A 71,565-nucleotide genomic window follows, 5' to 3' on the forward strand; every position below is an offset into this window, starting at 1 on the left:
TGAATTGGTAAGACATTTATTGATAAAAGAGAAGTTACAACAACTCTTGTAGGAGATTATGAGACTATGTAATACTCAAATTAACCACTTTATAATTATAATTGATCAGACTTTAAAAATTATAAATAATTTTTTTAAAACTATAAAAAATAATTATTTTAAAACTCTAAGTAATCACTTTAATTTTTTATAATTAGTTACTTTAAGATTTTAAGTTATCATTATCATTACTTTAAAATTATAATTTATCACTTTAAAATTATAAATATTTACTTTAAATTTATAAATAATAATAATAAAACTATAAGTATACATTAAATTAGCTGAATAAAAATTACATTAAATTTGTGAACAAGTTATTGTGCTTCCAACAACTTGCAGTCTCCAACATAATGTCTTTATTATCATAGAAGATGATACACATAACCAAAACGAGACTTGCATTGAATTGAACATTAAAATACTCTTATGTCATTTTCTAAAGTCCAACTCATTCATTAGTATGTCGAGTTATCTTTAGACTTTAATGTCATTATCAAAGATAGATGAATAAATTTTCAATTAGAAAATAGTAAAATACTTATACATCATAAAACTTAAAAAAATAATCATATTTAATAATATGGTGCAAATTTAAAGAGATAAAAAAATTGTAAAATAATCTTTTATGTTGCAACTTTTCATAAACGAATTACGAAAGTATACAAATTAATTAAGTAGCGAGTAGTTTAATTTTATTGTAATATTAGCCTATGTTGCTACTAGCTATAATTGCATAATGACCTATGTATACTCATTAATTAATCTACATAAATGACATTGATTGTAACTTTATCACATAAACTTCCGTCAAATAATTTCATTAATTAATATTCTTTATATTTTTTATTTCATTATACCTAACTCTTAATATCATTTTTCTTGTTTAAATTAAGTCCTCTAAAAATAATCAGATTATGTCTAAGTTAGAGCATAATTGTTCCCGATTTTAGACAAGTTAGACATTTGTTAATGACCTAGAGCTGAAAAGAAATTCAATATCTCAACTCAATAATGTTGTCACGTAAGACGTAAACACCACTGTAATTTTTCAACTTTATTTTTGCCCAATACCTCAGTTTAACATGTATTTTATCAGATTACTTTTTTCATTAACTAATAAGTATATGATGCATCTACATTTATAATAATAATTATAATATATAGGAGTCCGTGAAAAAATGAAATAGATAAGCTAAATTGTTAAAAAAAACGCGAAATAAGATGAAAATCAACTTATTTTCAAAAATAAGCGTCTAATTTCCAAACCTGAGGTTTGGTTCTATTCGCAGTTAGTAACTGCGAACAGGGCTGTTAACTTTTTTTACCCTAACTGCGAACACCGTCGAGCATAATGGGTCTGTTAGTGACTGCGAACAGGGTCAAAAAAGTCAATAGCCCTATTCGCAGTTACTAACTGCGAAGTGCGAACAGCTTCTTTGCCTTTTTAAAAAATTAAGCACCCGACTGCAAATAAATTGATTTGCGTTTTATTTCGTGCTTTTTATAATAAATTAGCTTATCTATTTCAATTTTTCGAGGTCCGTCTCTATTACTTTGTCAAGCACCCATTAAAAATTAGTATCAACCCTTTATAGAAAGGGTATTTTTCTTTCATTTTGTTATGATCCATAAAATATCAGAAATAACACTTACTTAGAGCATGTACTACTTTATTCATATTAGGTACTGAATTTGATTCTCATTCTGTCTTCGTCTCTCCTCTATTTATTTATTGATTAAAAAAATAAAAAATAAAAATAAAGGTACTCCTAATAACAAGTGGACAACCGACGGTCAAATGTTATTGTCTTGAAAGATTCATTGCCCAAATAGAAAGTAAGGACTTCTATGAAACAGCTATCATTTGAATTCACATCTAAAGAAATAGTTGTATCATTAAAATATGTTAGTACGATCGACACAATTTTAATTTGTGTATAATTAATTCAGACCACCATGTTTTCAGGAAATAATAAAACAATGTCATTATTTTACAATATCTACTGATTCCTCTAATCTAATGGGGTGTTTGGTATATGAGAATCTGGAATGGGAATGAGAATTGAATTCTCAATTTCATAAAAATCTCATGTTTGGAGATTGGGAATGGGATTAGAATTGAGAATTGGGAATGGGATTTTAGGCCATAAATTTCCATGGTTTTAATACCTAGGGGACTAGTATTCAGAGATGGGAATTGGAATTTAGATGAAAAGACTTTTAATCCTTTAATTATGAAAAATTCTACAAGTTTTTTTCATTTCTAATAGGGATAAAATTGTAAATTTACATTTTATTTTCAATATTTATCTCTAATTTTCAACTTACTCCCATTAATATACCAAACAAAAAATTTAAATTATATTATGTAGTGTTTGGAAACAAGTACTTCACTTTAAATTATGAATTTCAATTAAGAAATCATAATAAAGAATTTGAGAACGACAAGGTTAGGGTAGTTATTCTCAAATTTTCAACTTTAACTACTTAAAAATAATGGTGAAATTTGATCCAAATTCAAATTTGAAAATTTTTTATTTGTTAAATAATAAAATTTGACTCAATTCCAACTTTCCAAATGAAATCATCGTTCCCAAACATAGTATTATATAAATTCTCTAGCATCAAATCCCAATTCCAACTCCAATCCCAATCTCAATCACACATTTTTATCTCTAAATTCCCATTTCTATAAATCAAACGCCTCTAAAGGTGGAGAGCTGGTGGTTCAATAAATTGGAGTTTTTATATCCAAGAAAAAATTAATTTAATGTTAGAAATTGTCCATTTTCAAATTTTGATGTAGCCAAACTATTTTACTACCATGATAAGACTATATAATAAAATGTTAATTTAAATTATTTTTAGTTTTTGGTGATGGGTTGAGCAAAATTATATGATGATACGAAAATTTGACATTCGATTTAAATATTATGATACTTGATTCTAAATTCTACTTCTGATTTGATATCCATTCGAAAATTTGGGTATCGAAATACGACTGATTCAATTATTTTGTTTGTGAGATCTGATATTCAAATATCCGACACTGTAATAGTTAGATACCAGAACATTTTAAGTGAATTCGGATATCTGATATTGATAAGCATGAAATTCTTTTGATCGAATTTGGATGTCAGATATTTGATTCAAAATATTCAACTTTTCCTCACAAGCATTGAATATCCGAGTTGGATCAAATATTGACTACTAGATTTACAGTTATGGACTGCTTATTTTACCCTTGCTTGTACTTGTGAAATGACGAGCATATGTTGAAAAAAGAACTCAACAAAAATTTAAGGTGATGATTGTTAGTCCAAATTATACTATGTTATGTACTCTACCGACATATAATATTTGCTATTAAGATTAGCAAAAGCACACATTCTTTGACTTGTCACTAAAAATGATAGGTTGGTTATATGGAGTGACTACGAATTAACAATTGGTTGTTGGCTGATTTTAAATTTAGTTTGATTGGCTAATAGTAATGTATGATTTTTTTTTGTTATATGTTAAGCTAATTGCTTATAGTTGTCGATTGTTAGAGAAAAGTAGCTTAAAAAGCTAAAATACAATAAAAAAAAATACTCATAGTAACTTTTGATTTAGGTTTTCAAGCCAACTTTTAGAGATCTCTAAAATAACTTAAGTGCCAAATTTTAATTGTTTTGCCAACCAACAAAATAAAATTAAAAATCAATTGAAAAGTTAGCTAAAAAGTGATTTATCAAACAATAGACACACTATATTCAACCTCTTATATTCTGTCATAATAAGAGTCATTTAATAGAATTCGAGTTATTTTGAGGATAATAGAATATTATATTATTATTACACAAATTCTTGTGAGAAACGGTCTCTTTGAGAAACCATCTCTAATTGGGTCAGTCCATTATATATTTTTTAAATATTATAAGTAGGCATTAAGATTGACGTAAGTAAACATTTAAAATATTGAAAATAGGCATTAAGGATCCGGTAAGTAAGCATTAAGGATAATGTAAATAGACATTAAAAATATGATAATTAGACATTAATCTTTAATGAGTTAGATTTAAGATGCGTCTCTAAAATCTCTCAACGAGATGGTCTTTCTAAAGACTAGCTATTATTATTATTATTATTATTATTATTGTTGTTGTTACAATAAGAAAATAAAAATTTATTGGTGTGAGTGGGTTGAATGTGATGGTTGTCGAGGAGTAGTGAGTAATTATGCAATGGAGTTGCTGCTACGTGTAATTGTTTTAATGGAAATTTGATCGCCTATCAAGAAAATTATCTGCAACTTTGTAAGTTATTGCAGCGAATCTTACAAATACATTTGTTTACTTTACATAGATAGATCGTTGTCTTCTTTTCCTTATTATCTTGTGTTTTAAGTTTTAAGTTTTAATTTATTAATATACCCAATTGCCTAAGCAAGATTTTATTTTTATTGATTTTTTTGTATTAGGTGTATTTGGTACGTAATGGATTTTTCATTAGTTTTTAAAAATGTTTTTGCATGTTAAAATTTTCAAGTTTTTTTTATTTGAAAAATAGTGATAAGAGAGCTGAAAATTTGATTTTTAAGATAAATCTAAAAAAAATGAGTAGCATTTCACTTTTGATTTTTAACTTAGTTTTATTTAATCTAATACAGTAGTACTTATATGAGTGTTTGGCATATGATTTTTTGTTAGCATTTGACATTCTAATGGATCAAATAACAATAAAAAAAGAGTTCTAAGCTAAAATCATATACCTATTCATAGTAGGTATGTTTGGCAAATATGTTAGTTGTTGACTTTTTAGTTGGTTTGTTTGACTAGCTGAAAATGTTTAGTGTTTATTAGAGAAAAATTGGATTCAAAGCCAATGAAAAAAAGCTAACAAAACTATTTTCAGTTGTCTGAAAAGTCAATTGATAAACATCTTTCTGGAGTTTTGATCAACCAATAAGTCAATAGTCAAAAAGACATTTATCAAACAACTTTAATAGCTTAAGTTTTAATGACTTTTTTATTATGACATATTTCATCCCTAATAAATAACCAACAATAATATATACAAAAACATACATCTTAAACAATTGACTTAAATAACTTCGCATAGATGTGGCAACAATCATATCATACAATTTAATAAAAGGACTGAAAAATTCCACATGCCAATCTCATGTAGCCCCGTTAGATGTAGGAATTTAATTGTTGATATTGATTTATGTGGAAAATAAAATTAATAATAAGCTACTTGTCATTTTTAACCTTTCTAAAAATTAACTAGATTGAGTAATATATTTACCTTTTTAAAAACTAAATACTTTGAATGGTTCTGGCTAACATTAAGCTATACTAGATAAATTATTAATTCGAATTTTTACATACCTTAAATTTATTATTTTTATAAACTACGGAAATTTTTGTTACATTGAATGATATAAATAAGGTTAAAAATATAATGTGTTATATATTTATTACATTTTACTTAACATTGAAAACGCGTAATTTAGTTAACTTGATTATTACAATTGGACTTTTTAAGGATTTTTGAGAGCAAATTATATTAATATGTATCTTCTTACTAAAAATTTCCTGTATTACACAAAGCTTTTGTATTAATGTAATGCTAATACTCTAGCAACCTAGAACAAAAAAAAAATGGTCACTTTATATACCACAAATATCAAGTATGAGGTTATTTTCAAACATATACCATGCATGGGTCTTATAGCAAGTCATGTTATTAATATCAATTAGCTTTTTGGACGTCACTTTAATAAAATTCCCTTTATTTAATTAATTAAATTAAGTTATTCAAAAAGTAAGTCATTTTATCGACCAATTCTATTTCCACACACATGGCCTAGGCATTAGGCAACACAACAGGCATGGCGTATATAAACTTTAAAGTATGGATCAAGGATGAAGAATCTTGGGGAGTATAAAACAACATATTTTATTGTGTAAGATGTATGAAAATTTGTATATAATAGATCGAATTTTGAACAAAAATAATTTATTAAATCGAGCTTTACATGTTATATTTGCTGAGATGAATTTTGAACATAATTTATATTCAAAAATTTTTACACGTCGTTGTTGATGACCTAAACATCAGAGTTGATTTAACTATTTAAAAAACCCTTTAATTAGATTTACTTGCAAGTTGCAAGTAAGATTAGTGGCTTTTTTTTGAGTTTAAAATAATTTGACAAATTGAATAAAATTAATTTTAATGAAACTAAAGTCATATAAATAGTAAAATATGAGAGTAATTATGATTACATAACTATATTGAATTAAACTCGAATGAATATATATATATATATATATATATATATATATATATATATATATATATATATATATATATATATATATATATATATATATATATATATAAAATGAACTATTGAATTGAAATAAGCTAATTAAAAACAAACTAAACCATTTGAGTTTCTTAACACAATTTACATAATAAATCTATCTAGTATGGAAAAGAAACAGAATCAATATGATTGTCTAAAATGATGCACTAAGTATCGCACTATTCCGAACGGAATTTTAATCTTATATAAGAAAAACATGTTTTTACATTTATATTTTTGTTTTAATGGACTCTAAAATGAGAGAGTATGATATAATATAAGGTTTTTAGTTGAATTTATTCATTAAAATAGTATTATAATCACTGGTGGTCAAAAGTCAAATCTCATAAACCATGTTTCAAGTGGAATTATTAGTGTGAGGAAAATTTGTGTTGCTTACATAATTTTAACGAAAAAGCTCTTGTATAAGTCGATGTAGTTGATGGGACATATAACATGAAGTATATTGAAGTTGTAACGAAAAATTATATATAATTATGTAGCCAATTAAGCCTATTAAAAATAAGAAACAAAATCGATTTTAACAAGTCTTGTATGAGATCGTTTCACCGTGAGATGGGCTCATTCAAGCAGCCCATTTAATGATTTTTTAAAAAATTAATTAAATAAATTAAAATGTAACCGAACAAGACATACTTGACAGCTATTTTTTAAAAACTAGTATTAGGCCAATCTATATTAAGTTGTCTTACGGTAAAACGATTTTTAAAGAATTTTTCAATAATCAATTAAACATTTGAAATTAAGATATTAATTTAATTGAAAAACAAATATCATTTTTTTTTTAAATCTTGAATTTGATCCTTAACTAATCATTCTCCTTCCCTCTACTTTTTTGTAATAAATTAAGAAAAAAATTTCTACAATTCAACATGGTTGGATGAGAATATATAAATTAGTAAAGACAAAGGGTTGTGTATGTAGCTATGCTTCAAATTTTGACATTGGATTATGTTCATGTAAGTTATACACAGTTGTGAAATGTCATTGTCATTAACATTGCGGAAAGCAGATAATGATAGTGCCACAACACGCGTAATTATTTTTTATTATTATTGTCTTCTCATTACTACTTCTCATTTCACTACATTTCTTCATTAAAAAGTTCCAATTTTCCTTCCATGTACTGAAAATTAATCATATTTTCACAATAATTCACTTACATGTGCTCGACCTTAAAAGCTTTCTCTAATAATAAAATTACAAATACTTCTTTCATTTTAAAATTTTCATTTTTAGGTTGTCATTTCAAAAAAATAAATTATTTTCTTTTAAAAAAATTTAAAAGTTATTGGAACATTACGCGAAATGAAAATATTGTAAATTGAAATTAACAAAGCAAAACACTTAAATTTGCCGCAAACTAGACTTATGATTGATTTTAGATTCACTTTGACTGATTTTACATCTTTGCTTTTTTTTTTTTGGTCTTTTTTGAGAGAAAATAATTCTTTGCCTACATTATTTTTAAAATATAATTTGTCGTTTTTCAATTATTCTCTCAGACTTTAAGCATAGTTTATATAATTGAGAATTTTAGATGCACAGAATATGATGATGATGATAATCCGATCTGAATTCTACAATACACCTAATTATGCGCTAAAATCATAAATATAAAAGAACAGTATAATCAAAACTTATTTAAAAAATTATATCAATTGTGCACATTTAAAAAATAAATTTCGAGTTTGATCATATTTAAAATATATAAAATCCGACCAAAAACCAAACGCATAATTAACCTAAGTTACAAGTTTCCCTCCACTAGAAATCCCTTGGATTACATAACAAAATCCACTTACGGGCTACCGTCACACTTTCCATAAAATCAGTGGGTACTCCTCTCTGCTTACATGACGCGATTCTGTTTTTCCTAAAAAAATACCAATTCTATAACCTATTTTAAATATCTTGTAATAAATATTCTATTTCTATTTAAATATTGAGAAATTAGTATAGTACTATAATTTTATGGCTATGTGCAAGCTAAAATATATAAATGTATTGATATTATTAAATTTATCTCGACATGTAAAATTTTATTATTTTTTTGTTTTTTATGTTTCTTCACTATATAATTTTTATATACGACATACAAATTTAAATAAGATTTTTAAGGGATAGACTGAAGATAAATATATATTTATGTGAGATCTTGTTGGATTCGTTTTAATGCAAAATTTTTTATCAAATATTTTTATAACTTTTTATGGCGTGCATTTAAAGATATTGAAATTTAAAATTTGCTTTAAAAAGTATGCTAAAAGGAAAATGAACAAAAAAAAGAAGATATATATACATACACTTTGCAAAATAAAATGAGAACAAAAAATAATTAAGAACGCTAATTTATTCACAATTTTCTATATAAGATAGTCTTACCGTGAGACGCATTTTATATATTAATAGCCTAATTAATACAAATTATAAGTATATGAGTTTCTGATTTTGAGCTCGTCTCATTGAAAAACGATATCTCTAATGAATAACTCTAATTAATTAATGAGATATTCGTTATTATTTAATATGGGCTGACCAACTCTAATTTATTAAAAAATAAATTCTTTTTTTAGAGTTTATGACAATTATCTATTGTTTAGTCTTAATTAATTTTAACTTTTTTAGTTACAAAAGATTGTATGAGAAAATTTCACGGTGAAACGATTAAAAACCCAAAAACGGTGAAACTTGCGGTTAATAATTAATCAAATCAAAAACGAGAAAATATCCAAAAATCCCAAATCAATCCCAATATTTTATTACTAAAACTTTTAACAAAATTGAAAACCCTAAGCAAGGAAACTACCCCGCCACTGTAGGGTAATAAACAAATCTCATCTCTAGATTTAATCTCGATCGTCTATCTCCTTTCTTCTCTCATCTTGTGCTTATCACTCTCTTTTACTTTCTCTCTCTTTACTTCCCTCACTTTTTCTCTCCCTTCAAATTCACATCCTCAATGGCGATAAAAACCCTAATTCCACTGATTTCTAAATATCTCTAACATTTTCCATCATTCAGCTCATATTTTTTCAATCGAACATAAATTTCATACTTTTTCGTTATTTTTGGCGCTGGTACGACCTTTTTGGAGTTTATTGGTTTTATTGGAGTGAATGGAATGATAACGGAGAAGTATATGACCATGACATCTGAAGTAGGAGTACGATCGATCGATTACGGTGAAGAAACGGTAGGAAAAGAGAGGGAAAGAGGTTATGACATTTTTCGAAGTCCTTCGGCGCCGCCTACGATCGATGGTAATGGTAGTGTTGGAGGTTTATTTAGCGTCGATAATGGCGGAAATGGTGTATTTTCGCGCGAAGTATCGGAAGATGAGTTAAGGTCTGATCCAGCTTACATAAATTACTACTATTCGAGTGTTAATTTAAACCCAAGGCTACCCCCACCATTGTTGTCCAAAGAAGATTGGAGGTTTGCTCAGAGGTTGAGTAGTGGGCCTGGGAATGGGTCTGGGCTGGGAGGGATTGGAGATAGGAGGAAAGTGATTGGAGGTATAAATAATTGGGAAGAAGAGTTTAATGTAAGTAATAATAATGGTAATAATGGTGACATTAATAATAATGGGGTAAACGGAAATTCCTTGTTTTCTGTAGGATTTAATGGTGTGAAAGAGGAAGAGAGTAATGGACAAACTGAATGGAATGGTGTTGGATTGCCTGGATTAGGGTTGGGAAGTAGGCAGAAAAGTATTGCTGAAATTATTCAGGTAAAAATTATATTGTTTTGTTGGTGATTTGTTAAATAGCTTTTGGGTTTAATTGGTTTTGATTGTGATGTTTTTATTATGGTTCATGTTAGTTTTATAAGTTGAAAGAGTGAGCTGTTTCATGTTTTGTGATTATAACTTGTGTTTTTATGGTTTAAAGGGTCAATTTGTATAAAGTTGACCTTCTCAAATCTCATCTAGACGGGAGCTATTTAATGATTTGGGGAACAGAAATTTGTTACTTTATGGGTGGGTTTGTTATTTTGATGGGGTTGGGTTTATTTTTTCTATAAAGAAGTAATCTTTTTCTTTTAATCTGGAAGTTTTAGTTATATGGATTTATAGTTGTGAGATAGAGCTACTTTAATTTTCAGGTTAGAGTTTGTGTTTTTATGGAAGTGTTGCTATATTTGATGGGCTTGAGTATATTTTCTTATAAAAAAGGTTTTTTCTTTTTGTTGATTTACGTTTTATGTTTGAGTTGTAGACTTGTAGTTTGTGTTTAATAAATTTAGAATGTTATTGTTGGAGATTTTTATCTCTGTGTGTATCTGCTGGGAAAGTTTTGGGTTTTAATCAATGGGATGTGTGGGTTTACTGCAGGACTCAAGAAGACTTGTGACTTTATGTTTGGGTCAAAGATTGTAATATTATGTTAGTGTTTGCTGTTATGGCGTCTTATTTTTTGGGACTGACCTTATTTTGTTAGTTTAATTTTATAAGTGATCTTTAGGCTGATTTATATGTTAATTTTGAGTTGTAGTTTCTTCTTTGAATTCTTTGAACGTAATTATTATTGTCAGTTTAGCAGTTTTTAATTGAAGATACCAGTATCTGGTTATTTTCTAACCTATTCCATTCCCAAAGGGTTGATTCTTTCATTTGTAAAATATTAAATTGTTGCCTTTATTTATAAACTGGAAATCGCCTATTGTGTGTTGGAAGTGTCAAAATAGGAAGTCAATCTTGTAATTTTATTTTTTTTCCCCCTTACGAGTGAATATAGAATGGAGTTGATTAGGAGAAAGCAACATATGCTACTTTCTCCATTTCACAATTTTGATCACATTTGACCTTTTTTTTTTGTACATTTCAAGTTTAGTTCAAGCATTAATATCCATAAAAATACTTCATTATAATTTATAAAAAATATGTATTTAAATTGTATACATTGATACTAATCTAACAAGATACCACATGAATATATTTTAATTTTCTTATATTCATGAAAAATAACATTTAAAATTTCTCTATAAATTTATGGAAAATTCCAAACTTACCAACAATAAGAAAGATTTGGTTGTGATGAGTCATTGGATGCTAAAATTTGAATGATCTACTTTTAACATTAAAGTTCGGATTTTCCTTGTATATATATGGAGTCTCTGCTACAAAGTTGGTTAATAATATTCTGTGATAACCTTTTATTGGTTGAATTTTTCATTGGGGTATACAACAGCTATTCATAGGGTTTTGTTGCTTCTTGACAATTTGTGTCTCAAGTCATGCGCTTTGGTTGGATTCTTTGAAGTTCATTCTTATGTAAAGACTTTGTTTTGAAAACAGGACGACTTGAATAATTCTACCTCTGCTGCTAGGCTACCGTCTCGACCAGCTAGCCTCAATGGATTTGATGAGAACATTGCAACTTCTGAGGCTAAGTTGGCTCCCTTGTCGTCAACAGAACCTTTGCATGGTGGAGTCCTGCAAGGCCTTTCAGCAAACCGCAATGGTGATGTTTCAGCTTCTCTTAGTTATGCTTCTGCTTTAGGCGCATCCTTGTCAAGGAGCACCACTCCTGATCCTCAGCTCATTGCTAGAGCTCCTAGTCCTCGCATCCCCACAGCTGGTGAAGGCAGAATTAACTCAATTGACAAAAGAAGTGTGCACAGTCCTAATTCTCTTCATGCCACTTCAAACGGACCTAGTGCTGCTACAGATCTTGTATCTGCCTTATCCGGCATGAGTCTGTCTTCGGACGCTCAGATGGACGAGGAGAGGCATATGAGATTGCAATTTCAGCGCGGGGTTGGTGACCACCGAAACTTGTTCAATCTACATGGTGATCATAACCATGTCAAAAAGAGTGCTCACTTGAATTCTGCTGAGTTTGCTCCACTCAAGCAGCAGTCTGTATCCCATTCTACTAAAGGCTCATATCCGGCTAAGGGAAATTTCAGTGGAAGGGATCAAAACCACTACTTCAGGTCTGATGGAGTTGAGCATCACAAACATGGTGGACCAAATTCACCCTCTAACTTTCACAGTGTTGGCAGTCCTAGCTCAGCTATTCCAAATTACAGCCTCAGTGGACACAATATCAATCCTGCTTTGGCATCAATGATGGCTGGTCAGCTTGGCAGTGGGGCATTGCCACCATTATTCGAAAATGCTGCTGCCTCTGCCATTGGTGTTGGTGGTTTGGATTCTAGGGCACTGGGAGGAAGCGTGCCTTCGCGAGCAAACTTGATCGCTGCTGCTGCAGAGCTGCAAAATGCCGGTTGGGGGGGAAGTCAATCTCAGTTGGACCCCCTGTATCTGCACTATTTAACATCAAATGATTATTCTGCTGCCCAGTTGGCTGCTCTGAATGACCCTTCCCTTGATGGAGGCAATTCTTACATGGATTTTCTAGCACTCCAGAAAGCTTATTTGGGATTGCTGTCACCACAAAAATCAGATCGGCCTTACCTTGGTAAATCCGCTGGACTGAATCATGGCTACTATGGCAACCCAGGTTTTGGGATTGGCACAGGGTATGCTGGAAATCATTTAGGAAGTTCACTTCTTCCTAACTCCCCTGGTAGTCCTTTGAGACATGGTGAGAGGAATATGAGGTTGTCTTCTGGGATGAGGAACTTAGCTGCTGGCATGATGGGAAACTGGGGATCCGAAACCGGAAGCTTCATGGAGAACAGCTTTGTGTCCTCTCTGCTTGATGAATTTAAGAGCAACAAGACTAAATGTTTTGAGCTCTCTGAAATTGCTGGTCATGTTGTTGAGTTTAGGTGTGCATTCTGTATTTTTATTATCAATTTCCAAATCATTGGTTGCTTTCATGGCTTAACTGGTTTTCTTAATTTTGGCAGTGCGGATCAGTATGGCAGTCGCTTCATCCAGCAGAAACTTGAAACAGCTACACCAGAAGAGAAGAATATGGTTTTCCATGAAATAATTCCCCAAGCATTGTCACTGATGACAGATGTTTTTGGTAACTACGTCATTCAAAAGGTAATAATTACTGGATTTTTTTGTATTGATTTTATTTCTTGGCCTATTAAATCTGTACACTGTGTATAACTTGTGTATAATATTCTATTACATTGTAGTTTTTTGAGCATGGAACTGCATCACAAATTAGGGAACTAGCTGACAAACTCACTGGTCATGTTCTCACACTGAGCCTTCAAATGTATGGCTGCAGAGTAATTCAGAAGGTACGTTTCTTGCTTAATGTTATCCCACTCATCTATATGTTGATTCTTGTTAATATTTTTTTAATTGTAGTGATGCTAGATTTAAGATCTATATCTCTTCTTTTGATCCCTTCCCTCTGTTTACAGACAGGTCTACACTGTTAGAATTGTTTGCGTGTTGCTATTTTTTCATTCATGGTTTAATTTGTTCTTTGAGGAATGTATCAAATTTTCTATGCTGTTCAGAAAAGCTATCAAATATTAGATTTTTCAAAAATAATTTCCACAATCAATTTTCTTCGATTAAATGGAGCAACAATGCCTAAGCCTTGTTCTCATATGGGGGCTTCGGTTACTTCAACCAAAGCAAATTGACTTGTGAGATTGTCTACTACAATCATCGTTTTCATATCTCTGTTAGAGGAATATGAAAACATTTAATTTGCTTTGTATTGAGATTGTGCGACTATTCATGCATTTCTCATTTTGCTGTTCTCCCTTATCAGGCCATTGAAGTTGTCAATTTAGACCAGCAGAAAAAGATGGTTGTGGAGCTGGATGGCCATGTGATGCGCTGTGTGCGTGACCAAAATGGGAATCACGTTATCCAGAAGTGCATTGAGTGCATACCTGAAGATGCTATCCAGTTCATTATATTAACTTTTTATGATCAAGTTGTGACATTGTCAACCCATCCATATGGGTGTCGAGTCATCCAGGTATTAATTACACTGTCACTGATAATTTTTTTGTAAATCCAAATATTTCCCAGTTGTAATGTCGAGTGTGAGATAAACATGGATCTTATACTTTATTTTGCATTACAGAGAGTTTTGGAACACTGCCATGACCCTACAACCCAACGTATTGTGATGGAGGAGATTATGCAGTCCATCTCTATGTTGTCCCAGGATCAGTATGGGAATTATGTTGTTCAGGTATGCTGATGTCATTTATTTTTTGATTTTGAATGTTGATGTAAATCTCATTACTGGAAGTATTCTGCAACACATAGATCATTGCTGGATTCATGTTTTAATGAAGTGATGGACTTGTTAATTATAGGGACGAACTAGAAGCTTTGAAATCCTTTTGACTGGATCTAGAAGCTTATTTATTTCCTGAACAAGTTGACTTAAATGCTCGTTGAGTTAGAGATATAAACCATTGATATTATAATACTTAAAGATCTATACTTGTGCTGATTTGTGTCACATTTATTGCTGATTTGTTGTGTGTAAGTTTATGGTATGTTTCTTGTATTTTCTCTGAATAAGTAACATGTTTGTAATAGATCTATAATGTTCTTGTTGACTTAGAATATGATTTTTCATCTGAAGTTCACTATCCTTCACTTGATACATGGATAAATGTGGCAAATGTTGTATCATGTCTAATGAGCTAGTATCCAAATGAGTAAATGACACAATTACTGATTATAGAGGTACAACTGTACAACAATGTTCATCACCTGAAATCTTTGGAGAGTTCTTTTCGGTTTTTGGGTCTGTGTTTTTGAACCCTTTTTTTTTATGGTTTAGAGGTGAGTGTTCTAATTATTTCTCTTGATAGGCCTAATCTGAGGGCCCTTTGGATTAGCTTAGTCTCTTTCTATTTTATGGAGAGTTAACAAGATAGGCTTCTTCTAATTCTAAACGTTTGTAGTTGATACCGGGTTGCTGGCTGACTACCTTTTTTATGACTATCGAACTGTTTACAATTTCGAAAAGCGTTTTTGAATGTTATATTCCTTTTTTACGCAGATGTGTTATGCAAGATTTGATTATGCTATCTATGTTACATAAATTCAACCTTTTGTTATTTTACAGCACGTGCTGGAGCACGGAAAGCCACATGAACGCTCTGCTATAATAACCAAATTGACTGGGAAGATAGTTCAAATGAGTCAACAAAAATTTGCTTCAAATGTGATAGAAAAATGTCTTGCGTTTGGCGATACAACAGAGCGCCGCAATATGGTGAATGAAATGCTTGGAGCTACTGATGATAATGAGCCACTTCAGGTTCGTCCTACTTCATTGTGCATACATACTGACATTCTTGGTCATTCTCTGTCCTTTTAAGATTTCTCAGCTGATATTGTGAGAGCATGCAATGTTACTTTGTCCAATGAATTTTCTGTATATTGTCACTTTTTTATATCAACATACACCTGTCGTTGAAGTTTATTGAATGCTATATATAAGGGTTTTGTTTGTGTTTGCTGTCATGTCAGCTAGCTGTAATTCCATTCCTACCATTTTTCCATGCCACGTTTCTACAATATTTTTGCTTCATTTATTGGCATATCCTGTGTTGATCTTATATCATAGGGTGTGGTGTACATTGTTTCTTTAGCAGCTATTTTATGTGCAAATGTATAATGAACTGATATTGAATGTAAAGGGGCATAGAGATCATACCATTCCCGCTTTCCTGAATCTTGGCTGTTCCTGTGATCTAACCATGTTGCAGATTTTATGGTGGATCATTTTTTGTCCGAACTAGAGATCATGGGGCAGGGTGTGTTTTAACAAATTGTAAAATTTTGGATGACTGGCTCTTGGTCGAATAGGATGTGCACATGAAAAAAGTTCTGACGGAAGGATGAAAAAACTTAAATCTTGAACTTTTATTGTGTTTGGGGTGAGGGACTTGATCAGACGGAAGAATGAACAAACTTAGATGGGGATTTGCCGTGTTTAATCTTTTGCTTCAAGTTTGTATATGATGAAAAGATTTTTATCTTTTTCCCTCAAATCTTATGTATTCATTTTTGTTGTACTAGCTACGCCAAACCCAACTAAATATTGTGTGATCATCTGCTTTTCTTGTTCAGGTGATGATGAAAGATCAGTTTGCAAACTATGTTGTGCAAAAAGTGCTGGAAACTTGTGATGACCAGCAGCTCGAAGTGATTCTCTCACGAATAAAGAATCATCTGAATGCACTGAAGAAGTATACATATGGAAAGCATATTGTTGCCCGTGTAGAAAAACTTGTTGCAGCTGGAGGTAATTATGTTTCTTTTCCCTTTACATCAGAATTGCTGCCTTGGATGTATGTTAGTTCATTAATGTTTGCTTTACTCATTTATGTCAAGCTAACTCGTGATCAGGTACATACTACATAGTTTTCAGTGATCGTCTTATATCATTACGCAAATCAAGTATATGTTTGAAAGTACTATTTTTACTACTTTATTTCTTGTGCTGTTCTAATTTTATCTCGATCATCATTCAAGTTCACTATACTTGCAATATGTTTCAACGAGTTCAAATTAGTTCAAGAACTATCTACGACATCACGTTCTCATAAGTGCAGCCATGTGAATTTCATGTGAACTAAACGACACAGCTGATTGCTTATCCTTTTTTCGTTTTCCTTTGTATTGTAGAGAGGAGAATCAGCTTGCAGACTCCCTATCCTGCTCCAGTGGCATAGATTAAAAAGGTACCGTAAAGCTAACTGATACTCCCTTCGTCTCTTTGAATTTGCTCCACCACATCTAAAAAGCTCCCACTTTGATTTGTGTTATGTAGCAAGTTTAAAGGACAAAGACTAATTGATACGAAAAGAACGAAAACCTTCAGTTGCTTATTGTGTTTTCATTCTTTTGTAGAGAAGAGGAGAACCAGTTTGCTGTCTCCCTCCCTACCCAGCTCCGATGGCATAGAAGAAAAAGGCGTTGTACAGCTAACTGAGGCTAGTAGGAAAGTGGTTCTCTCTACCCTTTGTTTTGTTTTATGCCTGCTGTAGCTCCCGTCTATTTATTAAGGTTGGACCGAGAGCTGAATGAAAAATAAAAGTCTGTTGCAACTGTAAAACTGTAAATTGTAGCGTTTTCTTTTGTTTCTCGAGAATATATATATACCTAGAAAACCAGGTTAGTTCAAGGCTCAAATGGTACAAGTTACCAGATGCCCCCTCCCCTTGCCGTAGAGACTTGAAAAAATTACTGTACAAGTTTCGAGGGTGTATAGAGAAGGCTGTGGAGGTAGTAATATTTACGACTTAAGACTGTACAGATCGTTGCTAGCCGCAGAAGAAGAGCGAAAGAGAGAGCCTTCGTGTTAGAACTTAGAATTGAGGCTATAAGTTTTCCTTTTTTCTTTTTAACTGTGTATCGGATTGATAATTTCTTCTTTGAAAGAACAATTTTCTCATATGGTTTGATCTTTAATTTGGTTAATGTTTGCTGTTTAATTTTTTGAAATTTTTTGTCACTTGAAAAGAGATTGTGTTAAGGTTAGCCTGCATGAAATTTGGACTTCCTTAGTGTGAATAGATGATATTGAACTGCCATTAAGAGGAAATATGATTTCCAATTGCTATCAATTGCATGCTTCCAATTTTCTTGGAAATAAATAATGGGGGGTAATATCCCTTGAAATATATATTCCCATTGAAAAAAAAATAAATTTATTAACTAAGCATTTTCTTCGTCCTTTTGAATTTGATAAGGCCAAAAAAGGAGGGTGTAATGAAGTCCAACCTTCTATATTTTTACAATAGAATGCTTTCGGTACTCAAAACTCATAATCAGACTTATTGATTAGTCATACACTCTGCCAAAACTCCCATTCTAACAAACTCATTAAAACAAAAAATTAGAAAACATACTAAATTTAAATTTGCTCCATGTAATTCAAAAAAATTAATAAAACTCTTTGAGTCATAATCTAGTGCAAACTTAAAAAAACTGAAAAAGAATAAATAATCAAACAAAATAACAATTAATAAAAGAAATAATATTGTTGAGAATGGTTATAATTATAGTTATCAATTCAGTTATCCGTACAAATCAAGATCTGAGAAAAAAAAAGATTAGTATGCTGATTTTAATCGCATCTTCTCAAAGGAGAGAACAAGGAAAATTACCCACAAGTAAATTATTCAGTATACTAAAAAGCTTTAAAAATTTAAAGAAATTTTGCAAAATGAAACTCGATCATTTATTAGTTAAAGAAAAATGACATGATATTTAATCTTGAGTAATATCACTACCTTTAAAGTATGTTAGACTTGCATTTATTTATAATAAAATTGAGTTAGTTAGAGAATAGAATACACTGCATAATATATTGTTGATAATTTCTAAAATGACAGAGTTAATTTAAAGTATAATAATCAAAATTGAGTATTTCTATTGCATAATATATCTGACTTTATTTTTCTAATATCACATGCTTATATTTCTTGTTAATGCAAAAAAAATCGCTATTGCATGAATTTATACATTAGTGGTAATAATAATAAGAGAAAATTCTATAAAACTACCTATTCTATACCTGATTTTGCAAAAAACTACCTTATCTAATTTTTTTTCCAAAAAACTACCTTATGTAATACTTATGTTTGCAAAAGAGTACCTTTTAACGGATAGGTTAGTTTTGACCGTCAAAACTAACTTTGACTATCACGTGTGACGCACGTGACCCATTATTTAGCAAACCTTCTTCATTGCTGCTGTTCATTTCAGAAACCTTCTTCGAAAAGCTTATCTTTTCTCTTCTTCTTCGAAAAAACCGGGTTATCTTCTTCGAAAAAGCTGTGCAAAGCTCTTCAATTCGCTCCCTTCTTCCTTGAGACATCTTCCAGCTGAAGCATCTAACATTTAGAGGTATGTAGTACCACTCAATTAAGGATCTTTTCTTCGTTGTTGAAATTTTTTTTTTCTGTAATTTCGCTCCTTTATTTCAATGGCTGCTGTAATTTTCGTTATTAATTTCTTGTTTTTATGTTGTCATTTGTTAATTGATTATTGTTGTTTGAGAATAATGTATAATGGTTCCTTAAATTAGATAAATCAGTAACATGAAGAAATTGAAAATCTGGAAAAAAGCAAGTACTTCGAAAATGCAGCATTCTGAGTTGGCAAATGAGTTGGTCAATGTTAGGACATATGAGGTGGAGCTTGAAAGAAATGATGTGGCACATGAGGTTGTGGATGACCTGGAAAGAGCAAATATAGTTGTTGATGTTGGGGAAATGGGACCACCAAACACATATACGGGTTATAAAGAATGTGTAAGTGCTAACCCTAGATCTAAAACAAATAACTTAGATGCTATTTCAACCCTAAACCTTACACCAATTGAGAGAGGTTTAACCCTACAACAACAACTTTCTGAATCTGAGGTTAGCAGTGATGATGATTACAGTTGCGGTGATGAGGATGAATATGAGCATGATTCAGATTTGTTTGCAGAAAATGTAGTTTATGGTCTCGATGATGTGTTTATAGGTGATGATGAAATTAGATTGTTAGTAGATAAGGAGGTTGATGAGGAAAACAATAGAGACATATACGTTAATGATGATGAATTGGAGCTTGAAGATGTTGATTTGGGTGCATTGAATGTTGATGAGGAAGGTATAGCAAGCTATCCTACATTCAATCCTGAGGTTGATTTTAAGGGTAAGATCATTTTGTCTTTAGGCCTTAAGTTTCCTTCTACATATGTCTTTAGAAAAGCGTTAAGGTACCATGCTATTGAATGTGGTTACAAATATTGTTACCTGCATAATGGTAGAAATAGGATAACTGTGTATTGCTACAATAGATGCGATTGCGTTAAATCGAAAGGTAGAAATGTGAACTGTGTTTGTGGGAACGATAAGAAGTGTTGTTTTAAGGTTCATGCTGTGAAGTTGAAAGATGAGGAGACACTTCAAATAAGGAGTTATTTTTCCGAGCACACTTGTGGTCACCAACACCAAAATAACAAAGTCACTGCTTTGTATTTAGCTGAGAAATACATACAGGATTGGAGGGAAAATCCAAATTGGGAATTAAAGGCATTTAAGAAACGGGTAAACAGGGAGTTAGGTTGTGAAGTGAAATACTCTAAGTGCTACATGGCTAAAAGAATTGCAAAGAAAATGTTAGTTGGTGATGCTAGTGAAGAGTATAGCAGGGTGTGGGATTATGCGGAAGCAATAAGGAGGTATAACCCTGGAAGCACTGCAATCGTCAAATGCATCGGAATAGAGACACCTCCACCCTTGTTTCAAAGGATGTATATATGTTTGCCAGCATGTAAGGAGGGTTTTGTTGCTGGCTGTAGGCCTATTATATGTGTTGATGGGGCGCATTTGAAGGGACAATTCCCTGGGGTTTTGCTTACCGCTGTAGGTAAGGATGGGAACAATAACATCTTCCCTGTTGCATGGGCTGTCGTCGAAACAAAAAACGTAGAAACTTGGACTTGGTTTCTAAATCTCCTTATAGAAGACCTAAAGTCGGTTAGTTCATCAAGTAGTTGGGTGCAAGCAGGATGTGAAGATTTTACCTTCATGAGCGATAGGCAAAAGGTATGCACGTAGTTACTTGATTTCTATAATTTGTTTGAATTGTAACTAACATTCTAAATACTAATGTGTTCACAATGTAGGGTTTGATTGAAGCTTTAAATGCAGTGATTCCTGAAGCCGAAATTAGGTTCTGCTATAGGCATATATGGGCTAACTTTAAGATTAAGTTCCCTGGAGAGTTGTACAAGCATCACTTTTGGAAAGCAGCAAGAGCTTACAACAAGGTATGGATTTGTCATAATTTACCTTTTACAGTTTGATTTTAATGTCGAACTAATTAGTAATAATTTACCTTTTACAGTTTGATTTTGATAGAGAAATGAATGAAATAAAGAATATTTCTGTTCAAGCATATGAATATCTAGCTGCTATTCCTGCTAAACACTGGTCTAGGCATGCTTTTCCTATTAGGAGTAAGTCTGGGATGTTGTTAAATAATTGTTGTGAGTCATTTAATAATGTGTTAGTAGAAGCTAGGGGGAAGCCCATTATTTCTCTTATGGAGTGGATTAGGAGATATGTGATGCAACGGAGTGCAGCCAAAAGAGAAGGGTTGGGTAACTTTAGAGGTGTGTTGATGCCAGCTATCTCCAAAATAATGAAAAAAATTCAAAGGAAATATATGGTTTGAGGGTAATCCCAGTGGATGTGTCTGAGTTTGAGGTGGATGATGATGAAAAAAGTTACGTTGTGAACTTGACCAATAAGATATGCCTTTGTGGAAGTTGAAATCTTCTTGGGATCCCTTGCAAACATGCCATGGCTTGTATTTGTATTAGAAAATTGGATGCTAGTGAATTGGTCCATCAGGCGTATCTTGTAGAAACGTATGCAAAGACGTATGCTCCTAAGTTTTATGGTATGCCAGGACGCGAAATGTGGCCGACAACCACTTTAGCAAAACCTCTTCCTCCACCATTTCGAAAGATGCCTGGAAGGCCTAAAATGAAGAAAAGAAAAAAGGAAAACGATGAAGGTAAAGGAGGTAACAAGCCTGTAAATGTTGTTCGAGAATTCAAGCAACGAAGATGTGGTAATTGCGGTGAGTTAGGCCACAACAAAAGAAAATGCAAGAATCCAGCAAAATCACATCCAACAGGGAGGAAGTCAAAGGGTGAAAGGCCTAAAATGGGAACTCCTTGCACCAGCAGTCAACAAACGCAAACCGGAACAGCAGCATCCACTTCATGTATAGTGGATCAACAAAGTCAAATATAGAGCTGTATTTGAATTGAGAATGTACTTTGTTTCTTTGAATTTAATGTGCTGAATTAATGTAAGACATATACTGTGTTTTGAGATGAACAACATGTAATCAAATGTTCAAATCAATGTTCTGTGCTGTGCTGTGCTGAACTGATTGTGTTGAATCAATGTTCAAATCAGTGTTCAGATCAATGTTCATACTGAGACACCCTTGAATCAATGTGCAGATCAATGTTCAGAGCAATTGATAAGTAATATGTGCTGTGCTGAACTGATTGTGTTGAATCAATGTTCAAATCAGTTTTCAGATCAATGTTCATCATGTTCAGATCATGTTTAAGATCATTTTGTTTAAGGAAGTGTGATTGTGTTGAGCATGACAGCAACTTGCTGAATGATTGAAAAGGTTAAGTAAACACAGCAAACACCAAACACAAACACCACACACATTAGAGCTACTGAGCCAAACATAAACACAGCAACTTGCTGAAATGGCATGTTCATCTAATGTACATTGCTACTGAGCCAAACAGCAAGTTGAAAACATCATAGAATAGGTACACATCAAACAGCAAACACCAAACACACCAAAAACATCAAACACACAGCAACCACAACAACCCACATTACATTAACCATACACAGCAAACACACACCAAACAGCAAACCCACAGCAAACAAACAAACACAGCAAACAACAAACAGCAAACAGCAAACACAACCCACATTACATTAACAAAAGTGTATTTACAGTTCCTGCAAAAGAAATTAAATTGAAAAAATAAAATCTTAATTCATTCAATGATCATGATTAATTTACAATACCCAAATCACTGTTACAATTATTCTTAAATAGGTCCTAAACTTCAAATAATAGCCTTGATTAATACAACAAACACTAACAAAAAACAAACGAAAAACCCTAATGCAAAGCTTGTAAACTGATTTCCATGCTTCCTCTCATTCATCCATTTCTTCTTAATCCTTTTAATTTCTGAAATTGCTTGTTCCTTTTCATGTTCCAAGCAACAAACCCTTGATGTCAAGATCTTGATTTCGGTTGCCAATTGTCGCTTCTCCTCCACAAGCTTGTTCGTGACTTCTCTTTGCCAAACAACCATTTCAGGTTGATCAACCCATTTAAACTTTTTGCATCCCCTCCAATTTGTATCAGGATCATAAAAAACGCAACTCTTAAACCTTCTTCCTGGATTTTCCTTGGTCCATGAAACCCTCCTTGCAAAGGGAACTCCACACCCACAGTTTTCAGGTTTCGAGTTTTGGGTTGAAGAAGAAGATGACATTACTAATTACTAGCAAAAATTTAAGGTTTTTCGAAGGAAAACGAGAATAATTTAGGGTTTTTTGAAGAATAAGGGGAGTAATTTGGGGGATTTCGAAGAAGGAGGGGAAAAATTAGGGCTTTTTTCGAAGCAGCAAAACGAGAAAATGGCATGGAATTTCTGAAATGAAGGAAGGGCTGGTTATAAAAGGGGCACGTGCTTCACACGTGAAAGTCAAACGTTAGTATTGACAGTCAAACATTCGAATCCGTCAACTGGTACTCTTTTGCAAAGATAAGTATTACATAAGGTAGTTTTTTGGAAAAAAAAATTAAATAAGATAGTTTTTTGCAAAATCAGGTATAGAATAGGTAGTTTCATAGAATTTTCTCTAATAATAATAATAATAATAATAATAATAATAATAATAATAATAATACCGACATAATTTAAGGTAACATCTTACACGTGAAGTCTTTATCTACGAGATTAGAAACTGTATATACATCCTTTGTCTTCTCTCTCCAGAAAATTTGTGCCAACACAATTAACAAAACTTTCTTGTGTTCTCCATCTTTAATGTACTCTTAATTTAACTATCAAATTTCAATAAACTTTCAATCTTTCAACGTTTTTCTAAATACCCTTTATGTGTTTCAATCATTTAAAACAGTAAGAGTGAAAATTAAGTTCCATTAATGGAAGATCGATCTGAGCTAAAATGGCAAGGATGGGAAATGGGTTTACCATCACCTGAAGATCTAATTCCATCATCACAGTCTTTGATCTCTCCTGAATTAGCTTTAGCATTTGGTATAAGCCAAGAAAAAATTTTTCATTCTGGAATTGATCTCAATCATGTTATGCATGATGACTGTTCGACGATATTCCCCAGAGAAGAAACTTTTGATTCTTTGAATTTGAGATTGTTTCCTGGTAGAAGTGATTCCAGTAAGTTGAGAAGGGGTGATTTTTTTTCATCTGATGAGACAAATTCAAGCTCTAAAGATGAAAATGGTGATGATAATGTTGTTAATCGGGCTGTAAAAAAACCCAGATTAGTTTGGTCAACTAAACTTCACAAGAAATTTGTTGATGTAATTGGGGTTTTGGGGATTGATAAAGCTGTTCCTAAAACAATCATGGAGTCTATGGATGTGGAAGGACTGACTAGAGAAAATGTTGCTAGTCATTTACAGAAGTATAGATTACATTTGAAGAAAAAGAATGATGGGGTTTCAAATGAAGGTCATACAATGTCGAAACAAGACTCGAATTTGCTGGAATGTGATGGGTTCGGAGCCTTGGAAAAGCAGCATCAAATGCCACACCAAGAGCAGTCAGAACAACAGTCAATGCATTGTAATGCACTGTCTTTGATGCCAATGTCAAAGCCAATGCCAATGGTGCCGGTTGGTTATGGTTATGGTTATGGACAATTGGGATTGCCTGGGTCTAGTTCTGCTGCTCATGGGTATTGTGGACTTGAATCTGGGGCTTACAGCATGTTCTGGAATCAACAGAGAGGTTGATTCTTCCGTTTCCTTTTTTCTTTTCTTGATTAAGTGTGATGACCGCATCCTTCTTTATGTGCATGCATTGTCGCCTCCCTTTCCTCCACAGATCTGATTATAGTTTTCTATAAGAGGGATATACCGGGTCTGATGACGATGATTAAGGGTGATGGGTTATAGGCACTAGGATTAGTTCATGTTATTCCTATTTAATAGTGTTAATCCTATCAGATAAATATGACATGTTGCTTTTTAATTACTCAGAAGGAGATATTGTCTCATTTGCTAAGATGTTCTATATTGCTTTCATTTTGTGATAACTTTTTATTACAAAATGGGGGACAAATAGAGTATTTAGTTTAGCCTTAGTTTCACTAAGCTATTTTTTGAGACACGGTCTCTCTTTAAAATAAAGAGTAAATTCTAATAATTTACTATTTTATCCATGCATGGTTCGCATTCCATCGTGAAACTGTGTCATACAAGAGTTTATAAATTTATTTGCACTATAATGTTGTATTATCACGAGTGCTAAGGAGTAGATTGGATATTTAGATGGATGGTTGCTCTGTGGTTGGTGTAGCTAATCAGTTTATTGTTTCTTTTTATTAGTAATGTAATTCTTTTAAAAGCTTATGATTTTTCTAGTTGAATAGAGCCTTTATCATTGTAGAAATGTATATATAGTTGTTAACAAAGACAGGACACTCAAAGGTAATGCAACTATTTTTTTAACCAGTTTGTACCATTTTTCCTTTCTTTTATTCTTGTTGTGTTGTTTGGTACGAGGCTAAAGACTCATAGTTATTTGATTTTCAATTATAGTTGACTATGTTAAAATGACTTATCCAATTATATGTACTCCTTATCCATGTGACGTTGCATTTGATAAATCGAAAACAATCTCTTTATTATCATTAACAGGTTATAAGGTAAAGTTCTACCTCGGATCTCTCAAACTCTATAGGTAGGAGTAATTTAATGACATCGGGGTGACGAAAAAAATATCATGATTAAGAATTTTAATAATTGAGGTGTATCATATGAAGTATCATTTTGTGGCCTAATGAGTTTGCTCTCTAGCTAGTAAGAAAGAGTAGATTTGATAGCCTTTCGCTAATTTCTTCTACAGTTGCTCTTAGTGTGTTGTCTATGAACTGGCTTTTGTGAACTGGCTGTTGATATTCTGTGTCTTCCATGTTTTTTTCATCTATTTGTCTTTTGGCCGTATTTCCTCAATGTCTCATATACTGGGTTGTTATGTGTTCTCTACTTCCATTTGCCACAATGCTATTCCCCGCGTGCTAAAGAGGAGTCTTGAGTCTTGACGCACTGGTTTAGGTGTCGCTGTGTGACTGAAAGGTCATTGACCCTCGTTCTGCGGGGATGATTGGTGAGCTGGGTTGCACTTTCTTTATTCACTCCGTGCACATGCATCGATTTGTTTTGGTTTGTTTAGTCGATGCTAGCAACAGTTAAGATAAAGCGTTGATGCCTTGGGGTTCCCAAATTGTATTCATTCTCCAGGTTGAATTGATGCACAAAAAAGTATAATCAGGCCTCTGGGTTGGTATTTGATGCAACAAATTGTGTCTCTTTGCTGCAAGTTGTGCCTTTGTGCTGCCAGTTGTGCCAAATTGCCATATTTGCTATTTATCCCATCTTTCAAACCAATTGATGTAATCTAAAGTTGTTATATTCTGGCATCAGAATGAAGAATTGCATAAAAAATCATTTGGAAATTATCTCGATTATAACGGGCATGTTTAATGACTCTTTCTTGACTTTCGGTTGCCTTACCTTTTGGATTTTTCGTTAGTCAAGCAACAAATTTTTTTTTTCGTGATGTCTTAAGTCAGTTGAAAGTCTGGCTTTCAAACCAATATAAAAAAAGTCAAGAATAAAAGTTTTTTTTTATTGGTTTTTGGTTTTTTACTCACTTATTTTCTTTCTGATAAACAACTAACTACTTATTAATTATTATAAAACAATTTTGCAACGGCTGAGTCAAACAACTAGCTTAAATATTTTTCTAAATAACAATATTTTAGCTGGTCAAACCAATCAACAACTTTAACTAACAGCTCCAAGCATAGCCATTTGACTAGCAAACTCAATATATCAAAAGTGTAAACAAAAATTGTGATAAATGACCCAATGCTTTGAGTAGTTTCTTTTGTACTAAACTCTCATGGTTGAATTGTCATTGACATTCATTTAACCTTTCATCAACTAAATCCATTCATTAACCCTTTCTGAGTGTCCTCTAGAATTAAATGAGCTATCTTTTCCAAAACACAAAGGAAAATAAATGAGAAAAATATTTAAAAAAATAACACTATTAATTTTTAATTTCAACAATAGCTGATTAATGTAAATCAAAGTGAGAGATCGCCACTAATAAAGATTATAATTAGATTCATATCTTTCTTAATCAACTCCAAAGATCATCTAAATGACTTTCCTTCATTTATTCTTATCATGGAGAAAACATAAAAGTTAATCAAAATTGGGCAATTACAAGCAACACTTTTGAGTTTTGCATGAGCATGTCATTGAGGCAAAGGCAATACATCAAACATCTACTATGCATGTCCAAAAAACTAAAAATACCCACCCTCTAAACAATGAAATTTCTCAAGTTCGTTAGATAACTACTTACCTTGACAAATATAGAGGAAAATTAACCCGATTTTACAAGAATATAATGGGTAGTTTGCTAAAATATTAACCGCTATGCTCGCTACTTTTGTAAAAGATCGTTTTTGATAAAAAGACTTTAAAACAATGAGCCTATATGCTAAGATACTCATATTTTGTTTCACTTAACCTATTTAATTTGTGTAAACGCATCTCACAAAGAAACTATTTCATACAACTTGTGAAATCCGGTTGAACGAGCAGTACAAAATGGACAGCCCGACCCAAAATATACCCAAAAATAGTAATATCCTTTTGGGCTTTTACCATTTTCCCAAAACCGGTGCAACGGGTCATCATTTTGTCATTGACCCACAAAAACCGGATCAGCACGTAAGAAGCTCTCATAAAATTATTCCAATACGATGCGTTTTATACGGTATTTTCACCGGTTCATCCGGTTCTTATCTTCGATTTAAAAGCCAAAACCAAACCCTTGATTTATTCTTCCCGTCTTTCTCTTCAATACGTTCTCTTTCAAATGATCAAGTAAGTGTTAATTTATTTTTATTAATTACTATATTTCAGTAATTGTTAAATTTTGTTGTATTTTTTTTTTAAATTTTGTTGATTGATTTATTTTTCTGTTCATGAATTTTTGTCAAAGATTTGTTATAATTGAAGCATGATTGAGCATGATTTATCATTTATCTTGGAATTTGATTTTAATTTATTTGTATGTATTATTTTCGATGAATTACCCAGTTTAAGTGAATTGCGATCAAGCCGACAAGAATTAGGGAATCCATGGGTAGTGGATTTGAGCCAGTGCCAATTAGTTCACAAAAACATGACCCAGCTTGGAAGCATTGTGAAATGTATAAGGATGGGGAAAGGGTACAATTAAAATGTATATATTGTGCAAAAATTTTTAGGGGTGGTGGCATTCATAGGATTAAAGAACATTTAGCTTGTCAAAAGGGTAATGCATCTGCTTGTGATCGGGTTCCGCCCGATGTTAGGCAAGCTATGCAAGAAAGTTTAGAGGTTGCAGTGGTTAAGAAGAAGAGGAAACAAAAACTTGTTGATGAAATTACTACGACGAGTATTAATCCGTCGTGCACTGAGGAAATTGATGGTTTTGGTAATGATTGTTGTACTAATTCTGATGATCATTTGATTGTGAATCCTATTGGTATTGAGCCTAATCCGACAATGGTGATCCCTCGAGAGGAAGGGAGGGTTATTCGGGTGTCAGGGAAGAGGAAGCGGGGGAGACCTCCTAAGAATGGATTGGTTTCGATGGTTAGTAATGGTGCTTTGGTTCCTGTTAGTGATAGTCATGGTGTGAATGAGATGCAGGTTTCATTGAAGAGGGTGAACTCACAAACTCAATTAGCTATAGGACGATTCTTGTATGATATTGGGGTTCCTTTGGATTCTGTTAATTCTGTGTATTTTCAGCCGATGCTTGATGCTATTGCTTTAGAGGGGACAGGAGTTGTGGGGCCATCACATCATGATCTTCGAGGTTGGATTTTGAAGACTGCAGTGAATGATGTGAAGTCCGATATGGAGTATTGTGCGAGGACATGGGGACGCACTGGCTGTTCTATTTTGGTGGAGGAGTGCAACATAAGGAAGGAAAAGGAATTCACAGTCATAAACTTTCTGGTTTACTGTCCTCAAGGCACAATGTTCTTGAAATCAGTTGATGTGACCAATATAATGGACTCAACTGAAGCTATGTACGATTATATCAAGGAAGTAGTCGAAGAAGTTGGACCGAAAGATGTAGTGCAAGTGATCACACCCAATGAAGAACGCTATGCATCTATCGGAAAAACACTCACCGACAATTATCCTACCTTGTATTGGGCTCCTTGTGCGGCTCATTCAATTATGCTGATGCTCGAGGATTTTGAGAAGTTTGAATGGATTAATGTTGTTTTAGAGCAATGTAAGTCGATAACAAGGTTTATTTACAATCATACTATTGTTCTAAACATGATGAGGAGATATACGTTTGGCGTAGATTTAGTGGTGCCCGATCTTAATCCTTCAGTTACCAACTTCACAACAGTGAAGCGAATGATAGACTTGAAACACAATTTGCAAGCTCTAGTTACGTCACAGGAGTGGGTCGATTCCTATTATTCTAAGAAGGAAGGAGCATTGGCTATATTGGATCTTATAAGTGACCACTCTTTCTGGTCGTCCTGCAACCTGGTTTTGCATCTAACTAATCCAATTTTACGACTTTTAAGCATCGTTAGAGGTAAGAAGAAACCCGCCATGGGATATGTGTATGCAGGCTTATACCGTGCTAAAGAGGCCATGAAAAGGGAGTTTAGAAAGAATGCTGAGTATCTGACTTATTGGAATGTTATTGATCAGAGGTGGGACCGGCATCAACAGTTACCCCTTTATGCGGCTGGTTTTTACCTCAATCCAACATTCTTTTACAGCATTGACGGGGATTTGCCAGGGACAATTGTTTCGGGGATGTTCGATTGCATAGAGAGATTAGTTCCTGATACCAAAACTCAGGATAAAATTATCAAGGAGCTCAACTTATATAAAACAGCTTCTGGGGATTTTGGACGGCAGATGTCGATTCGAGCCAGAGAGAGCCTTCTACCTTGTAAGTCTTTTGTCTACCTTTTAGGTTGATAAATTTTTCATTTTTATACTTCAGGCGGTTCTTTTGGGCTTTAAAAATGTGGCCTTTTCTGTTTAGCGTGATACCACATGTTCAAATGGTAATGAAAAAATTGTGAAAAAAAAACTTTTGTATAATCAAACTTTCATTACCATGAGAATGACATGATACATATCATGAAATTTGCACAACAAATCATTCCCATTACTACCATTTAGTATTGTTAACCAAACTGGCCGTTAATGGTACCTTTGATGAAGAATCCAGAAGAAAGTGCATAACTGCATATTAATATTGAGTTTTTGAAAAAATGAATTGTTGTGGCAATTTGCAGTTTATTATTTATATATATATATTTACATTATAAACGACTTGTTAGTTGTAACTTGTAAGCAAATATAACATATTATTTAGTGATAAGAGATGGTGGGATTATTATGGAAAGACAAACCAAGCAATGAAGGATGAATTTCAGAAATATCCATCTGAACAATTCTGTAGAATGTGAAATCTGTTTGTCAATTCATGGATCAACAAAAAAACCCTTTATATTGTGTTCAACAACTTTCAACTTGTACCTTTGTTAGAAATCGAATCCCAATTACGCAAGATTACACGGCTAACGCAGTTGCTGCTGCAAAAAAGTTCGAACTTAAGTATATGTTTATGAGTTATAGTTGGTGCTTTGAAGTTCTGGTACTCTGGTGTTCCTTTTCTTAAATGTGTTATAGTATAGGTTCAATATCCAAGGTTCTATAGATTGAGGTCCGAGCCTTTCGAATTAGAGCTGAAACTTGGTCAGTTTAGGCACGAGCCATCAGTCCTACATTTTGCAGCCCGGAAAACCTCTGGAAAACCGTTTTTCAGATATTTTTTCTTACGTATGTGAAATGGAAAATGATATATTTTTTTTATTAAGTGTCAGTTGAAAACAACCTCTTTGTTATCACAAGGGTAAGGTTGTGTACATTCGATCCTCTCCAATTCTGCGGGTAATAGAATGTTGTAGTCTTGTTGATCATCTTATCAGGGTATCTTTCATGTATACTCCTTTAATATCTCGTTCTATTATGTAAAACACGCAGCTGAGTGGTGGTCGACATGTGGAGTTGCCTGCCCAAACCTTTCACATTTAGCTGTCCACATTCTTGGTCAGTGTTGCAGTTTAATACATTGTAAAACCGATCTCATTCCGCTTGAGCAATTGCACAACACTGTCAACAGTCTAGAACATCAACGTCTCAGTGATCAGGTCTTCACTCAGTATAATCTACGACTGAGACAAATGTGAGTGCGTTAAAATGATTTTTACTTAAGAATTTGGACGGCAACAAACTTTATTTCTATTGTTTTTTTTCTTTTTTTCTGACAGGGCTCAGAAGAGCAAAGAACATGATAATACAGACCCGTTATCAGTGGACAACCATGCTAGTGTTTCTGAATGGATAGCTAGGAAAGATTTATGCTCAGATGACCATGGAAGTTCCGATTGGATGGCAATCGAGCTGCCTTCCCCTAGCAAAATGCGTTTAAAATCTTCAATGGACGAAGTTGAAGAACTGAGTGATGGTATGGCAACAAGATTACAAGACCATAACTTTTGATTTCTTGCATTGTGCATGTAGACATATTAAATGGGTTTTTGGAAGTTTACTCATCTGATTTCTCAATATTAAAGTTCTTTTTTTTTGCCCACTTATAGTCGGTTTTGAATACCTTTAGGGAGAATCTAGGCTACCTAGGACATGATCCCGGTCATTTAATTAAAAGCCTACGAATATTGAGTTGTATAACATTTCACACAGAAAATGATAGTCAAGTTGGTTTTATACCCATAGACATGGGTGTTTGGTCACCTTATGGTAGTGTCCTGGATTCGCCTTGCCTTCAGTTACATTTTGTTGTTGGATTGGGTTTGGATTTTTCGGTTATGTGCGAAAGTTTTGAATTATACTTCATGGGTTTTCAAGAGTGCTAAGCCAATGTTAATAGGTTTTTAGATCAGCTTTTGTTGTTACTGGTCTGCATACTTGCAAAATGCACTCGTTAGTTTATGTCGTTTTTAACTTAATGCTGTTGTTCAGGTTTTGACGATTACGAAATCTTCGGTGGAGCGAAGGATGACGATGAGTCTCTTGCCGACAACATAGAAGGCCAGTAAACATCATTTCAGCTTCAATACTCAATGAAATTTTTGTTACAGAATATTCATTCCTCCTGATTTCAGGGTCATGTTTCTTATCTGATCATGAATAATGCCCGTATGAATCTATCTTTGTGGTTGCTAATAATGTCGATGCTACCAACATTAGAAGATCGGGCCATTGGTATGACACAGAATTTGTTGATACAGAGTTCTGGGTACGATTTTTGCAATTACACAACTCTAGTCTAGAGGTTGATTTGGGGGCCCAGCTGCACGGAGTAAATTTGGCGCTCAGAGTATTCCTCTGTTAGAGACCGGAAATCATGCTTCTCACCATAGGGCAGTCATAACTTACAAGTCCCTGGAACAACACTTGACTAGTTTGCGTTCATGAGATCGGCTGCTTGTAGTTTTTGATTTAGTTTTTAGACGAGGAAGGCATAATGTACAAGACCGACAATTTATAGGAATGTAAATATGTAGATTAATGATTGGATATCAAAACGATCAGTCGATCAAGTATTTTGATCTTCCATTTACGTACTTTCTTGCAAGATATATCTAGCATCAGATCGATAATGAGCAAATAATGGCTTTTATATATATCACATTCAGAAAGCAAAAATCAGAACATCAAATATTTACATGAAGATTTCAAGTATGAAACCTAAATATGCAGCCAATGAATACAACTTCCTTTACATTACCATTCAAGCATATATCCTAGATAAAAAAAAAACTCAAAAATGAATCTGAACATTGAAGAATGAAGGAAAATCTCTTTGGATGACAAAATGAGCGGACAGGTGCAGTAATCTTTACCCCATACCCATATTTATAACGGGTAAGGCGTTTCATATTCATATTCACCATCTACCAGATGAGGTGAACGCAGTGAAATTTTACTCGTTTGCTATCCTTACATCAGGCAGAGGCTATAGCCTATATACCTTCCTCTCCAAAAACCGAATCAGCTTTAGTACCCAAGTAAAATTAAGGTACAAAATCCTCGAATTCTCCAGTACCGCCATCATCTTTCTGGCAGCTTTGGTTGCTCCTATTCCCGATATTCCCACCAAGACGCTCCAGTTCTTCCGGTAATGTAGCCTCTCCATCTAAATACCTCACAACCTGCCTCATCGATGGTCGGGAATCAGGCGCTTCAGCTGAGCACATCAAACCCAATTTCAAAACTATCCCAGCCTCAATCTCATTGTAATCACCCTTCAACTTAGGATCCAATACATCAAATAAAGCACCCACTTTCCAAATATCCCAAACCCAATCAACTAAAAACATTTTTTCAGATGATGCCTTGGGCTCGATAGGCCGCCTCCCACAAGCCACCTCAAATATCAAAGCGCCAAAAGCGAACACATCTGAGCTCGGTGTAGGCTTCCCTGTTCGTGTTAGCTCAGGCGCTAAATACCCAAGTGTTCCCACCACCCTAGTAGTGCTCGGGTTAGCCCCGTGTTCATATAGCTTAGCTAGCCCAAAATCACCCAATCTACCATTAAAATCAGCATCAAGTAATACATTTCCGGCCTTAATATCTCGATGTATCACAGTTTGCTCCCAACCTTCATGCAAATAAAGCAATCCAGAGGCAACCCCTTTAATAATATCAAATCTTTGAGCCCAACTCAAAATCATTTTAGGCTCATTAAACAAGTATTTATCTAAACTACCATTAGGCATATAATCATAAACAAGCATCAAATCTCCCTTACGCCTACACCACCCTAACAATTGGACTAAATTCCGGTGGCGTAGCCGCCCAATACTTGAAATTTCAGCCACAAATTCCTGCAACCCTTGCTTAGATTCATGGGAAATTCTCTTAACAGCAACTTCAATATTGGAATTTGGAAGTGTACCTTTATAAACCTTCCCAAATCCACCAAACCCAAGAAGCTGTTTTTCCTTAAAACCCTTGGTAGCTTGTTTAAGCTCATGATAAGGGTATCTATGAGGACCAACATCAAGTTCCCATGACTCAATTATATCCCTATTCTTATACAACCATACAAGATAAACAACTAATCCTAAAAATAGAAAAAACCCAATAACTGATCCAATTGAACACCCCAAAATCAACCCAAAACTTTCCTTTTTTGGCTTTGGAACCCTAGGGAGAGATGCCAAATCAAGAGCGGTAACTTTCCCATTAACATTAAAACTCCAACCCATTATGTAATGTGAGCTAGCAAGTAAACCAGTAGACCCAGAAAACCCAACATACATAAACTCATCCAAATAAGGTGAAAGGTCTACATTATAAGACAACATACTTCTATTTGGTTTATCATTAGAAAGTGAAAGACTTACATTAATCTGATGTTTTTCTGCATCATAATCAATCCAACACAAAATTGTTTTACCACTTTTCATTGTAATATTCTGGGCTGTTGAATTCCCATCAACATAATAAACTGCAGGAACAGAAGCATTAGAAATCATACTATTAATATTAATCCCAACATGATTATCATTAATATCTTTGAATTCAAAATCTTGAACTTCATCAAATTCAACAGCAAATATGTGATTTGTGAGATTCCCATTATCAGATGAATTGAGAAGACCAAGATATTGACTTGGTAGGGCACCAGGGAGGTCTTTATTTGGGGCAAGTGTAAAAGCAAATCCATGCCCACCTAAAGTACGAAACTCAGGTATAAGGGCAAAAGCAAAAACTGTTGAAAAAGATAAAGCTTTCCCATTATTTGAGGTTTTTACTCTAATGGGGTTTGGGTAGAAGGCATGACCAAGAAGCCTAGATGTATCATTTGTTAATTGTAAGATGCCATTGTTAAGAATCTTGGCATTCCCATTTAGGGTTAGGTTGTTACCATCATCTTTGAATCCATCGAAGAAAAGTTCTTGGCTTTGACAAAGATTTGGGTTTGTAAGGAAGATGAGAAAAACCCAGAAAAGATTGAAACTTGAGGAGATTAAAACATTGGTTTTATGATGTGAAATCATATTGATTAATCATAGCTAAGTGGGTATTGGCTAATTTGGGTAGTAGAAGAGAAGGGATCATTAAAGGATAGAGCCCATAAAAAAGGTATTGAAGCCTTGAAGGTGCTAAAAGTAGCGGCAAGAGTACAGTAGACAAGAGGAAGCATAATTAGCATTTAGCAGACATTAGTAAAGGAGAAGTGGACATTCCAACCACCAAGTTGGCTCTTTTTTTAGTTAAGAAACACTTTTTTTTAAAAAAAAAATGAACATAAAGAATCAGGTCTTGTTTGGTCTTGTTTCTGTCGGAATATGTATTATTTTTAATAAGAGGAATTTAAGTTCGATTTTTAGTGTTTTTTTTGGATATTCTCCCCTTAAAAAAAAAGTGGTGATGTGATACCTTTAATTGCAAGATTGTTGATGCCTTGATGGTAAATAAATTTACGACAAACTTAATCTTCCTCTTCATCTTGTTTACATATTTTTCTATTTACTTTTTAATAATCTAATTCTTTTAGTGATTAATCAATCAAAATAAAAATTTATCAAAGTTGTAAAATTATCAAAAGGATAAAAAATTATCATTGAACTAAAATAACTAAAGGCTTAGGATAATGGTTGTAGATAAGGGTATTTGGTTTATGAATAGGGTATTCGGGTCGGATCCGGATAACATTTTTTTGCAAAACCGGATACCTTTTTTTGAAAAAATTTTTTTTTTTAATGCTTCCGGCTCAAGTGCTTAACCCTACTCTTCACTATTTTCCCATCAGCATTTAGCGCCGCACCATCAGTCATCACCTTCTTCCTCCTGACTTTCACTTCACCTTCTTCCTCTCTTCGCCTTCATCACCGTCACCAACTCACCATCACCATCACCATCACCATCACCATCACCATCACCATCACTCCGTCGGACCATCGGCCTTCGCCATCTTCACTCCATCACCATCGTACCAGTACCAGTACCGTCGTACCAGTACCAATGGACACTCGACCCGTACCAGTACAGGCGTCTCGTCCATAAGACCGTCACAATCTTCTTCCCAGGCGTCCAGCCGTCAACTAGGTATGCTGTAGCCTGTATGCAAATATTTGAGCGATATCTGTTCGAGTGTTTTGTTTTTTATTTAGAAATTCAATCATAAAATCAAAAAATAAGTAAAAAAAATGTAAAATAAGTAAAAGAAATTATAGAATTCATCCAGTGTGAATAAGTAAAAGAAAGTTAGATATATTTGTTCTTTAATTATTTAAAAGTTGTTTTTAATTTTATGTTTAATATTTTGAATTTAAATTCTGATATTTGATTTGCATTTTTTTCAAGAATCTCTTTACAATTTTAACTTGAAGATCTACATGGATTCTTACTAGGGCTGTAAAAACGGGTTAAAAGGTCGGAAACAGGTTGGTCAAAAACAGGTTCGGTAAAAAATGGGTCGGTCAAAAGCAGGTTGTATAAGTCTTTCGGTACCGGTCGGTTTATTCGGTATCCGGTCGAATCCGGTTTTTTTCTGGTTGCGGGTGTCGGTCGGTATGGGTCCGGTATTTATCGGTCCGGTCATTACCGGAAACAGGTCACATTCGGTCGGTCAAAAACGGTTTTTTGCAGGTCGTAATCGGTATACAGATCATAACCGGGCGGTCAAAATCGGTAATCGGTCGGTCACAATCGGTATGCGGGTCAGAATCGGTCGGTCACAATCGGTATGCGGGTCAGAATCGGTCGGTCACAATCGGTCGGTATCGGTTCAGTTCAATTTAGTTGAACCGGGATTCAGTTCTGTTCAGTTCAGTTTTGGTTGGTATCGGTTCGGTTCAATTCAGTTAAACCGATATTCCGGTTAATTTTGTTGATATCGGTTCAGTTCAATTCATTTAAACCATGATTTAATTCAGTTCAATTATGTTCCAATTATTCTGTTCCAATTTGGTAAAAAATCGCATCGTGTTGCCTCATAATGTCATTGATCATGCGTTTATCCATGATGGGAATGATATATAGAAGGTGGAACCTCACATCAAGTTTTATAGATGTCGTTAGGTTATGAGTTTTATGACATCAAATTCAACTAATCAACTCCGTCTAAGTTAATTAATAGATCATAACATGTTAATTGATCGACTTCATCTAATATCAATTAGACAATTACAATTTACAACAATAATATGTTATTAATGTCACAATGTAAGTTTGTTAGATTGTCTTAATAATATATCTTCATCACTGATTGAATTGACCTTCGTTTGTCCATGGGGTGTGTTATTTTCAACTAATGTGATCGGTCATAATGATAAGTTTGATTTTAAACGAACTCTATTTAAGTTAATTAATATATTTGATCATAGGTCTGGTTATTTCAACTTGATAAATTGATTATAATTAATTAATATATTTGATCATATCATGTTAATTATTTCTATTTGATAAATCAACTCGTGAATTATTCTAACGATTATCTTTTTGGGTGTAATTTATAGACTTTTCAATTTCAATATAGAATTATATAAATACCAATAACATTATAACATTGTTTTTTTTTGGCAAATAAAATAATAGTTGCATAATTAGAAGTATATATATATATATATATTTTAGAAATAAGAAAGAAAGAGGTTTATTTATTAAAATTAAGAAGTTTATTTAGAAACCATTAAATCAATGAATTACTCATATTTTTAAAAAAAATTTAGTTGTAAAAAAAAAAAAAAAAACACATAAGATTATCCCATTGGTGCACAACCTCAATACATGGATTGTCAACTTGGCAAAAGGCATGATAAATCATAACCCTTCATTTTGAAATCAATTAATCTAAACCATTGATTAAACATACTCTAATATATTAAAAAAAAAAAAAAAAAACTAATATGAACCGTTAGATCAAGGGATCTAATCTAAACCGTTGATAAGCCCAAACCCTAACTTTTTCAAAACCCTAATGCTAATTGCTAGCCGTCATTCATTTCTCATTTGCTTCCTTCACTCATTCACTGCTGCACTCTCTCCCATCTTCTTCTTCTTCTTCTTGAAACACTCCCATTCCCATTCCCATCTTCAATCTTGCTACATATCGTCATCTTCTTCAATCTTGAAACCATCAATAGGTAAGTTTCTGATTTTCTCCAATCTGTATTTCTTTACCATGCCAGATTAATTGAATCTGAATATGTGATAGAGTATGAAACGAATGACCCTAACCTTGATTATTGCTGTTATTGCTGTGTCGGTGTCGGTGTCGTTGTTATTGCTGTTATTGATGATAACATCATTGATTATTTTGCTTTGTAATGCCACTCTTTCTTCCACTCCCAACACCTTTCCATCTGAACTAACCAAGGAAATCATCTTCGGCTAGATCGCAACAAAACAGCTCCGAAGCCTAAGCGTACGACACTAAAGGCGGTACCAAAGCGGCGTACTGCAGTGAAGTCTGATGTTGTTGAGTTTCCGAAGACATTGAATTCAGTGATTGAAACAAAAGTAAAAAGACCGAAAAAGAATAGAAGTGCGATTGAGAAAGAGAAAGAAGAGGAGGTTTTGGTGATTTCGTTTGAGAGTGGAATGTGGATGGGGTTCTGTAAGTTTGATGTGTATGTGAATGATGATGGTAAGTATGATCTAAAAGGGAAGACTCAGATTAAGGATGAGTATGCAGGGAGTTTTACTAGTTTGGGTCATAAAGATGGCGAAAAAGGGATGATGAGAAACGGAATGGGGAAGAACATAGAGCTGAAATTGGCACTTACTAATTTGTTGGATGATATTGGTGCGGCGGAAGATGAAGCCATACAGGTGGCCATTGTACCCAGAATTGGGACTGAATCTATTGTTATTACTGGTGTTGAATAGGAGAACTTCATAATAAATTGACAAGAGTAGTAAGTTTAGTGACCCATTTTAACTTGGTCCATGAAAATTATTGTACTGGAAATGGATATTTCAAGATAAAATGCAGTATTAAAAGTTTTAATATTGGGTGTTTTAATATCAGTTCTGATTCTGATGGCTATTGGTGTGGAAGGAAATGATGATCTCTTATTATTTTTCTTAAAAGTTTTTAAATTCAAGAGAAAGAGAGTTGGTGGTTCTGAAATTTTGTTCGTATTGACTGATTTTGATTAAAGTATCTTCTTGATGTTTATAGGAAATTTTGGTCTGACTAATATAAATTCAAATGTACTGTTTATCTTCTTGATGTTTTTAAAGTCGTTTTTTGCGCTCTAATTTTTTTTTTTTTTTAAGGTATGGCTGACCCTGCTGTGGCTGTCCCCGAACAAAGAAGAGTTGTTAAACATAAAAAAATTACGTCACCGGTTTGGGATCAGTACCATGTATCGTACCCCAATGACGTACGGACGGTAAAGTGTAAATACTGCGATTATGAGGCGGCAGCACCAGGTAGTGCAGGTACAACTAATTATAAACGTCATACTGAGGGCTGTAAAGGTTATAAAGAGTTCATAAAAAATAACCCAAACGCTAATGTTGTGTATGATCATGATACTTACGTGCTTAAGTTTGCTGATTCGATATTATATCATGGATATTGTTTGAGTATGGTAGAGCATATTAAAACTAGAGAATTGCATCGTTGGTTAAATCCTAATGTCAAAGATGTGTCTAGATATACGATAACTAAATGCGTAATGGGTGAACATGAAAAGTACAAAAAACTAGTATTTGACAATATGCAATCTTGTAAGAGTCGTATATGCTTAACTTGTGATGGATGGACAGCATGTACTTCGCGTTCATATTTTGCCCTTACTGCAATCAAAGGGTAAATTAGTTTTGGATGTTTCCACTAGATGGAACTCTACTTATGACATGATTCATAGGGCTCTTGAGGTAAAGGATGCTATTGATTTATATCTTGTTCGTGAAAGGGATATTGATGTTGATATTATTTCTGAGAATGAGTGGGATACACTTCAAGATATTTGTGATTTTCTTGAGCCATTCTATGAGATTACCAAGCTTTTTTCTGGTTCAAAATATCCCACTGCAAATTTGTACCTTTCTTGCATAATATGTATTGAAAAGATTTTGACTGATTCCCACCAAGATCCTAGTGATGCTGTGAGAAAGATGGCTGCTCCTATGTGGGAAATGTTTGATAAATATTGGTCCGATCATTCTATGGTTCTGTCTTTTGCCTTTTTACTTGATCCACGTTTTAAGATGACTTTCCTTAGTGATTATTATTCTATGCTGTATGTACCTACTGCGGTTGAACAAAAGGTAAATGATGTGCTTGCTGCGTTTGTTGCTTTATATGAATGTTATATGAATACCACTCAATCTGCTCCTGTTGCACCCTCTCCGTCAAACCTTGGTCCTCCTCGTCCGTTCCAAATGCGCAAGTTACGTCATGATTTTCCTCGTATTTCTGCATCTAGGACGGCGAGAGGTGATGTGGACTCTTATTTGGCCATGTCTCTTGTTGTTGATTATGATGGTTTTGATGTTCTTGAATATTGGAAGGGACAGTCTACCTCTTATCCAACACTCGCACTAATGGCTAGAGATATTCTAGCCATTCCAATTACTTCTGTTGCATCTGAATCTGCTTTAGTGTTGGTGGTCGGATCCTTAACAAATTGAGATCTTCTTTGTTACCAAAAAATGTTGAAATTTTGGTGACAACGCGAAATTGGCTATTTGGGTTTGAACCCGAGGAAAATGCGAAGGAGATATTAAGTGTTATTGAGGAAAATAACACTGATCATGATGATAATGCTTCAGGTAAGTGTAGTGCTCTATGAAGATTTTTTTCTTGTAATTGGGTTTTTTACCAAATTATCATATCTGAGCGCCCAATTTATATTTTATAATTAATTTATATTTTTTTTATTTTATTTATTATAACTTTCTGTCGTTTTTCCATCTCATGCTCTTAATCATAATACTCAGTATCTGAAAGTTGTTACTTTTATATGATCTTAAGGTACACTAAGTTTGGTGGAGCAGTTCCTTACAGATTATTGAAAGGCGGTGTCGCATTGAGGACTAGGAGCAGGAGATCTAAGGTGGTGATGGAAGAGGAGGAAGAAGATGAAAGTGATGAAATGAGTTATACTTCTGAGAAAATTAAAGAAAAGTGATGAAATGAGTTATACTTTTGCAATTTCTTATGCATAACTAAAATTTGGAAAAGACTTTTTGTGTAGTTAGGATTATTGATGTTTATATTATTGGTAGGGAAAAAAATGTAATGGATCTATTTTAAATTTCGTCTAAACTATTAAATGAAATGAAAGTGGTTTATCAATTTCATAGGTTAATATTTTGTATTGGTTTATATTGTTATATGTTGATTTAAATACAGTATTAATTAGTCAGCAAATTAACCTGAACTTGGTAATTATATTGGTTGCAAAGTATGAACTATGTTTATGCAATTTTGCAATTTCTGAGTTTTGTAAAATTTATACTTAATTTTTTAGAAAAGAAAAAGGCTTTACTAAATTACTGAGTTAATATATATTAACTTATAATTTATATATTTATTTTATAAAAATTTATATTTAATTTAATTTTTATCATATAGAAATAATATAATTAAGTTTAATTTAATTATTTTATATAAAATTTTATTATATTTTGACAACTTAGAAGAATTATGTAGATAAGTTCGGTCCAAAACAGGTTCGGTACAAAACAGGTTCCAGGTTCGGTATAATACAGGTTCGGTACAATATAGATTCGGTCAAAAACGGTCGGTTAAAAACGGGTATTAAGCGGGTCGAAAACAGGTTTCGGTCTGAAAACAGGTTCGGTATCGGTCGGTCACGGTATGATAAAAACAGGTCGAAAACGGTTTTCGGTTTAAAACAGGTTCGGTACCGGTCGGTTTCGGTATGTGTAAAACAGGTCGGAAACGGTTTCGGTCACCATTCGGGTTCGGTAGCGGTCGGTATCTGGTCACTTGTATTCGGTCAAAAACGGGTTCGGTATCGGTCGGTAACAAGTCGGTAAAACAGGTTTCTGACCACATTTACAGCCCTAATTCTTACCCATCATCTGCTGAATTTTCGGTAGCTCTGTTTGGGTTTTTAATTTGCCATTTATCTTTGATATGTAGTATCATTTGGATTTTTACTGAAATTATGATAATTGATATGATAATTCGGTATAGAAGACTAAAAAGTATATGTATTGTGTAGAGTATGTAGAATGAGGTAATGACTATTTCTTAATTAAGTTCTATCAATTATTTATGCCCCGTTTGGTACATGGTATTAGAGGGCGGTAATGATAATAAAATTAAGTAATAAAAAATTTGGTTGTTTGAATGCCTTTAATAGTAATGGATGGTAATAAAATAAGGTAATAAAATAAGGTAATGAAATTACCAAAAAGGGCCATTTTTATTACCATCAAACAATCTGGTATTAGGCTGCAATGGTAATGAAGTATTACTGTGGTAATAAAATAAAGTAATGTTGTTTCGAGCTGAAGAAAAAAAATAATGAAGAAAAAAAAAAAGGTAATGTATGTAATTATCCAAAAAAATATTATTATTAAAAAAATCATTAGATACAATAATTTAGATACAATAATGCTTTTAGATACAAATATACAATAATGAAACTAAGAGTCATTACCATTTTTTATTATTAACAACCAAATGCAATCAATGGAATATTATCTTCCATTACCATTTTTTAGTCATGCACACCAAACAAAAGAATCTTCATTACCAATTCTCATATTCATTCCTTCATTACTATTGCCATTACAACATTTCATTCCCATTACTTCATTACCATTAACCAAACGGACCGTTAGAGTATGTAGAATCAAGTAATGAAATTGTGATAATTTATTTTGCCATTTTTCTTTAATTAAGTTCGTCAATTATTAGCATTTAGCAGGTAATGACTAATGACTATTGACTAGTAGAGTAACAGTATATTCTTCTAATGTAATGTAGTACCAATTAAGGTACCTAATTAGTAAATGTAATGTACTATCAAATATCAATTATGTAGAACCATACTACTTGGCAATCAATAATCATTTGCTGATTTAGATTATGCATTAACTTTAAAGCATCTGGAGGTCATAATCGATAAAATTGTTGGCGTCGTTGAAGATGATTAATGAAGCTTAAAGTTTCAATTTATGAATTTTAATCGCTTGCTTTTAGTTTTTTAATAGTTTGATGTGTAACTTTATGGTTGTATTTCAATTAACTTATGGTTGTATTTTAACTTCTAAACTCTAAACTCTCCCTATCCTTTACGGCTTTACCCCATGTGTTTCATCTTATGACTAACTAAGTTAAGTATTTCTAAAGATTTAGAATTTGAATTTTATATAAAAAAATGTTAAAAGAAATAAGGAAAAAAAAACACAATTTTTAGGAAATAAACAAAATCGGGTATTCGATTTCCGACCCGGATCATATTTTTAGGTACCCAAAAAGTGGGTACCTGGATTTCCGAATTCGGGTCGACCCGGTACCCGATTTTGAACACCCCTAGTTATAAGTTCATAATACATATATAATTTATCCTGCCCTCGTACATTTGAGTTAAAAGTCTAGATGTGACACAAACTTGTTATCCTGTATATATTGCTTTAAATATTCTATTTGAGATGAGAAGTGTATGATATTCGAACTTGTAGATTTTTGTCACATTAATCAATACTATATCATATAACTTAACAACTAAATATTCATAGATCAGTCAAATAAAAATAATCTCATTATAAAGCCGTATCATTTAAGAATTTGAGTTATCAATTACACTTATCTATATCGACACAAGTGGGTAATAGTTCAATCAAAATTTTGGACTTAGAATAGTAATCTAAACAAGCGAAAGCTTTAAAGTTTTGGACAACGTTGTTGTAGCCTAGATATACCATATATTTTTTCGTTTTATTATACTTTTTATATTTAATTTTACACGCAATTTAATATATTATTTTAATTATTTATATATGTTAAAATATGCATAACAATAAATTAGAAAAAATTAATATCATGAAAATATGTGATTAGACAATTCAAATAATACCTTATTTGACTACACTTTTTCTTACACATTAGCCACAATATATAAAATGAGCTTGAAGGTGAATAGTGTCAATATTCGTAATGTAGCAAGTATTTTAGAAAAGGAGAAAGTATATAAATAAAATTTGGTGTAAATCAATGTATTTTAAGCAACGTTTCTAATGTTCATCTTAATATATACTTTTTTATCATATATTTTTTATAATGCGTATTTAATGATATTGAGGCTTGAAAGTTGCTTTGAAAACTGTGCAAAAAGTAAATGGTAAGAACAAAAAAAAAACATAAAAGAATGGAGGGAGTAGCTAGGTAGCTAATATTTTTTGATTTACACCGTTAATTTGTTATTACTCTTGGAAGTAATATAGAATACAAGCAAAGTTAATGTCAATTAACATAATTTAATTTTTACTAAAACATAATTTGCTTTTAGTGGGATATATTTAGCGATATTTAATTTAAATATTGCTACATACTTTAAATTTCTAATAGTATATACAGAGGATTTAGTGACATTCACTAGACACTTTAGCAGCATAACAAAAATTCACGCTAAAGCTTTTTGCGACATAAGATCTAGTGACATTTCTCATAAATGTCACTATAGACTATAGTAACAATTACATATGCTATTAAAGACCAAATAAGATGTTGCTAAATCACTTTATTGCTAAATCACTTTATAGTTGAACTTAAAATAAAAACCAATAATTATACACTAAAAATATAAAATAATGGCTTTTTTAATGACACTAAATTCAATTAACAAGTACTAATAATTTGGCTAAGTTGATAGATTATGTGTGTTTTTAACATGTGGTCTATGGTTCAAACCCATTAAGGGGGCGTTTGGTTGGGGGTCTTAAGGAAAGGGAAAGGGAATGGAAATACCCCATTCCCTTTGATGTTGTTTGGTTCGCATTTAGAATGATTCCCTTTCCCCATTTTAAGGTTTTGGTTAACCTAAATGAGGTAATCCTTATTCCCCACCTCCCCCTTCACTTTCCCATTCCATTCCCTTCCCCATTCAGCTACCCTACTGCTTCCTTCTCCTTCCTCGCGCCTCCTTCCTCACCAAACTCCTTGCTGCCGTCCTTCCTCCTACTCCTGCTGCCGATGCTGCTGCTGCTTCTTCTCCTCGCGCCTCCTCCTTCCCCAAATCCGTAAATCTCACTCCACTTCTTCTCCTCGTTCTCTTTCCTCCATTAACAGAATCCCTAAATCTTCCATTAACAGTTGAGTCTTCCTTTTTCTTCTTTCTCCTTTTTAGATTTCTCACTGTATCGTGTTGATTGTTACAATGTTCTTTTCGTTTTATTGTTGTTTTCTTTATGTTTGACGTTCACTGTATTGGTGCTTGAATCTGACCCAAATTGACCCAAATTGATTCGTCTGTATTTGTAGATTCGTTTATTTGACCCAAATTGATGCTTATTGATGCTTTAAGCTGCTTGTATCTTAATGTTGGGATCTTGTTGTTGTTTTTCTCTCAATGCTTAATGCTTTAAGCTGCTTTAAATTGTTGTTTAAGCTGATTTGATTCCTTCTCTTAATTGTTGTTTTTCTGGGGTTTAAGCTGCTTTTTGGAACTTTGTGAGGATTGATGAGCATCTTGTAGGTTAATGTTGGCAGTTTTTTGTTTGTGATATAGTTTTACCAATGTTGGCAGTTCTCTTAATTGTAGGTTAATGAGCAGCTCTGTTTTGGATATGTTGAAACCAAATTGATGCTTATTGAATGATGCTTTAGCTGTTGACCCAAGCAGTATTGTAGCTGTTGAATCAAGTTTTCGTTTTCGTTTTTTTCCCATTTAAATTGATGCTTGTTGATGCTTATTGACCCAAATCTGAGTTCACTGTATGGTCTTGGACTATGTCTAATGTTTATGTATCATTGTTTGTTTGTTTGTTTGGTTTTCAAGAATACATGGAAACAAGGTGCTTGGTACTTCTTTGATGTTCTTATTGATGTTCATTTGTACAGAAAATGGCTAGCATTGGTACTTCTTTGAAAAGGAAGAGAAATTGGGACTGTATTCGGTTCATAATTACTATGATTAATTGTGTTGTGTTGCTACATTTGATGTTGTACTCGATGAGAAAAACTATATACGATTCCCATTATGTTAAGCTTGATAAAAAAACTAGGAGAAAAATGAGATTGCACAACTTGAATAGAATGATTAGAGAAAGTGACACTTTGTGTAGGAACTATCTTCGTATAAATCGATACACATTTGGTGTTCTTTTAGAGATGGTTAGAGATATTGGTGGATTAAATGAAACAAGAAACACATGTTTGGAAGAGATGGTTGCGGGTTTCTTATACACATTAGCTCACCATAAGAAAAATAGAATGATGGGTGCACATTTTTATAGAAGTGGTGAAACTATTAGTAAACAATTTCATGCTTGTTTGTTAGCAATCTTAAAGTTACATGATATTCTTCTTAAGAAACCAACACCAACACAAGAGGATTGCAACGATGAAAGATGGAAATATTTCAAGGTAAATAAAAACCAACACTTTAATTTGAGATAAAATGGAGAGACTATTACATAATTTAAAGTGATATTGTTTGTTTTGTAGAACTCATTAGGTGCCCTTGATGGTACAATGATTCTAGTGAATGTGCCTTGTGATGAGCGATCCAAATATCGGACTAGAAAAGGTACCCTTGCTATAAATGTATTAGGAGTATGTTCACCCGAGATGGAATTTATATATGTCTTACCTGGTTGGGAGGGGTCGGCACACGATGGTCGGATTCTTCGAGATGCTATTTCTAGGCCTAATGGGTTGAAAGTTCCAAAAGGTAATTTGATTGACGTACTAGATTTTATTTGAGATTAACTTAGTAAGAGAGTAATATTTTTTTTTAATTTGTCAAGGTTGTTATTATCTATGTGATGGAGGATATACTAATGGAGAAGCATTCCTTGCACCCTATAGAGGGCATCTTTATCATCTTAGAGAATGGACTAATGGCCCCCGACAACCCCAAACCGCCGAAGAATATTTCAACTTAAGGCATGCAAAAGCTAGAAATGTGATTGAGAGATGCTTTGGATTACTCAAGGGAAGATGGGGGATTCTTAGAAGTCCTTCTTGGTTTAGTTTACAAACACATGGTCGAATTGTACTGAATGTTATAGAGGATGGATGAAAGTAGTGCTAGTGGAGGTGGAAGGGGAAAAAACAAACGATTTTGGACTGCCCAAGAAGATAAGGCTCTTGTGGAAGCCTTGTCAGAGTTAGCTGTTGATCCTCACTGGAGGTGTGAAAATGGATTTAGAAGCGGCTACATGGTTCGCTTAGAGGAGCTCATAGGTAAGGCTCTTCCTGGTTGTGGTTTGAAGGCTCTGCCACACATTGATTCTCGACTTAAGACACTTGTAGCCAAGTTTAGGGCTATTTCTCAAATGTTAAATACAAGTGGATTCGTCTGGGATGATGAAAAAAAAATGATTTCTGTAGATCGGGTTGTTTATGACGAGTATTGCAAGGTATGCCAACCTTTGTACATTTGACATTGTTTACTTTGAACAGTATGGTTCAATTATGTTTGAGATTGTTTGATGATGTTGTACATTTGAATGTTTGGTTCAGAATCATTCGAATTGCAAAAACCTGTTTGGAGTTTCATTTCCGCACTTTCATGAACTAATGAATGTTTACGGCAAGGATTACGCTACCGGAAAACCAGCTGAAGATTATGTTGAAGCAATACAGAATTTGCAAAACGTTGCCCCTCCACAAGTTACACTTGATTCAAGTGATGATGAGGGAATTGATGCTAGTGGTAATGCCACTCAAACTGTTACTTCTCCTCCTGCTAAAAAAATGAAGACTGAAAAAACTTCTAATAAAAGAAGTAAGAGAGGAAATGCTGGTGAAGGTAGTTCTAATGAGTTGGCTAGCTTACAAGCATTAATGAAAGACATGAATGTTCATCTTTCAACTATGGCAAATGTGATGGCCCGCACTGATGATCGTGAGAAAAAAGTAGTTGAACAGACTGAGAAAGTGTTAGAGGAACTACTATCTTTTAATTTAGAAGGTGTAACTCCTAACCAAGTTTTTGAAGTGGCTAACATTCTAACCTCACAACCAAACAAGCTCCTCATATTTTCAAAGTGTCCCGACGTTTTGAAAAGTGATTATGTTAGGAGTCTTCTTGGAGGAAATAGTAATGCTTAGATCTAATGTTGTGGTTCCATGAATGATTTTGAAAAGGACTAGAACACTTTTCGTATGTATTTTGATCTACAAACAAGTCATTATATGTAATTAATCGAGCTACGTTGTTATTATTTAGAGTTATGTTTTTTCAAAAAATAATTTTTTCAAGTTTATCATATAACAACTACTTATTTTTGGAGAAAATATAAAAGAATTTAAAAAATCAAATTTTGATTCCTTAGCTTGAACCAAACAGTCACAAAGGGAATCATTCAGCAATTCATTCCGTTTCCTGAACACAACCAAACAACTAGGCTAAATTAGGGGAATCCATTCCTTTCTCCTTCATTCCCTTTCCTGATTCCATTCCGATTCCCTTGTGCGAACCAAACGCCCCCTAAGTCTTTTTCTTTTTCTCCGCATTTTTATTCATGCACTTTGTGTCATTTACTAATTCTCAACATTCTGTTTTGGCATTTAATCTTTTTGGGTTTTCAAAAAATTAAGGCTTTTTGTTATTTTGATGATTATTATAGAATATAGATCATTGTAAATAAAATATAATACTTCCTAATATTTTTATCAAAAATTCAATTTGATAATGTACTGATCGTGAAGAAAGATGAAACTGCAAAAAAAAAAAAAAAAAAATTATATGAATGAAAATTAATTAAAATGGTAAGATAAAAAAATTGATATTAAAAGATGGTTTCCCTCTTCCTTTCATGAATCAACACAACCAAACACACCCTTAATCATGTCTTAATAACTGATTAAATATCAGTTAAAAATGAAAGAACATTCTTACAAAAATGCACTGATCCACGAACGTTCGCATCTTGTTTTGGCACTCTTTTGCTTTGTTAATTTCGTTTTTGCTTCGTGTGTACTATTAACAACTCTAAATATTCCAACAATAACCAGTGTTTACTCCGACTAAAATAAAATCTGATTTTACGGTACATGATATTTTTAATGTGTGCATGATCAATTATAGGTAAAATTGTTAGGAATAATACTTCAATTTTTTTTATTTATTTTCCTACAATAATACTAACTTTTGATTAACTATGAATAATTCAATTTAGGAAGTGTGTTTTCTTTGAATATCGCTAAAATGTTAAAAATCGAACTATAGGAGATTATACAATAAAAAAATGGTAAATTAGTTAATAAACTAAAGTTAGTATTATTCTACCCCTAAGTTGGTGTTATTCATAATTAATCAAAAATTAATATTATTGTAAAAAAATTAACAAATTCTTATATTGTTCACGGTAATTTTTCCATTTAAGTATACATACTTCAAATCATCTATATTCTATTAGCTAGAGATTATTGCTTAAGTGGGGAAAAAGCTTGATAAGAACCGCAAAATCGTGAAAATGTGTCGATCTACAGTACACCTCGGAGCCTATAAATGAGGCCATTTTTGCATGGTATTGTCATCACAACTCAATTAATAAACATTAATAAGCTAATTACAAAGTTTGAAACATCATGTCTACTTACAACAATTTGGTTGTCTTAGGTTTCCTCCTCATCGCTGCTTCAGGTTTCCATCAATTCTCTATTATTTTTTTCAAATTATTAGAATTTTAACTTCTTACGTAAAATGAACCAATTCAATCAAAAGATTACGTTTATAGTCGAGATCAAACATATATTATATATTCTAACACGCCCTCTTATATGATAGTTCTTTGTGCTGGAAGTAGATGCAACACAAATCCCTCCTCATACCTAAGTTGAAATATCTCATTTCAATCCAAGCGCAATGGTTGAAATTCGAACCTGTGACTTTTTGCTACGTTGGCTTTTGATACCATAAATGATGAGGGTGGTACAAATGCCAACGTGATAAGAGGTTACAGATTTGAATCTTAACCACCTCTTATTCAATTAAAGTTTAACATTTTGCATCTGGTATGAATTATGATGAGGGTTTGTGCATCCACACTTCTTTTTCAAAAAGCTCTCATGACATAGTATTAAAAGTCTGTTTGACAATAGATCATGGTTTGAATATGATTAACCACACCTTGTTTAATGATTAATATTCAACGCTAAGTATGAGGGTGATGTATTCTGCATTTATACTTCTTGTATAAGTCCTAAAGTACTCTCATGTGGGGGGCGTATTAAAATATATAACATATTATGGCTTGTTTTTACCGATGTATCGATTATTCACTATAATTCTTAGGGTTCACCGTACCAAATTAAGTAACAACTAGTTAATTAATTTATATTCCTTTTGTTTATTTATATTATTTTCAGGTCTTGTTGATGCAAGCAATTACCCAAGAGGAATAACCAAACAAGATCAACAAATGGAAGCCCAACTGATAAATAATGCAGTTGTTGCTGCAAAACAAGAATTAGCAGCAGTTAAAAAGGCTATAGATTTAATTTATGAAAACAAAAATAATAATAATAATAAGGAAATCATGTTTGGAAAATCAACAGAAATATCATCAAAAGAAACAGCAACAGATAATAATAATCTACAATGTGTAGTAGCAGGAGGACCATGCACTATATTCTATCAAGATGGCTGTTGTTCTGGTCTTTGTTATCCTGTTTTTTGGCTTCTTATTGGCATCTGCCAGTAATTAATTAATTAATTTAGATAATCTCCTTATAATTAACTATAATTAAATAAAACTAAGAGATAAAGAGGGAGATTTATCATCTATATGCATGGTGTACTGTTATATATTGTATGTCTAATAAAAGTGCTCTTAATTAAGTGAATGTATGGAATAAATTACTTGTTTAGAAGTAGCTTATATATGCATGGAGAAGGTCTTATGAAGTTCTCACAGAAAAATTTCCATGTCTTCTTATAGGCTTCTTCTTGTAGTATTATGTATTGTGATGTACTTTTATATGTGAATTTTCAATAAAGTGTGTATGGATTAATTAAGGTTCATGGTGTTGATTGCATTAATACACGTACATAGATATATTTGTGATAAGAGTATATATATTTATATTATTAGAGTATTAATTATCAATTTAAACTACTAGTTGAATTGGTCTCTTGACATGCTGTTAGAATCTAACGTAATAGAAGGACACGAGTTTAAATCTCATACATCGTACTCTTCATTTCAAGTGGAATATTTAACGCTAGGTATGAGAGGAAATGTATCGCATCCACACGTTTAGCCCAGAGGGTTCTCGTGTAAGGGGGCGCGATAAAGTTTATATCATATTGTGAGGCTACGACCATCAATTTAAACTAGCTTTTGGTTGAGTTGGTTTGCTAAGCATATTCCGGGGTTTGCTAAGCATATAAATTAATATTCAATGATAAACTGAAATTATTTTCATTAATTTTAAATTATTTAAAATTAAATATATAACCCAAAAATAGTTACAAATTTGGATTATTATCAAGTTACACATTTATAATATACAATTTCATCGTTTCTATTCGTTCATAATCTACTTTTTAAAAAACTTTTTCCATTCCTTTTTTATAATCCATATTTCTAAAATATGTAGTTTCAAAGTAATTTTAAACTTTAAAATAATTTTTATTACATCAAAATTTTGACTAAATATTCATTCATTTATCATTGTTGGAGAAATTTACTATTCTTTATATTTTCTTCAATAATATATTTACCAACTTCCCTTTATTCTAGAAAATTATTACTGCAATTATATTTACTTAAGTGAAAAAGGACCGAAAAAAGTATATTATTATCCTCATTTAAAAACACCCAAGGTCTTTTTTTAGCTTTTACCTGATAATTAATTATATGGAATTTCGTCAACCAATAGTGTGTTTAGCTTCAAGATGATGAAACTATTTTTAATAATATATAGATTCCCTTAAATTGCTATATGTCTTTGTTAAAAACAAACTCTCGAAAAATCATAACAAATAATTTACCGATCATTATTATTAGATGATATGACCATTTAATAATCTATTTGTGTCAAAATAAGTTTAAATTGCTCCATAAGCTAATTTACTGAACATTAATAATGAATTTCAATCTTGTTTTCACTTTATATTTTTCCTTGTCTATAATTTTACTTTTTATAATATTATCAATTGTTTAGTAAAATATGGGTCTATTACTTCAATACTTGAATAGTCAAGTGTACAGCTATTTATTGTGTATTTTTTTTTTTAAGTAAAATTAAAGGTGATTTGATTATAATTTAGGAGAATTTAAAAAAAAAACAAACACTGATGAGTCAAGATGAACCATCATTGAACCAAACCTAATCACAAGAAAGGGCGACTACATGATGTATAAAGAACATCGGGTAGTGTATTGCTATTTATTGTTTATTAATATACTTTACCATAAAAAAATAGGAAAATAACTGAAAAAAATAGAAAAAATAGCCAAAATAATAAAGAGAAAAGGTATTATACAAAAACCCAAATGATCCATTCCACAAAATAAACAAAATGATGGTGAATTCTTACACAAAATTAAGAAAACAACTCACCAAGAGACAAAAGAACAAAAAAGAAAGTATAGTGGAATTTGTTCCCTTATCTCATTAGACTTAAAAAATATAAAGCAAAAAAATACATGGCCTAGAAACTGTACGTGCAGCTCCCGTTACTCCTTGCAGTTGGGTCTAAGTTTGCTGCTTTAGGGTCAATACAACCTTTAAAAGTTGGTAACTTTACGTTACTAAGCTGCTTGGGCTCCTACATTAAATAATAATAAATTAGCATTCTAACCAATAATTTTTATGTTTTTTTTATTTATTCAGAGTGTAGGTTAGAGAATTCCTACAACAAAGGATGAGGAAATAGATTTGTTTGATATGCGGTGAGAATTGAATACTTGTCATAAGACTGAAACTGAAAAGAAAAGTTAGGGACACTAACCGAAGAAATTTCCACTCTCGATGGCATCTTTGTTAGCATCACCAAGAGCAGCCTCGCTCAAGTACTTGTCGGCAAGTTGGACTCTCTTAACGTTCTCTTGCTCTTGCACCAACATGTTTCCATACTCGAGCAACTTATCCAAGGTCATCTTTGGTTGTTCGAAGGTTGGCGGTCCTTCCCTTGAGTTGACAAGCTTTTTTCCGATTGTTTCGATTCCTACTCCGGACACCCACTTTCTTACTTCATCGTCATATACACGAGCCCTCAAGGCACCAAAGAAATCTACAAGTGTAAACCATAACACATGTTATAACATCATTTTTCTTTAGAATGGTATTAGAGCCTATAAAAATTATATTATCCTCACGAGCTTTTTAAGAAAAATGTAGCTATTATTAAACTAGACTTACCGATGGATTGACCAGGGAAGGAGTCAACAAGCTTGACAATGTGTTCTTTAGGGACGTTGTCGGTCCTAAAGATACCAGTGCAGACACCAATACGGTCCTCACGAGTTGGAGCCCAGTAGAACTTCTCCATACGACCATCACGGATAAGGGGAGCGTACAAGGTGGAGAAATCGTTACCAGTGACAATGATTGGGACACGTGCATTCTCTTGTTTATTGTACATACCAGGGAGTTGGACATTGGTTGGGTTGTCGGCGATGTTCATAAGGGTGGCGTTAACCATTTGGTTGTTGACGGTGTATTGGGTGGTGCCACCAAGACGACCAGCACCAGCGTCAAGATCGTTGATGAAGAGAGCACACATCTTACCCTTGGCAATGATGTCTGCAGCCTCTCTGTACCTTTGCCTAATCAACTTGGCTGGCTCTCCTGCATTTCCACTTTCCAATTCTCCGGCACTCATCATGATGGGGCTGTAGACAAAATCATTAATTAAAGGTGTAATTAGTATAAGATTAGCATCATTAATTAATGCTAATGGATGAGATTAATGGAATTTGATTTAAGGAACTCACGTAATTCCCATCTTGGCGAACACAAGCTCACATTGGAAGGATTTCCCTTGACCTTTTCCTCCCCAGATACCCAAGATAAGGGGAACCTAATCACAAAATCCAAAAACAATTAATTAATTGAATTTAGCCCTATTGACTTTTACCACGGAGACTATAGTGTGTAAAAATGGTGGGTCATATCCAAAAATAGAAATAAAACAAATTTATTAGAACAGACTAAAATGAAGAATTAGACAAATTAAATAGAACACACTGATACACAAACCTTGATGTTGGGCAAGTTCAAGTAGTTCTTGGTAATGTGAACAACAAGCTTGTCCATGAAAGCGGGAGCAATGTAGAAATCACCGGACATGTTGTCCAAGTTGTACCTAATAAAATAAAATTGGTAGTTCCATAAATCATTTATATACAAACAAATTTAAATTTTTATAATGTAGCAAATTTAAAAGGACAGAAAAGTAACACTACCTCTTGATGCCAGCACTCTCGTATTCCCAGCTAGATTGGACAACAACGTGGGTACCCATATTTTCGGGGGCTTGGAAGAGCGAGTCGACAGCACCCTTACCACGACGAATGTCGAGCTGATCATCGGACTGATCGGTGGCCAAATGAGCCCATCGGTCTTTGCTGGTTTGCTTTTCCTCGTTGTAGTCAGCAGCCTTGATGGTCATGGAAGAAGTCCTGGAGCTGCAAGGGAATCTCAGACTGTTGGGCTTCTTTAGGCTGCTCCCCATAAACGCTGAGGTTGGGACGGTTGCCCCCACATTTGACCCATTCAGGCTCAACTGCCCATACATCATACATATATTAGCACGAAGTCTTAGATCTACTACATTATTTTTTGTTAACAACATGCTATAAATATTTAGTGTGAGGTAAATGTGAGTATTAGTAGCAATTTTAAAGAGGTAAAAGTGTGAGTTTATAACAATTTTTTATCATTGATCATGGCCATGGTCATCAACCCAACATCTATCACAAAATCGAGGTTGGAAGAAGAGGTAGCAGATAGACTATACTTATATCCATTCGAAGAAAAAGGTAGGAAAAATGCGTGCAATCAAACGGAGTTTGGTTAACTTAATGGTTTTATAGTTGAAGTTTATTCATTATCTATGCTTTATTTTAATTTATAAGTTAATTTTATTGAATATTAATATTGTTAAAAATAATAATCTAAAAAATCTAAACCCATATACTAGAATAGTCTAACGTCATAAGAAATATTTAGATTAGGTAAAGTAGATGAATGTACTAGAAGTTTGCCAATGTTATCGACATTGAACTCATATAAATACGAGTAAGATAGCAAGATGAAAAAACAACGAAATACAAATAATGGATTAAACCCATGGCTATGGCACAAAATTACAATATGAGTGGTAATTAAAATTTGTAAATTATAAGATATAAGTGAGACATGAGCTCACATAAAAATATAAGTGAAAATCGTATTGGTGCGGAACAAGAGTCCCACCAATATTTTTGTAGAATTTATAATGTAATTAAATATTTGTATTCAGTTAATGGAATACAATATTTATTTGGGTCCAACTACAAGTACAGCGTGCGCTCCATAACTTCTATCATGGTATCAGAGCAGGAAGATCGAGAGGCCGAAAATAAAGTACGATGAAGCAATCAAAGAAAGGATTGAAAAACCACAAAAAGAGTGTGGTAAGTTTTTTTGATAGTTTAAAAAAATACTAAGAGAAAAAAAATAAAATGGAAAAATAAAAAGATAATTTAATAAATTAAGTAGGTTAGTGACAAGAGTACTAACAAAAATATGAAAATGAGGGAGGTTAATGACATAGACGTTAACATTAAAAAAAATGGCAAAAAATATCTAAAAGATGTAGAAGAAGAAATTATAAAAAATGTTAATGACATGGACATTAACAAAAGAATTTGAAGAAATATTAACAATAAAAAGAGGATTGAGAAATAAAAATTTATGAAAGAAATATGAAAAGTTGGTGATATAAGCACTAACTAGAGAAAAAAAATAAAGAGAAAATATCAAGAAAAATTGGTGAGAGTTGATAACAAGAGTAAAAAAAAAAAAAAAGAAGACATAGATAAAAAAAATGAAGTGAGAGAAAAGTAAAGAAAAAAAAACATTGGTGACAATTTTTGTGATAGCTAGTAACAAGATTCCTTCAAAAAAATAAGAAAAGAAAACAAAATAAAATGAAAACAAGGAATTATGGAGAAGTTTAAGATGAAAACATAAAATTGTTACATGTATGATATGGCTTGGTGATATGGACACCAATAATTAAAAATTTTAAAGAAAGAAAATATTTTGAAAAATGACAGGTGACATTAGTACAGTCCACAAAAAGATATGCTATTGATAAATAGTAGTTGGAAGACGTTTGATAATAAGAGTACCAGCAACAAGGCGTAAGAAGAATGTACTTTGATAACAAGGACAATTGGTGACAAGGGTGTCATGAGAAGATTAAAGGTATAAGATCGACAAGTGTTGGTGACATGTGTAACATTAACGTCTCGTAATTTTTTATATAAGTTTTTTTAGATTAGGGGAAGTGTTAAAAATAATAATCTAAAAAATCTAGGGCATTACTATTTGTCGCCACCCTTTTTATTTTATCGCCACCCCCTCCTAATGAAATTACGAATTTGCCCCTGAACTTTTATAATAATAATAATAATAATAATAATAATAATTATTATTATTATTATTATTATTATTATTATTATTATTATTATTAATTCATTTATATTATTATTATTATTATTATTATTATTATTACTATTATTATTTAAAAGAATATAAAAAAGTTAATAATATTATTATTGTTGTTGTTGTTATTATTATTATTATTATTATTATTATTATTATTATTATTATTATTATTATTATTATTATTATTATTATTATTATTATTTTCCAAAAAAAATTAAAAAATTAAAAAATTAAAAAATAAAATAAAATAAAAGTGAATTGCCCAAAACTGGGCGATTGGACCCCGATTCAATCACCACTTTTTGGGCGATTGAACTGGGGTCCAATCGCCCAGTTCAATCGCCCGGTTCTGGGCGATTCATTTTTTTTTCTTTTTGAATAATAATTATTATTTTTAATTTTATTATTATTATTATTATTATTATTATTATTATTATTATTATTATTATTATTATTAATTTTATTTATATTCTTTTTGAAGAATATATAAAAATGTTAATTATTATTGTTATTGTTGTTATTGATATTATTATTATTATTATTATTATTATTATTACTATTATTATTATTATTAATATTATTATTATTATTATTATTATTATAAATAAGAAATTTGTAGGTAGTGGCAAAATTGTAATTTTTTAAAATTCAGGGGCAAATTCGTAATTTCATTTGAAGGGGGTGGCGATAAAATGAAAAGGGTGGCGAAATTTAAGGATTGGTAAAATCTAAACCCACGTACTAGCTGGAATACACGGACACGTCCCTGGATTGGCGTGTCCCGTGTCGGACACGGACACGCGAAAATCCTTGTCCGACACGCAAAATGAAGTGTCCAATATTTTAATATTTTTCCGGACATGCGGACACGGCAAGGGACACGACAAGCAGTCAAGGATACGTTTTTTTTAAAAAAATAAAATAAATAAAAAAATTAAAATCATAATTCATAAGCAGAATTCTGAAGCAGAAGTACTCGTCACTCGAATTCCCTTCCCTCTGAATTCCCTCTCTTGCTCTCACTCCTCTCAACCCTCTTTCACTCTAACCCTAAATACTCATGTTTTTTATTTGGTACTTATTTGCATTTTATGTGAGTTTTATGTTTTTAAAGATTGTAAAATTATCTTTAATTTGATATATTTATTATATTACCATTTTCGTGTCCCCGTGTCCGCCATTTTTAAGTTGGCGTTTTCCCGTACCTGTGTCGTGTCCGTGTCCATGTTCGTGTCTGTTTTAGTGCAACCTAGCGTACTAGAATAGGCTAACATCATAGAAGTAAGAAATATCTAGATTAGCTAAAGTAGATGAATGTCCTAAAAGTTTGCCAATGTAACCGACATTGAACTCATATAAATATGAGTTAGATAACAAGATGAAAAAACAATAAAACACAAATAATGGATTAAGCTATATAAAGCTATCCACAAAATTACAATATGAGTGCTAATTAAAATTTGTGAGTTATGAGAAATAAGTAAAGGCTGTATCGATGCGGAACAAATAATCTTGTATAATTTATAATATAATTAAATATTTGTGTTTAGTTAATGAAATATAATATTTATTTGGGTCCAACTATAAATACTTCATGCGCCCTAAAACTTCTATTAAATATCACATAAAATTCAATATCACACGTATTCTAAAGATAAATATTTGAAAATCCCTTTGAGAAATCATTTTTATAAAATATATGAAATAATACCTATATTAGAATACCCTTGGAAAACTATGTTTCCTTATACAATATATGGCTCAAGTTTAGGAACATAAAGATAAGAAAAACTACATTCTTTATCAATAGGTCCTACTTCAATATATTGTATTGTATTATTTAAAAATCATTTATTCTAAATAATTATATCATGAATTATTTCTTTACTATATATTATACTTTCAAGTTAGATTCTGTTTTCTTAATATTTTTGCATAGTTGAAACATAATATGTAATACAGAACAGAGGATACCCTAGGAAAACAAAACACAAAGAACATATATGTATATAGCAAGACTTAAAGTTTGGCTTTCATGAACAATATCACTCAAAATTCTACATTATCCATAAAAAATTTACTAAAACCCTTTTGTTATTCTCCCTTGATCATGTATATATTAAAAAGGCTAATTAGAAAAAATCTAAAAGATGATTATCTAGAACTATCTAATGTTAAATGGGCTGTTTAAAAAAACCTAATCCGATGACCTGCAACATTAATGACGGGTTAAATTCTAAAAAAATTTGCAACATGCAAGTTGGGTACCCGACCCGTCTTAACCGGGTTGGGTCATCGGCTGATTTTAGATTTTAGCGGATACCCGGTGACCGCTAAAAAAGGAAAAAAAGATGGTTTTTAAAGTTTTCCAAAAGACTGTTTTATTAAACTTGCACTGTTACTTTTTCAGTCTTATTTAGATTTAGGTATGATCTCTTCTTTTCTAAGTGAATTCTTCTTTCACTTTTCCATTCTAAGTTTTTACCTTCGCTTTACTGTCTTCATCTTCTTAGGTATGTTCTCTTCTTCTTTTTTTCATTTTATTTTTTTCGTTTTGATTATTTTGTTCAATTCGAACATACTTATTTTGTTCATCTATCTTCTCTCCCATCCTAATCCTAATGTTTTTGATTTTTTTTTTATTTAAGATTTTTTTAGTTTTCGTTTATTCTTGTTTTTATTTGTTGGTAATTAGTTTTTTTCAGTTCTTAATATCAGTCTTGTTCTCTGTTAGTTTTTGTTGAATTCTTATTATCATTTATTTTGTGTTTTTTATGTTGATGAAGATTTTGTATTGAGATTTGTTCGGTTCTCGTTTTTATTTGTTGTTAGTTAGTTTTTGTTCAATTCTTAATATTATTCTTATTCTTGTTAGTTTGTTCAATTCTTATTATCATTTATTTTGTTTTTTTGTTCAGTTCTTAATTTTACTCTCAAAAACTGCCAAATAAATTAACAATAAAATTTGCCCAAAAAATCAAAAATAAAACCGGGTATCCGATATTCCGACCCGACGACTTATCCAGGTACCCACATTAATTGGGCCGGGACACGGGCCGTTAAAAAAGGTACCCGAATAATCACGGGTGCCCGAACCCGAAATGCCGGTACCCGCTAATGAACACCCCTAGTGTTAAGTAAGAAGTAATAGTTAGAATATAACGGAAGGAAGGTGTGAAATAAGAAAAGAAATATGTAGATAAAATTCTAGTTTAACTACTAGAATGTTCCATAGCAAGTATAAATAAAGTATTATGACACTTACATCATATAAGGCAAAAAGCTCCCATAAAAACAAAAGATTGAGCCATGAACTCAAATTACAAAATATATACACAAAAATAAAGAGATTGATAAGTGAGACATGAGTTCACATAAAAATAGTAGTAAAGAGTGTATAGGTGTAGAACAAGTGTCCTACCAAAAATATTGTTGTACAAATTATGATGTAATCAAATATTTGTATTTAGTTAATTTAATGCAATATTTTTTTGGATTTAACTATAATTCCGCATGCGCCCAAAAACTTCTATCAGTATATTAAAAAAAATAGACGAATTTCTTTAAATAAACCTATTTTTCAAGCGTATAAAATATTACTAGCGATAGCAAACTCAAGAATATAATTCCAAGTGAATTGATCAAAAGCTAGGAGGGCTTACGGGTGCCTTGTTGGCAACTCCAACGGTTGAGACAGCAGTAGCCATTTGGATCGGACGGTTGAGATGGCTAATGAAGGCTTAAGAGAAGGAAATGGGGAATGCAAAAGAAGTTATTTCGAAGTGTTGAGGATTCCTTAGGGAAGATAAAGAGCATGGAAGGGCAAGACTTATAGTAAGTTGAAATGTTTTGTACACCATTACTTTTTTTTTTGATTTACAAATCTCCAATTGCCACAAAATCAAGATTACTCTACTGCCACGTGGCAACACTAGATTTGTTCATTAATGATTAATCATTACTACAATCCTAAACTTTGGTCCCCTTGAGGCTACAATTTCATGTTATTTCTTCTCCAATTAAATATTGTTACTATAATCTTATTGCTTCTTTACCACAAATCTTTTTGCTTTACATCATCTGTTTCGTCAACATGTTTTGGATAATATATAACATTCTTCAAACTTAATTTGCTACATGATACTTAATTTTTACTAAATTTAATTTAATTTTTTGTTTAGTGGTTTGTTTGGCAAATAACTGTTAGGTCGAGATATTGACTAGTTTGACCACATGAAAGTATTAGCTTATAAAATCAACTATTTAATTCAACTGTTATAGAGATGTTTGGTAAAAAAAAACTATACGTTAGTTGTTAATTGTTTTAGAGAAAAGTATGCCAAAAGCAAAAAGTCAAAATCTTGTACATTTTAAGTAAGTAATCAGAATGACAAGACTATTTTGAGAGAAATTTGAGGATTAAGAAGGATCATATATAGGGGAAAATTTGTAATTGTTTAGAGTAGGTCGAGGAAAGGCTGCGGGAAGCAGAGCCATGAAATCAAATTTAGGATCTTATTTAAGGAAAGTGGTACATATATATTTTAAATGAGATAAGACCCGATTTTATTTTATGTACTTGAATGGTGAATATTTTCTTCCATAATGAATTTCTCAAGTTTATTAACCTTTTGGGAATATAAATCTTTATTTCACTTTCAAGTTTTGTTTATATTTTTGTATGTTAGTTTATGAAAATGAAAATACAACCAAAAGTTTTCTCTACTTCAATTTCTCTTTTAGTATCTCTCTTCCTCACCTCCTTAATTCTTATCCGTATTCAACATTATTGTGCAAGTGAACTGTCACATTATGTAAACCTTTTTATCACCAAGTCTTATTGTCCTCTCATGTTCTTTTCAAATTCTAATTGGCAATCCTTTTTGATTGAGAAGTCTCCAACTAATTACACAATAATATTTTTAAAGGTAATATTTTTTATTTTGGAGTAGGTCAGAAAGTCCTCATAAGCAAGGAAAGAGATAAATGATTATTTCTGTAAGTGGTAAAAATTAAAACCCTATTACAAAGGTAAAAAAAAAAGTTCTCAACTTAAGGGTAGATTTGAAAATCCCTACATGCAAGGACGAGAGGAAATTAATTATTCCTATATGTAGTAAGAATAGATCCTCTATCACAAGGATGATAGGAAAAGCCCTCATCTCGGGGATATACTATTACAAAGTAATAATGCAAAATACAAATTACAATTTGGAAATTTGTATTTTCCCTTTATTGATGGCTAAAATAACACTTACTAGAATACACTAAGAACAAACTTGAAGATTATCTTTGTAATTAACGACAACCGTTACCCGAAAACTTGATACTTGTTGTAGGTATGTAATCACTTTCTTTTTGTGATATTTCTCCCACAAAAGTACTTGAGTTTTGACTTGAAAATTCACAACGAGATATAAAAAAATACAACACACCCTTAGTACTTAGGGTATGTCCCTTAATGACAAAGTATTTGGTGAAGTATAAACTTTGGAAAAATTCTAACAAGAAGTTTATAACTCTTTTTATAAGAACACAAGTAAGAGAGAAAACAAGGACAAGAATTCAGAAATTTGGTGTGTATTACATCCTTCCCCAAGCCCCTATTTATACTACTCCAAGTATGGCAAAGGGTCTTGGCACATTCAATACCATTATAACTATGGTATTCATGAGCATTATTCTTCCTCATTAAGCCTTTTGTAACATCAGATTTGATATGGAGTAAGAGAAGGGATTCAATGCACTTCATTCAAAGAAAACGTAAAGTCACAACATTATGATCAGAACAAAAAGCCGAGTCGGCTTTTGCTCCTATCCCAAGAAAGCGGACTCAACTTTTCCTGCTAGACAAAATCTTGATTCCAGTACCTAAAGCCGAGTCGGCTATTCTTGCTGACTTGGTTTTTCAATTTTCTTTTTGTCGTATCCTTTGAACCCTTTTGAACCTTGTATTTTTAATACATTTTATTCCACTGCTATTTGTAGTACTTGGTAATTATTTTACTTCGGATGTTATACACTAAATGTTCAACATATACTAGTAAATCTCTATATGCAAAAGGGAGAGCGAGTCAATCCTTTCTTTAGTTGATAAAAATTGAACTGCTTTAAAGAAAAAATTCGCAATTAAAGACTAACCAATTATCCTCAAAAGAATTATAGGTAGATAAACACGATTAATAATACTGAACGCACTTTAATTTTAACTTCGGACATAAGCACACTTGTTTTTGGACATAAGTTTCCATAGGCTTATTTTGGAAACTTTTTAATTAAAAAAAAAAAAAAAAAAAAAAAAAAAGCTTAGTTTTCAAATTTTCATTTTGCTTATTTTGGAAACTTTTTAATTATAAAAAAAACAAGAAAAAATAAAAATAAAAATAAAAAAGCTTAGTTTTCAAATTTTCATGAAAATGAAGCTAGTAGGACATTGTGAATCCTTGCTAGTTATTAAAGGTCCACGCATGCAATCTACAGGCCATTTTCTGATTTTAACATTGGGCTATACTATATATGTAATAATTCTGTCAAATATGACGATTCAATGCAACAATAACTCAAATGTAATAACATACTTCTACTACAAAGAAACTTATAAAAATAAACCAAATAAAAAATGTTTTCACTTACTTTGGTAAAAAGGAACATAAAAATAAATCAATTAAAAATGTCATTAGTTAAATCCGACTAAATAATCTAAATGTTCAAGATAAGTTACATGAACTCGTGTCACTTGTAATTTATTGTTCGCATATATTTTTATGATCAGATGATTATGTATGTTTTTTAATCGATATATATAAGAATAATAAATTATATACTTGGGTGAATCAAAACTAAGAGTCTCCAAGAGTAAATCATCGTGGAGTGAATTAATTCAAAATGAATTCCAAAAAAATAAGAATTAAATAAATAGTTTTCACAGCATACGTCCTTTACCTCAATTGTATACATCCCTTCAAATGGTATAGGATTCTTTTGAGACGACTCATTTAATTTAATTTGAAAAAGAAATAATTATAAAGAGATGCTAAATAATAATTTGGTAAATGATTGTTTTCTAAAATAGTAAAAGCATACTACTATCTTTTTAATATTTTATTTAAGTTCATAGCAAAGCAAGAATAGTTGTGAAAATGACAAAAGCCTTACACCAATAATTTATTGGTAATTATAGGATTATCATAAAAAAGTATTAAAGAAAAGCCAAAATGTATGCTAAACAATAATAGAAGGGACATTAAAAGTAAAAAGAAAGTTGTCTAACATTATGTTCAATGAACCAACAACGTTAATAATTCATAGGTAAGTATAGTTATAAGTTTTCGCATGGCATCTATTTTAATTAGGGCGGATCAGTATAAATTTAGCGGATAATAAGTGTGGACATAGGTAAAAAAATCTTGCTCGATATGACTAGTGAGTAAGTGATGGGTATGAGGTTGTATCCGTTCCGTATCCACCCGCTTCACCCCATATTCACCCGTTCAACCTCATATCTACTCGAGTCTCGACCCACTTTATTCTTGCACACGTCAAATCTATAATGTACTATTTTACATTAATTTTATAAGTTTATGATAAAATTATTGATAAAAAATTAAGTTTATAAATTTTATCTTATTACATTGGAGAGTTGCATAAAATTTTTGTATTTGATTAATATTTGATAAACTCTTTTTGAAATAGAGAGTTCTAGCTAATTTATAAATATATTTTCTTAACAAAATTGAAAGATAAGAAACCTAAAATTTCTTATTAATAAGGAAAATATAAATTTCTTAACCAACTAAAAAATATTATAGTAAAATGGAAGTAATTATATTTTTATCTTATTTTATTTTCAAATAGCTAGCAACCTCCACCTCCATATGGATTCCTAGCTTTGGTGGTAATGGCGTAATTGGTATACAAAAGAGTATTAGTAAAATGAAAAAAACAAAAGGGTCACATCACCTATAAATGTATTTCGTACTTAACAGTTGACAATATACTTCTAAGTAGTAGAGTTTGAAAAACCAAAGTCAAATTTTGTTTTTCTTAGACTTTTTAATGCTTTAATTTTCTGAGAAATTTTGCAGCCTTGATTGGCGGAATATATTCAATTATTATGTATTATATATTTATATGTTTCTAATATATTTAATTATCTATAACGAGTTGATGATTAGGATTTAGAATGAATGAGTAAAAAGTCGTCTTATACGTTTTTGGTGTACACAAATAACAATTGTACTAATCATAGACTTTGGATTTGGTATAAAAAACACGGATCAATAGAGTGGAGAGATAAGAATTAAAACTAGTGAAGAAGCGATTAAAAAATTAATAAACAATGAAAAATGAGAGTATCAAGTATAAACTAGGCTTATTCATGAATCATACTTAGACTTATGCAATGAGCTGGATAATAATCAAGGAAGACTCCACATAAAAATTGGCAGGATTGGTCTTAGCTTAAATAAAAAATTAAACATGCTCATTTTATAGAGTATACGTAAATAAAAGATCTATTTAAAATTCATATATTTAATGGTAGGATTTGGACTCTCACTAGAGCCCGAGCCTATTTTTTTTTTTAAATCTCATCCACAAATTTATTATTTCTCTTTATCTTAACAACTTATTTATATCATTCACTTGTTTTTCATCTTATTCTCCAACTTAAATTCACTTTTCACTAAATTTCACACAAAATAATTTAGATGTATTCTGATATAAAGAAAAAAAATAGTATTTAAAACAGTGTCGCCAAGCCGCCAACGTTAACAAACATAAAAAAGGGGAGGCAGTGAGGCAGCTAGTTTGGCTCCATTGAATTGTTTAATCCTTTTGGCAGTGAAGAAGGATTAGTCAGGACTCAGGACTCAGGACTCAGAACGCATATCTATGTTGACTTAGTCAATTACTCTATCAGACTCTTGAATTTATAGTATAAATTTTAAAATTTTTTTATATTTAATTTTATGGTGCAAATTTAAAGAATATTCCATAAATAAAGTATGAGTTATTACCAACAAGTAGACATTCTGATATTTGTAGTATTAATAAATGTTGAATGTATGTCCGTACTACTTGTGTGTCGGACTGCCGGTTGCCCGGTTCTATCCATGTCCATATTAATTTAGTAGTGGAACTATTTTATGACATTATATGTTTTCAATCCCACTATTATTCTACAAAAATTAATTTTTACTATTGTAAAATTTGTAAAGAAATTAAAATTTTATGTTAGTAGATCTATTTTAATTATTAAGCGCCATAAATAAATTTTGGATCCACGTCTATATTAAAACTGAATAGACACCGTTGGATTAAAAGAATACGTCATAATTATTGCATTGTTGGAGCCAATGATCGTAAAATCCATGTGTGTGGGAGCCTTCAACCCTTTTTGTAGACCCTTCCATGGGTGATGATGGTCAATGGAGTTGATAACTTGGCAAATGTGTCTGCAAGACAAATTCAGCAAATAAAAGATATTATAATCAACATAATTTTAGATAAAAATTAGCAAGTTGGATTGCCTTTCCAGCTCAATATCAGATTTAGAGTTTACCCACTCCACTTAATAGTTAATAGTTACTTGATCCGTTACTAAGAAATTATCATAATTGTATACCGTAAAATGTTTGAAACTAATGGTACTAGTTGAATTGTGTTGGATGATATAAAGGTGAAATTAAAATGTGGGGATGAGAATAAAATAAAATTATTAAAACAAATTAAAAAGAAAATTTTGACAATTTGTTGAAAACATAGAGTAACAATTAAGAGTCACTAGTTTAATGTATAGTGAAGGGTTCAAAAATTACTCATCCCATTTATAATATGGGATCATTAACCTCGATTTATTACATAGTTATAAAGGTAATTAGGAAGTATAAACATATCATGAAATTTCAGATATTAACTTAAAATTTTTGATTGAATTCATTTATTAATTTGGCATCAGAGCTATTTCTTAAATAAGAAATGTTATTCCAAAGGTAAAATTTACTAATCCTAAAAAAAATACTCCCATTATCCTATCAATATTTCCCATTTTTTTCAATCCCCTCAAGCTAAATTTGTGTCATTTTTATATGATTCACAATTTTTTAATATATTCATTTTTAAATTTAATTTACTTTCAATCTAATCTACACATTTCATTTTCTAATAATATACCATTTTTATTCCATGTTATTGAATTATTCAATAATTGCCTACAAAACAAATTTGATGGAACACATGGAGTGGTAAGCATTACTCTCTCAATCCCTAAGATATTAGAAGTACAACAATATTTAATGACACAATTGTTAAAAAAAATACTCCAAATCACATTAAATTGTAAAGATAAAATTAAGAGTGACAAAAAATATAAGAAAAAAATATATGAATAAAAATTAAACAATATAGTGTGAATGTAAATACCGCCTAAATAAAAATATTACAATGTTAAAAAAAATTGTGGAAATTTATTTGGAACACTAAAATTATGAAAAGCAAAAAAAAGCTACTTTTCCTTCCAGTTGTCTTGAGCACCAAATGGCTAAAAAGATGATGATCACGAGAAAGTAAGGTTAGTGTTTGGAAAGGAATCTTTCATTAGAAATTTGTAGCGATCTATTTATTCTACACTTCTACTTAGATACTCAACCATAGCCTCATCAACCAAACAAGCCATTACATATAAAACAAATTGTATTTTCCATTGACAAACAACAATAAAACAAAACCCTTTATACTTCAAAGATTACAAATACAAACAACACATCATTTGGCATTATATACTTGTAATCATCTATCACTAAAAACATACACAAAACCCTTAAAAAACACTACTCCTAGAGCCCTAATAGTGACTATGTTCACGGGTAAAAACTAGCACATATAGAGCCTAAGAAAGCCTCATCCTTTTTAGAAATGAACACAATCCACAAGTACTTTAACATCTAGCTTCATGGACTAAGTTCAGGTAGTCGGTCCAAAGTGTCGCAAACGTGTCTCATCGTAGGCCTTTTCTCGGGACTGAGATGAACACAAGCCATAGCGATTTTCAGAACTGCGATTATCTCGTCTTCTTTATCTGCCTCTTGAGCTAAATATGGGTCTAAGATGTCGATTAAAGGTTTTTTGTCGTCGATGCATTGTTGAATCCATTGAACAAGGTCCATTTCCGAGGTGCTCATTTGGACTAATGCAGATCTTCCGGTAATCATTTCGAGTAAGATTACTCCATAGGAGTAAACATCCCATTTTTGTGAGGGTTTCACAGCTTTAAGGGATTCCGGGGCTTGGTAGTAGGAAAGTGCAATAGAAACCGATACACTACCGATTTCGGATGGTGCACTATTAGCTTGTTTTTGTTGGGTTTTCTCAGAGGTCATCCTACTAGATTGTAAGGTAGGGGTTCCGCCAGCAATATTGGCAAGGCGCCCGAGTCCAAAATCAGCGATTTTGGGTTCCAAGCTCGGCCCAAGTAGTATATTGCTAGGGTTTAAGTCCCCATGAACATATTTTTTGGGACTGAATTCATGCAAGTACATTAAACCTCTAGCAATGCCTTTGGTGATTTGTAATCGGATTGACCATGATAATGGAGTAAAAGTATCCATCCCTGGCTTCCCTGTTAACATTATCACATATAGTCAATCAACACAAGCCTAAAACAAAGCTCTCATTGCAAGTAAATGGAACCATTACTAGTGCCACATGATTCGCTAGCTAATTCTTTTTTTAATTCGCGATTCTCTCAAATTTGCCCAAAAATAGCCCAAAACCGACCATAATTCATTTTTTTCGATTTGCAAATCATGTGACACTGAGCATTACATTACCCCAACGCCATTAAATGGCTCCTATCTGGACTAGAATCAGATGACGCAACCTTATCCTTGTTAAAGATCACAAAGAGGTTGTTTCCAATTGCCCTTTATCAAAACTCATCAGCAACTTAACATAAATATAAAGTGCACATGATTCAATAAACAAAAACTAATGAACGGTCATTCTTTGGCATTACTAGGAAATCGATTTTAAAAAAAACAAAGCCATATTAAGGTCAAGAGTTTCAAGAATCATACCATGTAAAGCAATGGCTAAGCTTCCATTTGGCACATAATCATATATGAGCAACTTCTCATCAATAGACCAATAATAAGCCCTTAAAGTCACAATATTTAGATGCCTAAGCTTCCCAATTGCTTCAACCTCAGTTTGGAATTCCTTGAACCTCTGCAAACCCCCTTCTCCTAATCTCCTTACAGCCAATGTAAGTCCATCTTCAAGCACAACTTTATACACAATGCCTATCCCACTCTTTCCTAACACAAAAGCGGATGCTTTAAGAAGTTCATCTAGATCAAATGCTACTTGAGAATCCAATGCTACCAAATCATATTGTTCAATGTTCTCCGAAAGCGTTTCGGATTCCTCTTTTGTGAAGCAAAAACACTCCCCACTATCCCTTCCTCCCTTCTCATCTTTGCTCTTACAAGGACACACTCTAGTATAACAATAAGACAATAACCATCCAATCAAGCAAATACCAACTATATCACTCACTACAATGGCTACTATAGCACTCTTATTAAGCCCTTTTCCCTTACTCTTCCCACCAATGTCACCATTCCCTTGGGGTGAATGATCACTTGGCAAGGACGGGTCGGACGAGGGTGATACAGCTAAAGCATCTGATGAACAAGGATTCTTTAATGGAGGGCCACAAAGACTAGGGTTTCCAATAAAAGCAGTTGGTCCTCTATTCATAAGGGCACCATTTTGTGGAATTGGTCCACTCAAATTGTTATAAGTTAGATCAATATAAACTTTCTCAGGAAGATCCCCAAGACTAGCTGGGATTGAACCACTAAAAATGTTATGTGAAAAATCAGCAGTCCCTTGTAATCTAGACAAGTTTCCCATATCATTTGGGATTGACCCGTTAAACTTATTGTAAGAAAGATCAAGTTTCTCTAGAGAAACCAAAACCCTCCCAAACCCATCAGGGAGACTCCCAGTAAAGTTGTTATGACTCAAAACAAGACTCTTTAACCTCTTACACTGAAGAATTGAAGAGGGTAAAGACCCATTTAAGAAATTATGAGACAAATCCAAATTTTGCAAGAATTTAAGGTTCCCAATTTCATTAGGAACTGACCCATATAAGGAATTCCCAAAAAGTACCAAACTTTGAAGGGCTTGAGCTTGAAATAGGTTCAATGGTAAAGGGCCATAAAACCTATTGTTCCTTAGATTAACATGGCGCAAATCAGAAAGAGAACCAAGAGAAGAAGGCAAATAACCCACAAGTTTTTTCTTGGGGATACTAACAGAAACTACTTTCTGATCTTTACAAGTAATACCATTCCATAAACAAGGGGTACTATCAGATTGATTCCAATTGCTTAAAGACCCAAGCGGGTCTTGAGTTATAGATTGTTTGAATGTAAGAAGTGCTAAACCTTCTTCATTTATGCAATTCACTAAAAATTTGGAGTTAAAAAGAAGAACAATAACCCACAAAATGAAGTGATGCATTTCTAAAAACACTTGAAGGTCATAAGAACATGGGGGAATGTGACTTACCTAAGAGAATGGGAGCAGAATTTGTGTTCAGTTGGGAGAGTAGAAGATAGGAGTAGTGAGAAAGGGATAAAGGGGTTTTACAAGAATTGGGAAGATGGAATAATATGGGGAGGTACAAGAACAAACATATTAAAGGATATTATGAAAAAGTAGAATGAAAGGAGAAAAAGATGGAAAAAAAATAAAAGATGAGGAAAAAGAGTAATGGGACCCACTGGTTTCCTGCCCCCACATCATTCAATAAAATAGAGGTGACTTATTAGTAATGAATTTATACTTCTATGATGGGTTTTAGGAAATTAATTACTCCAAGTAAATTAGTAAAAGTGAGTAGTGATTTAGTATTTCTAGAAAAAATAGTTTATTAACTACCGACAAAAAGAAAGGAGAATTATAAGGATAAAAAAATATATTTTATCAAACTAATGTATATTTTTTATAATTTTACGAACAATAAATATTAATGTAATTAAGAATACCAATTAAGTTGAATAGCATATAAATAGTTCAAAACATAACTCGTTAACACTTGATTCGAATGTATAGTCTATTCAAAATCTTCAAGGATAGAGGAAGTTTTGTATAGGTTTTTAATTAAATTTACTAGATTTAAGTATATAATTGGTAATATTTTCTAAAATGGAAATTTAGTTGACAATAAATCAACTTTAATTTATAAAAGTTTTTAATTTAGAGAAGAAATAATAAAACATTAACATTTTTTTATTTTAGGGTTATAAGAATTTATAATCATATCTTATGTAACTAGAGTTTTATATTTTTACTTACATAACTATTATTTATGAATATAAATTTTTTTTATATTTTTAGCTCCGTATAATTTTACTCATTTATTCAAACATAAAACTGACACAAAATAATTATAAATTA

At 32.3% G+C, this 71,565-nt stretch overlaps 8 protein-coding genes across 9 annotated transcripts; 5 read left to right on the forward strand and 3 right to left on the reverse strand.

The window, feature by feature from the left end:
* The first annotated feature begins 9,229 nt into the window (after window positions 1–9,229).
* Window positions 9,230–17,736, forward strand: LOC130803560 (pumilio homolog 1-like). The gene is made up of 10 exons (XM_057667724.1): window positions 9,230–10,154; window positions 11,721–13,162; window positions 13,244–13,385; window positions 13,484–13,591; window positions 14,077–14,289; window positions 14,398–14,508; window positions 15,400–15,594; window positions 16,410–16,584; window positions 16,968–17,023; window positions 17,193–17,736. The coding sequence occupies exons 1-9, from the start codon at window positions 9,546–9,548 to the stop codon at window positions 17,012–17,014; spliced, it is 3,042 nt and encodes a 1,013-aa protein (XP_057523707.1). The 5' UTR covers window positions 9,230–9,545; the 3' UTR covers window positions 17,015–17,023; window positions 17,193–17,736.
* Window positions 17,737–23,879: 6,143 nt separating this feature from the next.
* On the forward strand, window positions 23,880–26,671 carry LOC130803561 (transcription factor MYBC1-like). The gene has a single exon (XM_057667725.1). It carries the CDS (start codon window positions 24,075–24,077, stop codon window positions 24,906–24,908), a length of 834 nt encoding a protein of 277 aa, XP_057523708.1. The 5' UTR covers window positions 23,880–24,074; the 3' UTR covers window positions 24,909–26,671.
* A 1,251-nt stretch (window positions 26,672–27,922) lies between these two features.
* LOC130803562 (uncharacterized) lies at window positions 27,923–32,892 on the forward strand. Its single transcript, XM_057667726.1, has 6 exons — window positions 27,923–28,079; window positions 28,296–30,174; window positions 31,278–31,479; window positions 31,565–31,761; window positions 32,277–32,345; window positions 32,420–32,892. The coding sequence occupies exons 2-6, from the start codon at window positions 28,338–28,340 to the stop codon at window positions 32,446–32,448; spliced, it is 2,334 nt and encodes a 777-aa protein (XP_057523709.1). The 5' UTR covers window positions 27,923–28,079; window positions 28,296–28,337; the 3' UTR covers window positions 32,449–32,892.
* A 25-nt stretch (window positions 32,893–32,917) lies between these two features.
* LOC130803563 (L-type lectin-domain containing receptor kinase S.4-like) lies at window positions 32,918–35,578 on the reverse strand. Its single transcript, XM_057667728.1, has one exon. The coding sequence runs from the start codon at window positions 35,321–35,323 to the stop codon at window positions 33,332–33,334; it is 1,992 nt and encodes a 663-aa protein (XP_057523711.1). The 5' UTR covers window positions 35,324–35,578; the 3' UTR covers window positions 32,918–33,331.
* Window positions 35,579–35,919: 341 nt separating this feature from the next.
* LOC130803824 (polyphenol oxidase, chloroplastic-like) lies at window positions 35,920–39,542 on the forward strand. The gene is made up of 3 exons (XM_057668026.1): window positions 35,920–35,955; window positions 36,086–36,374; window positions 38,665–39,542. Exons 1-3 carry the CDS (start codon window positions 35,920–35,922, stop codon window positions 39,156–39,158), a joined length of 819 nt encoding a protein of 272 aa, XP_057524009.1. The 3' UTR covers window positions 39,159–39,542.
* A 10,424-nt stretch (window positions 39,543–49,966) lies between these two features.
* On the forward strand, window positions 49,967–51,445 carry LOC130803564 (uncharacterized). The gene is made up of 2 exons (XM_057667729.1): window positions 49,967–50,074; window positions 50,800–51,445. The coding sequence occupies exons 1-2, from the start codon at window positions 50,020–50,022 to the stop codon at window positions 51,132–51,134; spliced, it is 390 nt and encodes a 129-aa protein (XP_057523712.1). The 5' UTR covers window positions 49,967–50,019; the 3' UTR covers window positions 51,135–51,445.
* Window positions 51,446–52,915: 1,470 nt separating this feature from the next.
* LOC130803565 (ribulose bisphosphate carboxylase/oxygenase activase, chloroplastic-like) lies at window positions 52,916–61,541 on the reverse strand. 2 transcript variants are annotated; one of them, XM_057667730.1, is made up of 7 exons: window positions 60,759–61,541; window positions 54,846–55,165; window positions 54,640–54,745; window positions 54,375–54,460; window positions 53,800–54,272; window positions 53,390–53,671; window positions 52,916–53,206 (listed from the first exon to the last, which is right to left on the reverse strand). In XM_057667730.1, exons 1-7 carry the CDS (start codon window positions 60,801–60,803, stop codon window positions 53,190–53,192), a joined length of 1,329 nt encoding a protein of 442 aa, XP_057523713.1. In that variant the 5' UTR covers window positions 60,804–61,541; the 3' UTR covers window positions 52,916–53,189. The 2 variants fall into 2 exon arrangements, with proteins under 2 accessions (XP_057523713.1, XP_057523714.1); XM_057667731.1 differs by having other exon boundaries at window positions 52,916–53,189; window positions 53,386–53,671.
* A 6,213-nt stretch (window positions 61,542–67,754) lies between these two features.
* Window positions 67,755–70,825, reverse strand: LOC130803566 (receptor protein kinase-like protein ZAR1). The gene is made up of 2 exons (XM_057667732.1): window positions 69,171–70,825; window positions 67,755–68,713 (listed from the first exon to the last, which is right to left on the reverse strand). The coding sequence occupies exons 1-2, from the start codon at window positions 70,624–70,626 to the stop codon at window positions 68,046–68,048; spliced, it is 2,124 nt and encodes a 707-aa protein (XP_057523715.1). The 5' UTR covers window positions 70,627–70,825; the 3' UTR covers window positions 67,755–68,045.
* Window positions 70,826–71,565: the final 740 nt, after the last annotated feature.

This window comes from Amaranthus tricolor, chromosome 17 (genome assembly GCF_026212465.1).
Source record: "Amaranthus tricolor cultivar Red isolate AtriRed21 chromosome 17, ASM2621246v1, whole genome shotgun sequence".
Classification (NCBI taxonomy): domain Eukaryota; kingdom Viridiplantae; phylum Streptophyta; class Magnoliopsida; order Caryophyllales; family Amaranthaceae; genus Amaranthus; species Amaranthus tricolor.

Excerpts from the sequence above, each read along its gene's own strand:
- LOC130803560 (XM_057667724.1), top strand. The coding sequence starts at position 9,546 with ATGATAACGGAGAAGTATATGACCATGACATCTGAAGTAGGAGTACGA. Across the intron at positions 13,386-13,483 it reads GTAACTACGTCATTCAAAAG|TTTTTTGAGCATGGAACTGC; the intron begins GTAATAATTACT and ends ATTACATTGTAG. Across the intron at positions 14,290-14,397 it reads ATGGGTGTCGAGTCATCCAG|AGAGTTTTGGAACACTGCCA; the intron begins GTATTAATTACA and ends TTTGCATTACAG.
- LOC130803561 (XM_057667725.1), top strand. The coding sequence starts at position 24,075 with ATGGAAGATCGATCTGAGCTAAAATGGCAAGGATGGGAAATGGGTTTA.
- LOC130803562 (XM_057667726.1), top strand. The coding sequence starts at position 28,338 with ATGGGTAGTGGATTTGAGCCAGTGCCAATTAGTTCACAAAAACATGAC. Across the intron at positions 30,175-31,277 it reads CAGAGAGAGCCTTCTACCTT|CTGAGTGGTGGTCGACATGT; the intron begins GTAAGTCTTTTG and ends TAAAACACGCAG. Across the intron at positions 31,762-32,276 it reads AGTTGAAGAACTGAGTGATG|GTTTTGACGATTACGAAATC; the intron begins GTATGGCAACAA and ends GCTGTTGTTCAG.
- LOC130803563 (XM_057667728.1), bottom strand. The coding sequence starts at position 35,323 with ATGATTTCACATCATAAAACCAATGTTTTAATCTCCTCAAGTTTCAAT.
- LOC130803824 (XM_057668026.1), top strand. The coding sequence starts at position 35,920 with ATGGTTGTAGATAAGGGTATTTGGTTTATGAATAGG. Across the intron at positions 35,956-36,085 it reads GTATTTGGTTTATGAATAGG|CGCCGCACCATCAGTCATCA; the intron begins GTATTCGGGTCG and ends ATCAGCATTTAG. Across the intron at positions 36,375-38,664 it reads GGCGTCCAGCCGTCAACTAG|ATCGCAACAAAACAGCTCCG; the intron begins GTATGCTGTAGC and ends ATCTTCGGCTAG.
- LOC130803564 (XM_057667729.1), top strand. The coding sequence starts at position 50,020 with ATGTCTACTTACAACAATTTGGTTGTCTTAGGTTTCCTCCTCATCGCT. Across the intron at positions 50,075-50,799 it reads CCTCCTCATCGCTGCTTCAG|GTCTTGTTGATGCAAGCAAT; the intron begins GTTTCCATCAAT and ends TATTATTTTCAG.
- LOC130803565 (XM_057667731.1), bottom strand. The coding sequence starts at position 60,803 with ATGGCTACTGCTGTCTCAACCGTTGGAGTTGCCAACAAGGCACCC. Across the intron at positions 54,746-54,845 it reads GAGAGTGCTGGCATCAAGAG|GTACAACTTGGACAACATGT; the intron begins GTAGTGTTACTT and ends TTATTTTATTAG. Across the intron at positions 54,461-54,639 it reads TGAACTTGCCCAACATCAAG|GTTCCCCTTATCTTGGGTAT; the intron begins GTTTGTGTATCA and ends TTTTGTGATTAG.
- LOC130803566 (XM_057667732.1), bottom strand. The coding sequence starts at position 70,626 with ATGCATCACTTCATTTTGTGGGTTATTGTTCTTCTTTTTAACTCCAAA. Across the intron at positions 68,714-69,170 it reads CTTAGCCATTGCTTTACATG|GGAAGCCAGGGATGGATACT; the intron begins GTATGATTCTTG and ends TAATGTTAACAG.